The sequence below is a fragment of the Glycine max genome, chromosome 1 (genome assembly GCF_000004515.6).
Source record: "Glycine max cultivar Williams 82 chromosome 1, Glycine_max_v4.0, whole genome shotgun sequence".
NCBI lineage: Eukaryota > Viridiplantae > Streptophyta > Magnoliopsida > Fabales > Fabaceae > Glycine > Glycine max.
In genome coordinates, this window is record NC_016088.4 from 27,268,112 (window position 1) to 27,340,200 (window position 72,089).

The window sequence follows — 72,089 nt, forward strand, 5'->3', positions numbered from 1 at the left end:
ACTTCATCTTCACTTCCACTAGAGGAAAGGGAAGAAGTAGTCTCCTTTTGACTACTATAAATGTCTTGACCCTTCATAATCATGGTTTTCCTTGTGGGGCATTGAGAGGCAATGTGATCTCTCTCAATACATTTGAAGCATTTAATGTTGCTAGTCCTTGCTTGGGAACTAGTCTTAAGGGTGGATTTCTCTATGGTCATACCTTTATCTTTCTTGGGTTTTGAAGGTGCAGCCCCCAAAATTCCTTAGGCTTGGTCCTTCCTTGGATAAGAGTGAAAGCCATTAGATTTTGAAGAAGGATTTCTTTTAAGTTGTTGCTCCACTCTTATACAAAGTTGGATTAGCTCATCTAGGTCCCTATATGGAAGGAGTTCAACCTTGTCCCTCACTTCCATATTAAGCCCACTAAGGAACCTAGCTATGCTTGTTCTTTCCTCTTTCTTAAGTCCAACTCTTAAAAGGAGTAGTTCCATTTGTTGTCTATATTCTTCAACACTCATACTCCCTTGTCTAAGCCTTTGGAGCTTGTCCATAAGCCCATTTTCATAGTAGGATGGAATGCACCTCTTCCTAAGAGCATTCTTAAGATCATTCCAATACTCTACTGGAGGATCCCCATGAATCCTTCGTTCCCTAACAAGGGAAGTCCACCAATAAAGGGCATACCCTTGAAAGCTAAGGGTAGCCAATGGAACTTTTCTCTCTTCACTAATATGATGGCAAGCAAAGAGTTGTTCAACCTTCATTTCCCAATCTAGGTAGGCCTCAACATTATCTTTTCCATAGAAATATGGGAGGCTAATGTTAACCTCTTGAGGTCTTCTATCCTTTTCTCTTCTTTGGGAGTGATGTTTAGTATGTGAACTATGACACCCTCTATAATAGTCGCTAAGTTCTTTACTTAAACTCTTGCAAGAGTCATGACTACTATAGGAGGCATGTTTTTCTCTTTTTATTTCTTTCATTATTTTTCTTCTTTCTTCCTCTCTTATTTTCTCTCTTTCATCTTGACTTATTTCTTCCACACTTTTTTTCCTTTTTCTTTTATCTCTTTTTTTTATTTCCACAATTTAAGGGATCTCAACTCATCTAATATCTTATACAAGGGTTTCTTAGGAGTAGAACCCTCACCGTAAACACAAGATGAAGAATGAAGACTCATGTTGGTTCCTAAGTTATGGTTCTTTCTTGTTAGGGGTTTGAAAACAAAAGGTAAAAGAAACTATGGTTGAAACTAGCCAAAATAAACACTAAAAGAGGTGCGAAAGATAAGGTAAAAACTAATTGGTAAAAAGCAAGCTATCTATTGACAATAGAAGGTAAAGGAAATTTAAAGCAAGCTAGACGGTTTTCTATGTGAAGGCTTGGATGACCCTTTGGAGGTCCCAACTTGCTTTTCACTTAGTCTACATGGTTTACACTAAGCTATTACACACAAATAGATGTTTGGGTGGTCTATTGGAGACTCCCTATACACCCCTGAAGAATGTCCAAATACAAGGAATTGCAATAGAAAAAAAAACTTCAGCACTCAATTGTTCTATTACAACAAATTTAACAAAGCAATTAAGGTCTTCAAATTTGTCTTCAATGTTTGTTTGTTTTCTCAAGTGTTTCACTCAAAATTTGGTGAGGCTTTGGTTGCTTCAAATCCAATGGTGCTCCTAGGATGGTTAACCTCTAAGACTAAAAAATATTCCTCCAAGCAACGCACCAATTTCCTCTTCCAATCCTTATTGTAGGCAACACTTAAACACAAAAAAAAAAAAGACAAGCAAGAAACCAAAATATGAAATGAAAGTTAAACCAAAAGGAAATTTAACATGATCTTAATTCAATGAGATTCAAGAAAAAAATAAAGCAAAAGGACAGCACCACAAGCCAAGGTGGAACACAAAGGAAGTCCTAGAATAACACTAGATTAGATTGACAAATTAAAAATAAGACTTAAAGCAAAATTCTAGTTGTCAATTTAGCAACATATCTAAAAGATGAAAAACTCCAAGGAGTCAAATAGGCTTGTAATACAACTCAACATAATGAACAATTTTCAAGCAAATCAAGCATACACATTTTTTGTTGTTGTTCTGGATGTGTATTTTGATGTTAATTGTTATCACCTTTTCTTGCTCATTTCTTTTTCGTTTTTCTTCATTCTTTTTCCATTGTTTTCGTCCATATGTCTATTTTATCTAGTTAAAATTTCAGCTCAAAACTCAAAGTATTCAAGCCAAGGTGGAGTTAAGAACATAGTGTACCAAAACTAAAAACAACCAGAATTTCAGCCTAGAAATCAAGAGTAGTGTTTATATTGCTTAATGCTTGGATAGTTACAATTTGTGTTTGCTTATGATCAATTGTCTTGAATAACACAATTCAAGAGAGCTTAATACTTATTTTGATTCATAAATCCAGCCACAACTCAATTTCTTCATAGGCATCATATTGGAAACTTAGAAAAAAAAAGTTCAACATCAAGACTACTTTTAGGAATTGATTTAGAACATGTTATGAACTAAAAAACATGCATGAATTAGACTCAAAATTCAAATGATAGGCTAAGAATTAAAAGAATACATGAACAAATGTATCTAGAATTCAATCAACAAAATCAAAATTAAACACAAACTTAGAACATAATGTGACAATTATTATGACTAAACATGACTCTAAGACAACATGAATGAAGTGATTTACACTTATATTTTTTTGTGTTTTCTTTTCTACTCAATATTTTGCAAGAAAATTGATATTTAAAGGTTCAGCACAAGAAGATTATGACTCAAAAATGATAGAACCTAAAATCAACACAAAAACATGATTCAAGAGTATATTTATAAAATTTAAACCATAGAAATGAAAGAACAAGTGTAGATCTAAGATTTAATCGGTTAATTTTTTTGAATCTACTCTAAACAACACCAAACCACAAGACAATGGAAGATATACATGGAGAAGAAGATGAAGAACAAGGAATTAAAGTGAATTGACTGTACAAAAAGATAGAGGAAGCAAAAGAACATCACCTAGATGAAGATGTTCTTGATACCACATGATGTAGCTCCATGTGGAACTTGTAGGCCTTGGATCTTTTTCATCAATGGAGTCCTTTAATTCTTGAAGATCAATGGCAGAAAAATGGAGAAGGAAGAAAGATGATTGGAGACGCTACTTCAAGGAGAATATGAGTCAAGAACAAGCTCACCACCATGGGAAGCCATGAATAAGAGCTTGAAGGTAGAAAAAGATGAGTGGAGGGAGAAGGAAAGATGAGCATGAAATTTTATTCCTCAAATGAGGTCTAAACTTTGAAGTGTAATTCTCAAATGATCAAAGTTGAAAAAATGCACACACAAAGTCTCTAATTATTACCTAAGTGTCACACAAAATTGGAGGGAAATTTGAATTTTTATTTAAATTTTACTTGAATTTGTGGAGCCAAAATTTCACTAATTATGATTAGTGAATTTCAGCTATGGTTCAGCCCACTAATCCAAGATCAAGTCCAAAATTCTCTACTAAGTGTGCTTAGGTGTCATGAGACATGTAAAACATGAAGAACGTGCACAAAGTGTGATTATATGATGTGGCAACGGGGTGTAGCAAGCAAATGCTCACCTCCCCCTTAGGAAGGTCCAAAATTTAATTAGATTAGACTTCTCCCAATTCAATTAAATTTCTCTCCCAACACACACACATCAAATAGTGCCCTTAATGCATGTGAAATTATAAAACTACCCCTAATACAAAATCTAGTCTAGGTGCCCTAAAATACAAGGGCTGAAAAATCCTACATTACTAGGGTACTCCCCCTACACTATGGAGTCCTAAATACAAGACCCAAAAATAATGAAACCCTAATCTAATATATACAAAGATAAGTGGACTCATACTTAGCCCATAGGCCCAAAATCTACCCTAAGGCTCATGAGAACCCTAGGGCCTTCTCTTGTATCTCTAGCCCAATCTTCTTGGAGTCTCCTAGCCATGGCTCTAGTGATGGGTCCCCTCCTTGGAAGGATTGCATCATCCCCAAACCAAAGCGTGAATAGAATCACAACATAATATATCAGTATATCATCACAACTAATCAATATATAAACATAAATCGGGAGAGTAAATTCACATCCACTTCATGTTCGTAACATCACAACATTCTACATTCAAGTCACGATACCTAGAGTCACATGCCATCAAAGTTATCACTTATCTTAATGGATTATCATACCAAATTATTATCATAATTAAATTATTATTTAACATCATTATAAATCTAGTTCATGAAATGGTATACCAAAATCCAAGTAAAAATCCACACGATACATAATAATTCAAAAAGTAACACATACTTTGTTTTATCACAATACAGTACCACCATCTTATAAAATCAAAATCTTAATGGAATTTCATAAACTTTATCACCATAGAAAGCCTTATGTGTCCAATTTTGAAAATGATATTACTCATCATCAAAAGATCACTACACAAAAAAACTAATCACTTTACTAACACATGTTCAAATAGAACAACAATTAGAATCCCTTGCACATGTATCTCCCCATTTTAATTAACTTCTTAGTCAAAACAGTGAATTAAATTATGAGTGAAATTTTAAAGCTTATCATGGATAGTTTTCAGGGACTTTCATCAAAATTATTTATCATTTCTAGATCATTCTCAGTTCACAAAACAAACAATAAAGGTTAAAACAGAACATCCAACAAAAGGGTCATTTTGTAGGAATAATAACAAGTTCATTTCTCACTCAAATTGAACGTATTTTATATGGATTTATATACCCCAAAAGTCTATTTTCATAATATAATTTTAATTTTATCATCGATGCGGTAACCGTCGTCGCTGTCCCCAATTCTGATTCCATAAACTCGTCTAGATTCTCCACCAGGATTACCAACTTCGTCGTCGTTTCCATCAACAAAAACTTCAAATCCAAAGGGGAAGAAGAAGAAGGAGAAGTGGATGCCAAGGTTAGCATCGAGGGTAGGGTTAACGACACAGTCAATGATGATGGTGTTGGTTAGACAGCGGTGGTGGCGTGGGGTTGTTTTTTGTTGGAGAAGGGGAAGGGAAGATTGAATTTTTTAAATAATTTAAATAATAAAAAATGACATGGCACTGATATGTTAGTGATGAGGCTTGATGACGTGACACTCTGTCTGTCACATTATTACTTAACACAATGAGACTAACGACAAGTACTAAGTAGAAACATAAAATATTTTCAAGAACTTAATTGACCAAAAGTCAATTTGACATAGTAATTTGAAAAAAAACATATTTTCCAAGTATGAAAAACATATTTAAGCCTTTTTAAAAAATATTTTTGGCATATTTAATTATCCTATTTTATTGAATTTGACTCCAAATAAATAAATCGTATTATCATAAATAATTTTGAGTTCAAGGTCTTTGGAATCACTCAAATCCAGTTTAAAAAGAATTTTGTATGATTAAAACACTAATTTTGCTCAATAAATTAATTATTAATGAATAATAAAATATTTCCTTGACCTAAAACATGAAAATTCTTAATTATAATTAAAATAATTTAATCAATGTTAAAAATAATTTTTACCCTAAAAAATCGCATAATTACAAAAATATCATTATTGAGATATTCTCTTACTTTGCTTTTCTTTGACTAGTTGACTATGGTTGATTGGATGTTGACCAAGGCATCTCAATATTGAAGGTTATACAAATAAAAAAATAAAATGTTAATAAATATTAAAATATTAAATGATAAATATATGATAAAAATAATATGTAGCAACAATACCTGATTCAAGTTTTGAAGGACTTCTCTATAAGCAATATTTGAAGTGATATGTATTGAATTATTTCCATCATCAAAACATATAAGAATCTTCAATTTGTCACGTGTTATAACCCATAATATATAGTTGACCATGTGAAGAAACTAGTCTTGGTAGATAAATTCCAATATTTTTGAGAGATTGTCCTTCACTTTTGTTTATTGTCATTGTCAAGCTACTACTAAAGCTTGGAAGTGTAGGAAACTTGAAGAATATTTGAGGCTTAAGGTGAAGAAGATGGTGGTCCCTATGGCTATTAGGGAATTTCCTGCATTGGTAAAGAAGGCAAAAACTGTGGAACACCTAGAAGGTGGTAGCAAAGTGATCAGAACCCATGGTGGTGGATCCTCTAGCACTAAGAAGGGAAACTTTAGAAGAAGCCCTATTCTAGACCCCAACAACCTCAGGAAAGTTTAGTTGTGACCTTGCTAGGAACTCAATGACTTAGTGATGGTCCACACTTAATGACCTATTTCCCTCAAAAGAAGATGGTATGCTATAGATGTCAGAGGCCCGATCATCTTGCTAGAGATTGTCAAGCTTTTGTGAGAACTGCACCAGTAAGGAGTGTACCCAAGGCTAAGAAGCTTAAGGTGGCTGGAAGGATCTTCACTATGAGTGGAGTAGAAGCCTCCAAGTTTAGTGATCTTGTCCAAGGTGTGTGCGAAGTTGTTGGTAACTCTTTGTTCATTTTATTTGACTCAAGAGCTACACATTCTTTCATTTCCTATGATTGTGTGAAAAGATTAAAGTTGTCTGCATGTCCTTTATCGTTTAATTTGCTTGTTTCTACTCCTACAACCACTCCTATGAAAGCTTCCCTAGTGTGTGTTAGGTGTCTTATTGTGGTTAGTGGGCATAGTTACAAGGTCAATTTGATTAGTCTTCCTTTGGCCAATTTGGATATAATCTTAGGAATGGATTAGTTGTCCTCTAATCATATTCTTATAGATTGTGCTAAAAAGTCTATTGTTTTCCCGAATCATGTATGTGTTGACCTTATTTCTTCGAATTAAGCTCAAACTTCCTTGAAGGAAGGAGCCTCATGTTTTGTGGTCCTTTCTTTCTTAGAAGCTAAGGGTGATCATGACTTGAAGTTGATAGACGTTGCTAAGGGTTTCCTAGAGGTTTTCCCTGCAGAAGTACCTGGTTTGCCCCTAAAATAGAGATTAAGTTTGCCATTGACTTAGTCCAAGGTGCAAGACCAATGTCCATAACTCCCTATAGGATGGCACCAGCTAAACTAGCTAAGTTGAAGAGTGACAAATAGAAGATCTACTTGAGAAAGAGATTATTTGGGGCCTGTTTGGATGCAACCCAAAAGACCTTCTAGCATCTTATCTATTAGAAAAAGGTCTTTTATTTTTTAAGAGTGTTTGGTTATTAATTTTTTTTAGCTTTTATAAAAGTAAAAGCTCTCAACATATCTTCTCTTAAAGCTTAAATTTTTAGTTTATGAAATTATTACTTTTTGGGAATTTGTTCCCTAAATGATGCTTGCACAATTATGTCCTAAAAAAATTCAAAATGACAACATGTCCTCCACATTTTCTAAACCCTAAAGTCTTGGTTTCTCTCTCTTGTTCCTCAAAAGTTACATGCCTCCCTCCTTCGTTCCTCAATCTCTCTTCCATTTTTCAATTTCTCTTTAGATCATCATTCTTCATCTCTTCTTCTTCCTTTGTTAACATCACAGGTTAACCAATTCTTCATTAATTTCTTTTTTTTCTCATTAAATTTTGAATTGTTATGGATTAGGGTTATGCTTTTGTTTATTTCATTAATTATTATGAATTTTGACCCCTTGAACATATTCTTGTGGAGACTATGAGGTATAATTAAATATTCTTGAAAATTAATTGAAAGTTTATCATTGTTTCTATTTCTTAAGCTTATGGAATGTTTCTCAATCAAGTTCTTGTGAAAAGAAAGAAAGCATAATAGTGTGATAAAAATATTGAGATTTTGTTGAAAGTGTGCAAAGAAGAGGTGAATGTTGGAAATAAACCTGACAACCACTTCACTAAGCTTGGTTGGGCAAATATTGCAGAAAAGTTCAATAAGGCAACAAATTTGAGGTATGCATATAAGCAATTTAGAAATAGGTAGGATTATTTGAAAAAGGAATGGGAATTATGGGCTAAGCTTATTGGGAAGGACCATTGTTGCTAGTGATGAATGGCGGGAAGCCAAAATTCAGGTGTGTACTATTCAACTAAAATAAAGTTAGTTTTCTGAATTTAACTGCTTGTTGAAAATGTTATAGTTTTTTCCAATTTTGAGAACTCCAATCTATTGTGTTTTGGAGAGTGCTAAACTGTCTTATCCAAATAATATTATCCAAATCAAGGAGTTCTGTATTGTCATTGTCCATGGCAGGATTAAATTGATGGTGGATTTATTTCTTTGTTCTCGGTTGGTTGTGTTGTTGTAAGTTTGTCTAGTTATCCATTAGTAGCACTGCAAAATCTCGTGTCTTTGGTTCATAAATAGATGAGTATGCATGACATGTGGAGACAATTCTTCTATGTTTGCATCTTGAAAGGATTTCTCAATCTCCCCTCCCTCCCCAATAAAGTGTTAGTACTCAGTTAAGATAAGTTGATAAGTCACAACAACCATGATACTACCTACTATACACAAGTACCAAGAACTTATAATTTAAAGCATGTCAGAGTTTGTAAGAGAGTTCAACTTCACCCAAGTAAAAGATTGCAAATTTCTGAATTTGTAAACTTTGTCTTCCCACTCAATTTAAATTGATGGATCATTAAGTTGGGTGTTATGTGAAATTTGTATCCTCTAGAGCATGAAGGGGGGGGGGGGAGACGATGAGCCATCTCATTTAAGATAGAAGGGAAGTGACAAATAGTTATAGACAGTTTGTTAGAGGGGATCTATCAATTAAATAGTGGGAATGAGGGTGCTCATGAGTCAGAGTGTGAAAGTTTACAACTGTATCTGATTTTACTAATCACAAAATTATCAATATGCAAATTAAAACATGAAATTATTAAATTATTAGCATGCATGCACTTATGTCTTTCATATGCCATTATTATTTGTTATTGAGATGCTCCATTATCATATCCTCGGGATAGGAAAAGTTATCAAAGATAGTTGAGTAAAATGTCCCAATTATGTGTCTTTAGTATTTTGTTTTATCAACTTCCTGTGGTACTACTCTAACATGCAAGCTTGGTCTATGGTGGAAATAAATACATTCCTTGAATAAAGCTTAAGAAATACTTGAAAGGCAAAAGCATGGGTGGCATTTATGGTGTGGGTTATGTGGATATGGATGGTCAGTTGTTTAGTCTTGCTTTTGTTAAAAACAAGAAATTTGCAACATATATGTAGAGTAGAAATTCATCATTTCATGAAATGGAATTCCTTGTATGCAAGGGACCAGAGTTTGGCATTCACTTCAATTCTATAAAGGGAATCAAACAAACTAAGGATTTAAAGTTGTTTTAACATGGAATTAACCAAGTGTAAGGCCAAAATTCAGGTGTGTATAATTCAAATTGGAGCTATCAATATGCAATATATTAGAACGACAGGTTGTAGGGGTTTAGAACTGTAGGTTGCAATATATTAGAACTACAGGTTATAGGGGAATGAATGAATGAAGATAGATTAGTAAAATAACATTATAATATATAATGTAGTAACATTATAATATATTAGCAACACAGTTATTAGGTTCGTTGTTTAGAATGACAATGTATACCTTGAGCTAGGCAAGAAGTATATTGTATTTAATATATGCCCTTTAGGTTACTCGTGTATTTTATTTTTATCAGTTCTCAATGTCTAACCTCAACTGACTGAAGGAATCTAAACTCGAATTATTGATACTTTTGTACATTAAGATACACCAGCTACTATGAAATGCTCACCTTGTTTTACCAAATTTTGTGAAAATTCTAGCTTCTTTGAGCTTCAATGAGGTCCTTCAATGGTGATTTTCCACCATGGAGATGCAGCGGAAGACAAAGGAAAAGAGGTGAGAGGAGGTGCCATCCACTATGGAATAAGCCATGGAAGAAGGAGCTTCACCACCAAGATGAGCCTTGGATAAGAAGCTTGGAAGGATGCTTCAATGGAGGAAAAGAAAGAGGGAGAGAAAGAGAGAGGGGGGAGCACGAAATTGAAGGAAGAAAAAGGGAGAGAAGTTGAACTTTGAAGTATGTCTCACAAGACTCTCATTCATCAAAGTTACAACAAGTGTTACACATGCTTCTATTTATAGACTAGGTAGCTTCCTTGAGAAGCTTTCTTGAGAAGCTTCTTTGAGAAAAATTCTTTGAGAAGCTAGAGCTTAGCTACACACACCCCTCTAATAACTAAGCTCACCTCCTTGAGAAGATTCCTTGAGAAGATTCTTAAAGAAGCTAGAGCTTAGCAACACATACCCCCTATAATAGCTAAGCTCACCCCTATGCCAAAATACATGAAAATATAAAAAAAAAAAAAATTCATACTACAAAGACTACTCAAAATGCCCTGAAATACAAGTCTAAAACCCTATACTACTAGAATGGCCAAAATACAAGGCCCAAAAGAAGGAAAAACCTATTCTAATATTTACAAAGAAGAGAGGACCCAACCTTGGTCCATGGGCTCAGAAATCTACCCTAGGGTTCATGAGAACCCCAAGGCCTTCTTTAGCAGCTCTAGCCCAATCCTCTTGGAGTCTTCTATCCAATACCCTTGGGGGGTAGGATTGCATCATCCCCTCCACCTTGGAAAGGATTTGACCTCAAATCCCGAGGTTCTTCATATTCTGGGCTGCTTCCCTCGACACCTGTAAAAAGAATAAAAACATATGTATTAGTGGTGTTGGGTATGTTAGAGTATGGTAAGGTCTGAAAACCCCTTTCATGGACATCTTCCCATGAGGGAACATTGTTCCTCACCAACTCAATGAGTGGTGCTACAAGTATAAAAAAATATGGGACAAACCTTTTGTAAAATTTGTTAAGTCATGGCAGCCCCTGATTTCCCTTATACTTGGTGGAGTGGGCCAATCAGGAATGACCTTTATTCTCTTAGGGTCTGTGGGAACCTCTTGACCACTATTTAAAAAATTAAGAAAAGTAATGCAATAAAGCGTACCTTTTTCTGTATTTTAGTGTTGATTATTCCTACAAAAAAATACGACAAACCTAAGGTGTCCCATATGAGCACCTAAGTTTGTATTAAAACCAAAAATAAGAACAAACCTACCTAATGAGAACCTATGTACATGAATCATAAAGATGTTGGGTGCATGATTGATTTTACAAAAGAGGGTTGCAACACTCAAAACATTCATCATTCCACCTATTTTAGGGACTTGGTGCCTAATAATACCTATTTTGGGCACCAACAAAGCACAAGGATTTAAGCTCTTGTGAACCAAACCCTCATCCAACAACTTCTTTACTTGAAGAATAAACTCAAGCCCAAGAGGTGAGGCAATGCTAGCAAGTGCCTTTTTACGAAAGAGAAAATGTTGAAGTTGTCTAAGAGGGAAAGTTTCTTTAATGTTTTCCTTTATTGTAAAATGAGTTTCCTTCTTAGCTAACCTCTTGGAGGAAACACTTACCTCCTTACACTTCTCTTTAACCACTAATGGTTGTCCTTCTTCTTGGGGGTAGATTTCTTCACTAGATTCATCCCCTTTTGCTTCTTCACTTTCACTAGAGGAAGGTGAAGTAGTAGCCTTATCTTGGCTACTATAAATGTCTTGGCCCCTCATAATCATGGTTTTTGTGGTGTGGCATTGAGAAGTAATGTGTCATCTTCCAAGACATTTAAAGCACTTTATAGAGTTAATTTTCTCTTGCATACTAGCCTTAGGGGCTTGATTTTCTATTGTCTTCCCCTTATCATCTTTGGGCTTAGAAGGTGTCACCCCTAAGATGCCTTGACCTTGGTCTTTCTTTGGATAAGAGTGAGAGCCATAAGATTTTGACGTAGACTTTTTTTTAAGTTGTTGCTCTACCCTTATTTCCCAATCTAAGTTAGCCTCTACATTGTCTTTCCTATGGAAGTATGGGAGGTTAGCGTTAGCCTCTTGAGGCTTTCTTTCCTTTTCTCTCCTATGGGAGTGAGGTCTAAGATGTGACCTATGCCTTCCTTCGTAATAGTCACAAAGTTCTTCACTTAGGCTCTTGCAAGAGTTATGACTACTATAAGAGGCATATTTTTCTCTTTTCATTCTTTCATTATTTTTCTTCTTTCTTCCTCTCTTATTTTCTTTCTTTCATCTTGACTTATTTCTTCCACTCTTTTTTTTCCTTTTTCTTTCCATAACTTGAGGGAACTCAACTCATCTAAGATTCTAGATAAAGGATCTTTATGACTAGTACCCTCGCCATTAACACTAGATGAATGATGACTTATGTTGGCTCCTAAGTTGTGGTTCTTTCTTGTTGGAGGTTTGAAAACAAAAGGTAAAAGAAACTATGGTTGAAGCTAGCCAAAATAAACACTAAAAGAGGTGTGAAAGATAAGGTAAAAAAACTAATTGGTAAAAGGAAAGCTATCTAGGCGGTTTGAAAATGGAAGGTAAAGGAAATAAGCTATGAAAGTAAGCAAGAAATGTAAACTAGGTGAATCCTAAGAGTGTTTGGATGACCACATTCAAGGTTCCCAACAAAACACTCACTATCCTAAGGAAAAATTGCCTAAAATTATTACACACAAATGGAAGTTTGGTAACCTATTGGAGGCTCCCAACACACTTCCAATGAAAGACCTTTTTGTTACAAAACTTAAAAGCAATGAAGGTAAGTAAATTGCAAATTAAAAAATTACAAAACGGTCCTCAATTTTGGTGGTTGTTCTCTCTTTGGTGATTCACTCAATTTGGAATGCTTCTTAGTCCAATAGCTCTTAAGGTGGTTGGCCTCTTTCTTCTTGACTCAAATTCTTCAAGGGATGACACCAATCCTCCTTCCAATTCCCTATATGGCAACCCACAAACAAGGAAACAAAGAGACTACAATAACCAAAGACAAAAAAAATGAAATGAAAGCTAAACCAATGGATTTTTAACAAGACAATTTTTCAAGGATTATTCAACAATTAAAGCAATGAAAAGGACATAGAAGCAAGCTAGGACTCAGAGAAACTTAGAATGGCTCTAGAGTAGAGTAAACAAACTATAAAAAAATAGACTCAACAAAACTCTAGCTTTGGCACTTGTTTTCACAGTAATTTTCAATTGAAATTTAGGAACTAAGATTGGTATAAGATAGGAACCAATTATAGAATAAATTTTGAGCCAAAGCAACAAGCACACTTCCCTTTCACTTTTTTTTTTCTGGATATTGATTTTTCTGCCAACTTGTGTGATTTTTATTATTTTTCCTTTTATCCAAACCACCTGGTTATTTTTTTATAACTTTTTTTCAGATATCTAGAAAATTCAGTAAAAATTTCAGCTCAAAATTCGAAGTAACCAATTCTCAGTAATTTTTACAAGTTTGTATGTCCAAGCTGCCAGCACCAGCGATTTTTTTTTAAGCATGGTATATTGATTGCCTTGGGCTTACTTTCAACCTTCCTATGTATGTTGAACTCACTAGGATTGTTTACCACATTTTTAGGAGTTCAATATTCACTTAGGATCAACATTTCAGCCAGCAATTCAATCACCAAAACTCAAATTCACAATACACACAATCATAAGAAACCCTAAAAGTTCAAGAAAAGGTTCACAATCAAAGACTCTCTAAGAATTATGCATGAACATGTTAAGGACTAATTAACATGAAAGATTTGACTCAAATCAAATAATAGGCTAAAATAATTTCATACACTCATGAATAAATGAGTTAGACAAAGAAACAAGAAAATAAAATTCAGCACAACATAAAAAATCTTATGTGACAAGTTTCATGACTAGACATGACTTCTATGACAAAACTACAATAGGTGAACAAGTCACTCTCGATTTTTGAGGTTTTCTTCTACTTTAATATTTTTGTAAGAATTTTATGGTTTAGGTTTCAGCCACAAAAAATAACAAGACAAAACTCAAAGGAACCTAAACTCAACACAATTCATGGTTCAAGAACAAGAACAAGAAATTTGAACCATAGAAAATCAAATCTAGCTTCTATAGCAAGTTTAATCGGTGGAAACTCTAAAGAATCATGTTAACAACATTTAGCACAAGATATGTGAGGAGATACATGGTGAAAAATGAAGAAACAACAATGGAAGAGAAGGTAAAGCAAAAAAATTAATGGAGGTTTAAGGAGCACCTACTTGAAGCTCTTGTGCTCTGATTACCACTTGATGGAAGCTTGCTTGTGTGGCTTCTATGGAGGCTGGATCTTTGAGCTTCAATTAGGTCCTTTAATGGTGATTTTCCACCATGGAGATGCAGCGGAAGACAAATGAGAAGAGGTGAGAGGAGGTGCCATCCACTAGGGAATAAGCCATGGAAGAAGGAGCTTCACCACCAAGATGAGCCTTGGATAAGAAGCTTGGAAGGATGCTTCAATGGAGGAAAAGAAAGAGGGAGAGAAAGAGAGAGGGGGGAGCACGAAATTGAAGGAAGAAAAAAGGAGAGAAGTTGAACTTTGAAGTATGTCTCACAAGACTCTCATTCATCAAAGTTACAACAAGTGTTACACATGCTTCTATTTATAGACTAGGTCGCTTCCTTGAGAAGCTTTCTTGAGAAAACTTCCTTGAGAAGCTTCTTTGAGAAAACTTCCTTGAGAAGCTAGAGCTTAGCTACACACACCCCTCTAATAACTAAGTTCACCTCCTTGAGAAGCTTCCTTGAGAAGATTCCTAAAGAAGCTAGAGCTTAGCTACACACATCCCCTATAATAGCTATGCTCACCCCCATGCCAAAATACATGAAAATATAAAAAAAAGTCCACACTACAAAGACTACTCAAAATGCCCTGAAATACAAGGCTAAAACCCTATACTACTAGAATGGCCAAAATACAAGGCCCAAAAGAAGGAAAAACCTATTCTAATATTTACAAAGAAGAGAGGATCCAACCTTGGTCCATGGGCTCAGAAATCTACCCTGGGATTCATGAGAACCCCAAGGCCTTCTTTAGCAGCTTTAGCCCAATCCTCTTGGAGTCTTCTATCCAATACCCTTGGGGGGGTAGGATTGCATCACCTTCTAGTAGTCGATTGCCAGAGAGTAAAACTCTTTGGTAAAAGGTTTTGTGAAAACTTCATGTGCTACTCAATGTTTGAAAAACTTTTTTAGTACTTATCTTGATTGAGTCTTCTCTTGATTCTTGAATCTTGAGTCTTTAATCTTGATCTTGATTTTTCTTGAATCTTGAAACTTGATTCTTGAATCTTTGCTTGACTTTTGATTCTTTGGCATCATCAAAATAACCTTGGAAGACATTGCTTCCACAAGTAACATAGTATCTCGATTGGATGAATGATTAGAAAGAGTTTAACGACAGTATGACACAAGGCAAAATACACTCTTCAAGAACAAAAAGGTTTGATTATGAAAATGCACCACTTGTTGGAAGGAGAAAATCACTCTTGATTTTAAGGGTTCACAAGTGTATGTAGTATCAGCACTCACACACATTTTTTCACAATTTTGATTTTCTCATATCTCTTTTTCTTACTTTCCTTTTACAAACACGCCATTCTCTCTTTGTATTTCTTTTTTCCATTTCCATTACATTATCCATCCCAACTCTCATTTTCTCTATTCTTTTTTTCTTCCTTTTCTTTCTTTCCCACATGTATGATTTATCTCACAAGTCACCCCATAAAGGAACGTCATAGGATCATTGTTCTTCCTTTTAAGACTCTTTTTAGCACATTCTTTTATTTATCAAGTGCAACATTGCATGTAGTTCCACTAAATGGAGTAAGTAATGAAATTTAGGTGTAATTCACAAAATAACATAGAATTTAATAAAGTCTTAAAGAAGTATTCTTTTTTCTTTTGCTAAACTTGTTTGTGACTGATACAATTTAGAAGTGTGAATTTGTTCAATAGCTCAATTAAGATATGTATATATAGGATAGGTAACTCTTCTCAAGCTTTTGGAATAAAGCAAATGATTGATTTCTTCAATTATCAAGAGTACAACATAATGACATAAGAAAAGAACAAAACTTAAGACACTTGCTGATATCAGGTCACTGAACCATTCGTGCTTTATTTCTATCGCTCTAGTTTTGATGTCTACAAAATTCATATGTGCGTCATATTCTAATTTCTAATTACAAGTAACCATAGATAAAATGGAATCATTTAAAATATAAAATTATACTTTGTTAGTATGATATTGGCATCATACTCCAGCACGTAACAATAACCCACCCCGTCCCACACATAACTATAAATAGTTAGTATTCATTGCTGAAAGGAGTGGTTAATTTCCATCAAAGAGACCATGAATGCATACAAAAGTGGGTATTCCTTTTTCCCAGCATGGTTTATTTCATGTACAAAGGTTAGAATTCGAACTTTGGACAACTTGATTAAGGAACACAATTCGTTACCACTTGCGTCAACCAGTATTGATAGATCACTTTTATTTGTACTGTTATTTTAAGTTTTATTAACAACGATTTAGGTTATATCTTGATGACATTTTGCTTTCTTAGATAAAAAATTATTTGACTTGATAGGAGAGGGTTAGATGGGTATAAAAAATCCAAATATTTTTTAATTGCACCAAAAAATTTACTTGGACTCTTTTGTTTGAGAAATTATTAAGTGGTTTAGAGAACAATGTATTTAACTAATCTATCTATATATTATAATGAGATAGATTTTTATCTCTTAACTCCCTTGCCAAATATATATGATGTTCCTTAGTTTCTCCTCTATTTGATATCATTGACACTTTACTAGTTTTGCTTGGTAATGAACCTTGGTTGTGTTATGGATCTTAGTTTTTAATTTCAGTTATGTCATGGATCTTTATTTTTAATTTTTGTTATGCTATGGATCTTGGCTATGGTTTGGCTCTAGATTTTTATTTCCAGTTGTGTTATGACTTTTTTTCCTTCTACAAGATGTCTTCATCATTATTATCAAATGACTCACCATTATCATCAAATGACTCTTCATCTGATGATGGCGATCACATTACAAAGAACAAAGTGTTGATTTTTGTTGTAGCTAATGTTACCAATTACTTCATGAATTATGTTGTGAAAAATCCATGTAGAGATTCAAGCATGACAAGCCATCATTGGGTATCTGAGATTCTAAATGGTCATCCAATACATTGTTATCAGATGTTTTGAATGAAGAAACTTGTCTTTCTTGAATTATGTGATATCTTGGAAACCAAGTACAACTTAAAGAAAACTCAAAATGTCAACATTTATGAGCAAGTTGGCTTGTTTTTATACATCTTGAGTCAACCAGGTTTTGTTCGTAATTGTGAGGAAAGATTTTAGCATTCAGGTGAAATAATATCTAGACATTTCCATAGTGTCTTAGAAGTTGTGTGTATGTTTGCAAATGACATAATTAAGTTTGTTGATCCATCATTTAGAGATACTCTTGATGAGATTTTGAAAGATGCCAAATATCACTCTTATTTTAGGGATTGTATTGGTGCAATAGATGATACTCATATACAAGTATGGGTTCCCTATCATCTACAAAGAGTCTATATTGGTCGGAAAGGCTTCACTACCACTAATATCATGGTTGTTTGTGACTTTAGCATGTGTTTCACTTTTGTTTGGGCAGGTTGGGAAGATTCTACACATGATACTAAGATATTTATGGAGGCTTAATGTAAGCCTGCATTGCATTTTCCACATCCTCCTCAAGGTACTTAACATTTATATATTATAAATATATGTATCATTATAATTTTGTGTTCTAACATGCACTATTGTTTTATTCTTTAGGTAAATATTATTTTGTTGATTCTGGTTACCCTACTTTTATGGGTTTTCTAGGGTCGTAAGGGAAAACTAGGTATCATCTCCCACAATTTAGAATTGAGCCTAGAATCAAGGAGATAGTTGAAGTTTTTTAATTATTATCGTTCTAGTCTTTGAAGTGCAATTGAACATGCATTTGGTTTATGTAAAGCGAGATGGAAGATATTAGGTAATATGCCACTTTTTGCTTTGAAGACACAAAACCAAATCATTGTTCCTTGCATGACTATACATAACTTCATTCAAAAAATGACAAGAGTGATGGAGAATTTGATTCATTAGATGAAGATAAGAAACATATAGATAGTGATGAGAATGAAAGTGAAGGTGATCATAGTACTACAACATGGGAAGAACCGGATGCTCAAAGTACTTTACAAATGGAATGATTTGGAGAATCTCTAAAGAATATGTTTCCAACACGTATTTAATTTCTTTATTTTTTTAATAATACAAGGTTGCATGTTTATAGAATGAGTACATTTGAATAATTTTATATTGGAAGACATTATTGATCATATTATTACCAAGTTAATGACATTTTATATTTTATATGATATAAATTATAATTTCATAGATAATAATTAAATTATAAACTAGAATGTAAGTGATACCATTACTAAAATAATATTGTATTAATTACATTTTAAATATGAAAATTAATTATGTAGAAAGACATATAATTATATTTTTATGAGATACATTTATTTTATTTTTATAAAAATAATTATTTTTTAATCAAAATTTCTAGAAAATATATAACAATATTTTAAATAAAATGATAAAGTTAAAATAGTTTTATAAATGAAATAGAAAAAAATTAATTTTTATTATTTTAATAATATTTAATTATTTAAAGTATTTAATAATTATATAATAATGTTAAAGCATTTAATTATTTGTTTTAATAATGTCAAAGCATATAATACCCTTTTGGTAATTTTAATTATGTAAAAAACTTTTTACAATTTCATCCAAACATCACTTTATTTTAAATAAACACTTAAAAGTTTATCATTCAAAAATCACATTAACTTATGTAAAAATAACTTTTCAGATAAGAACTTCTTGAATAAGTTCTTTTCCTATAAGATCTTCTACAGTAGTGCATCCAAATAGGCCCTAGACCTAGTATTTCCTTGTGGGGAGCACCAAGGTTATTGGTTAAAAATAGAGATTGTGTTGATTACTGCCAGGTGAATAGGCTCACCATTAGGAACAAGTACTCATTGCCAAGGATAGATGATTTGATGGATCAATTGTGTGGAGCAAAGATTTTCTCCAAGATTGATTTGAAGTTAGGCTATCATTTAAATAAGGGTGAAAGAGGAAGATATGCCAAAAATGAGTTTTCAAACTCTGTATGGACACTACGAGTACATAGTTATGCCCTTTGGAGTGACGAATGCTCCTGCTATATTCATGGATTACATGAATTGGATCTTTCTTCCCTTTGTGGATAAGTTTGTTGTTGCATTTACCGATGGCATTTAGATATATTCTTGTACTCATGAAAAGCATGAAGAGCACTTAAGATTCTGAAGGAAAAGCAATTGTATGATAAGCTCTCTAAGTGTGAGTTTTGGTTAGAAGAAGTCAAGTTTTTGGGCCATGTGATCTCAGCTGAAGGGATTGCAGTGGACCCCTATAAAGTGAAAGTTAGGTTGCAATGGGAGCATCCTAAGATAACCACAGAGATTAGAAGATTTGTTGGGTTAGATAGATACTATCTGAGATTCATAGAAGGATTCTCTAAAATAGTAGAACCTTTGACTTAACTCACTCGTAAGGACCAACCTTTTGCATGGACTAAAGAGTGTGAGCAAAGTTTCCTAGAATCGAAGGATAGATCGACTACTTCATCTGTTCTAGTGCTTCCTAATTCAAGTGAACCTTTTAAGGTTTACTATGATGCCTCCCATCAAGGGTTGGGTTGTGTGTTGATGCAAGGAAGGAAAACGGCGTTTGCTTTGAAGATATGGAGGCATTATCTCTAAGGAGCCAAGTTTGATGTCTTTAGGGATCACAAAAGCCTGAAATATATGTTTAATCATAAGGAACGCAATATTAAACAAAGGTGATGGATGGAGTTTATGAAAGATTATAACTTCCAGTTGATGTACCATCTTGGTAAAGCCAATGTTGTAGTCGACGCCTTAGTAGGAAGACTTTTTAGATGTCTGCCTTAATAGTGAAGGAGTTAGAGTCCGGGGATATGTTTAGAGATTTGAACCTGTATGTCGATGTGGCTCATGATCGCATTAGTTGTGGCATGTTAACAGTGACTAATGATTTTCTTAGATTGATCAAGGAGAAATAATATGGATCCAAGTTTGCATAGGACATGGTAGTTATTGGGTTCACAAAAGATAGAATTTGTGTGCCACAAAAGGCTGAATTGAAAACACTTATTTTAGATGAAGGCCATAAATGTAAACTTAGTCTACATCCTGGTATGACTAAGATGTATCAAGATTTGAAGAAAATGTTTTGGTGGTTGGGCATGAAGAGGAACATGCACAATATGTGGCAACATGTTTGACTTGTTAGAAGGCTAAAGTTGAACATTGCAAATGATAGATATTCCTAGGTGGAATTGCAGTGGCATTACTATGAACTTTGTTACTCATTTGCTAATATCAACTAGAGGTTGTGATGCAATATGGGTGGTTGTTGTTAGGTTAACGAAGTGTGTTCACTTCTTCCTGGTTAACATGAAGTATTCCTTGGAAAAGTTGTCTCGGTTACACATTTCTGATAGAGATTGTACGAAATGTCTTCTAGTATCATTTATGATAGAAATCCTAGATTTGCTTCAAGGTTTTGGAAAAGTTTGCAAGGAATTTTAGGATCTAAGTTGAGACGATCCAATCATTAGAAGACTGTTGTGGGCATGTACTTTGGATCATCTAGGTATTTTGGATCCCTTTATTGGTACCAAGATGGGGTGAATGTGGTTGTGGGAAAAATTCTTACAACAAACTACAGAGAAGATTAAGTTGATTCAAGAGAGGATGAAAACCACACATGATAGACAAAAATCTTATACAAATAAGCATAGAAGATTGCTTAGGTTTGAGGATGGCAATCATGCTTTTTTTTCCTGAAGGTTACCCTGACTACCGGTGTAGGTTGAGCAATCAAGCCAAAAAAGCTCACTCCTAAGTTTATTGGACCTTTTCAGATTGTGATGTCATGATCTTATTACTTGTGCTTATAAGTGTCTTTTTTCATTGTAAGATGAAATTATATATGACTTTATGTTAATCGAGATGTTAATTCATTTAATTTTTTTAACTTTGGTGTATTATGAGTGTTAGTAGGGTATTTCAGGCTCAAATATATGGTCACAAAAACCTATAGAAGTGGGGTAAGAATATAAGAAAAAGGTAGCCGATTAGAAAATAGACAATGAAATCAACCACCCTTTCCCCTTAACCCCTTCAATATTAAAAATCTCCAAATCCTCTCCATCTCACTTTCTTTCTCTTTTTCCCTTTTCTGCTCAAAAATCTATTCTCCACTATAGCTTGCATGTTGAAACCCATTTAGTGGTAGCTTGATTTCTCAGGAGCGTTAAAGGTTCCTTGCTGAATTTCAGTAGGTGAGTGACAAATCCCTTCCTTTTTTTGATCCCTTGAGCTCATTTTCCCTTCTTGCATGACCTCTTTGATGGGTGGTGTTAGAATCTTGTAGTAAGACTGTTTTGATGTTGGCCTAGGATTTATTAGTTGGTCTTAGAACACAAACTGAGGAGGTCCGCTCAAAAATCACCAAGTGCATCATTGTTCCTATCTTTTACAAGGGCTTAAAACCCTAGGACATTGATTTGGGTAAAGGAAGTTTTTATTACGTAACTTATTATTTGCATTGAGTTTTGATGTTGTTTTTTGTGATGTTTGGTTGCTGAATATTAGGTGTTTAAGCTGTTTTGGTCATTTTAGGGTGTTGGTGTGGATTGGGGATTGGATTTCTCTGTTTTGAAGCCAATGCATGATCTACAAAATTTTGCAATCTCACTGAGTGAGACATTCTTGCTAAGCGAGCAAATCCCTCTGATTTGGAAAAGTTAGAAATTTCACAAGTCTCATTAAGTGAGCAAAATCCTTTGATTTGGAAAATTTAGAAATTTCATGAAACTTGCTAAGCAAGCAAACCTAGCTGATAAAAAAAGATTAGAACTCGCTAAGCAAGACAAATAATGGCTTAGCTAGAAAATGCTACTTGAGCAAAAATGTTAGTTGTCACTTCTTTTTGTTTTGGCTATAAAGTTCCAATAATTATAATTAATAGTCATTTTCTTTTCTCAATAACGAATATGATCAATTGTGGAATTAACGTAGAGATAGAATGTTAGAGTACTACAAAACTTAAAAAGGGTTGTGTGAATGTTGTGATTTGAAAACCTAAAACTACATTAGGAATATGCTTGGTCTAAAAAATGATGATGTGTGAGAGTGTAGAATGCCTAGTTGAACTTATGGAATTGCTAGATGGGCTCCTAAGTTTGTTGCTAAGAATGAAAATGGGCTTGTAGTACCATATTAGTCGATGAATAGTGCATAATGACATTGTATGTGGGCAAACACGTAAGTTGAGAGTGTTTGGTGAGCTCTCAACCTAATGTTAGGGGTTTTCGTGGTGGCTAATGGGAATTGGGCTATAGATTATATGAGTGGGTGAAATCCTATAAATGTAAAGTCATGCAAACCTTATAGAGGTAATTCATTACCCACACTTGTCTAATTTCGATAAAATCACACTACCTCCACAAGGTCAACTTAAGAGACTCCCTAAATGGTCAAAGAATAGGATCATGGTAGGGGATGGGGCCTATAGGGACCACCCAAAAGTTGTAGAAATGTCCATGGATTCATGTCCACTTAACATTACATGATGCATATGCATGAGATTAAAGTTTCAATTGAGATTATCGTATCATATGCTTGAAATGATTTGTGAATGAATGTTTGATTCAAACTTCTCTTTTAAGCTATCTCATTATGCCTTTACCTTTTTATTGTATGATTCTTTTATATAAGTTTATCCTTGCTTTTGTGTCTGTGTTATATCGTATGACTATGAGGGTCGTGTTTGACACGAGAGCAAATAGTACTGATGTTATAGGAGATTATACAACTTCTTGAATACGTAGATGTAGAAGATGGATTATGAGTCAAGATCTCTCTCTTTTTGCTAGTTACATATATAATGTTAGAGGAGACCAACTTAGGGCCTTGTGATAGTCTTTTAGGTTGTTGTATATATTTTTCCCTTAAAGGGAATTCTTTTGGAACTTGTAGTTTACTTTCATAGACAATATATTGTTAACACTTTTAAGACATGCTAATTACCTTGTGTTCTAATATCAAACAATACTTGAATAATATAGTTGTATGTTTTGTACACATGGTAAAATTTAAAAATTAAAGAGATCAAAATGAAATTACTGTGAAGTAAAATAGAAAAACACTTAGATAAATCAAATAACTAAAATCAATCATGAAAAATTTAATTTTAAGTCATAACAAGTATAATTTAAGTTTCTAAAAAAGTTTCAATTAAAAATAAATTCTTAGTAAGAGAACTAGAAGAAACACATATGAAATTTAACTTGTGTAAATCTCAAGTCTAACTATTTTTTCATGTCAGTTTTCTTTCCTCGTGCAGCTGATGCACACCCTCTAACATAGTGCCTCTCTCATTGAGTGTCAATTTTGAAATTTGCCAAAAAGAGTAAGGTTAAAAGTGTAAAATGAAAGTTTAAACTTTTCCTATATATAGACCTACCTCTCAAGAATTTTCCTTCACTCCAAACCCAATACTCCCACTGAGACACACTCTCTTTCAACTCTTCCTGTAACGACCCGCCTACGATATTACTCTAAAATACTATAACATACTATAACATACATAATTCTATTATAGTTCAAACTAGAAATATCTAGAATATGTTTTTTTTTTCTTTTCTATTTTTATATGTGACTTGAGAATGAACTGACTTTATCAGTTTCATCAAGTTTTGATATTAATCCCATACTCACTAATTATTTTTGTAGACAATATAGTGTGTTTTACATAATTTTCTCATAGAGCTCTAATTTTTATGAGAAAATTAACCTACCCTTATTTGACTTGTAAAACATGATTTTAAGTTCAAATAATTATATTATGATTATTTGAGACTGTTTGCCACAAATATTTAACCAAGATTAGGGTATGGACTTGTCCATGTTTGTGTGGTGTGTTCTTACAACCGCTTTTATAGACAAGAGTGTAAGAACATATGTGTGTGTGAGTTACTTGAGAATTCAAGTGAGGACTTGTTTGTAATTATTGATGCTTGTATAAGGGCATATCTAGACTAGCGTTAGTAGTAGTTATATGTATACGATGATTCTTGAAACAACTAATAAAGATGTTTGAGGGAATCATGGCCGAGAGATCTAACGTTGCGACCCAACAAATCTTGGATAGTATGACTGTTCTACTAGAGACCCTAGTCAAAGTTAGACTCAATATCTCGTGTAATGATTGTTGATTCCATTTATGAATTTTTTTTGTTCTTTATTTTTTTCTTATTTGCTCTTTTTGATTGATGTTTTTGTAAGTCGCTAAATTTATTGCCATTTCATCCTTTCTTTTCCTTTTTAAGCGTATCCTTTTTTAATTATGATAATTTTTTAACGTAACGATTAATTAATTTTCATGTAATTTTTTAAGCATATCATTATAGACAAAATCTCTAATTAATGATGATTTCATAACTCTTACAAATGATCTTGTAGCTTGTTTCTTACATTCGTGATTTATAGGGTCTCATTTTCTAGCAAATTTTGGGTTATCTTTGATACTAATCTCAAAGTGTAGGTACATGATAAGCCATAACGATCACAGGTAGTGCAAATGATATGCAAACCTTTATACTTCACCATGTACTAATGATCATTCCCTCGAATAGTACCTACCACTAATTGATTTAAATCTACTTCAGCACAAATTCTTACGAATCTTCTTCTCCACTTTCAAAATGTTATTTACTTCGATTACCCTTCCTATAATTGAGGTCATAGCAAAACTTTCATCATAATATACAATATTTAAATTAGGGAACCTAATCCACACTAACATGAATATAAATCATTGTTTTAAGGAAATTAAATTTTAGAAGCCAATTGTTAACTGTTAATTAGTGGTCAAAGATCATTCAAAGGTCATCATTTAAAAGTCTCTCTACCATGCACATATCAAACTTGACTATATACAACTTACAACTTGTTACTCACATCAATATTATCAATCCCTCCATACTATTACATTCATTTGAACATTTATTTCATGATGTTGTAATTGATGGTTTTACCTCTGTCTCAGTAGCAAGCACATCCTTCCAAGGGTTGCACAACTCTTAGAAAATCTAATAATCAAATAACACATTTTGTAGCATCCTATTATTATCCTCAGGCTCAATACAAACAAATATTTTTGTTATTAGATCAATTTACTACGTTACTAAAAGTCCCTTGTTAGTGTTATTGTGTCTCGAAAAGAAATCTTATTTTCAAGTTAAGTGTGACCTTCTTTATAATATAATTCAGTGGTTTTTTAAATGGAAATCATAATTTATTCTTTTGCACAATAGTTCATTTTAATTGATTGATGCTACTATTTTAGGTTAGTGGTTTGGTAAATATTTTTCCTCTTCCAATCTCTTAAATATGCTTTAATAAAAACAAAATCATTGGTTAAATTTTATGTTTGACAACACAATTTTTTTTTATATCATGTGTTGTGTTTTGATTAATTAAGTGTGCCAATGTCAAGAGTTTTTTTAAAATAATGAGTTAATACATAATTTAATCGTTACAAGAGACAATTTTTATTATTTTAATTACTAGAAGTTTGCATTTGCATAAATTATCTTTAAGAGACAAAAAACTATACTTTATAGTATTAACATTTTTAAAGTCTTGCAAGGATTAATTTAAAATTGTTTACATATATACATGGAAACTCTATCCAAATGTTAAATTAAATTTTATAATATTGAATGAATTTATAATTTTTTAAACAAATGATTTTGTGTTATGCAAAATGGCTTGATTACACAACCTAAAAAAGGGATGAATATATGATTAAAAGTTCACTCTTTAATGTTAATATATTAATATGATAAAAAAGAGTTATTGATTTTAGTTTTAGGTTGTCTAACATATTTTTAACATAAAAGCCATTACATAAGGTATGATGCAAATATCGTATTCACCTTTGGTCCTTATAAACATAAATAATATAATAGAAAACAAAAAGAATAAATATATTCTAAAATCCCTCAAAAAAATTCTAAAAAAAACGCATAGTAAACAAATAAATTGTAAAAGAACATTCAATAATTTTTAAAGAAAAATATAAATGCATGAAATGAAGTCGACAACATTATACTGAAGAAAGCATGCAGACTATAGTAAATTATATTATATCAATATTAATAAACATAAAGTACAAAATATATTACTTTTAAGGTTTTTTTTCTTCTTTTTAAAAACAGAAATAAAGATGATGAGTATAAGAGATATGTAAAAATTGTTAATTTATATTGAACATGAAACTTAAGAATGAAAAACACAATTAATTAAACACACTATAAAACAAAAAAATGAAACATAAATAAGTTTAGAAATATTACATTACTACATATTTAAAACAAAATGTGTAAATATTTTTATCAGTTCAATACAATAAAGTATTTCAAATTAAAGTTTAAATATATTTATTAGTATTATAATATTTAAATATTACATATATAAAATGTTTTAAATATGACAACTCTCAAGTTGAATATTTTCTGTGTGAAATATTAAGTACATATTTCAGAAGATGTTTTTGACCAAAGTTTGGAAGATTTTTAATTAATTGAAATTCATTAACATAAATCAACTTATTAAAAAATACATTATAATGAAGACTTTTCAATCACTCATTAAACAATAAATTGTAAATTTTTTTTGGTACATACTAAATATTAGATAATGAAAAAGCATCTAATTTGAAAAAAAAAAGTATTAAATAATTATTGAGAATGAAATGCATTAATTATAAAAATAAAGGTTTTTCAATGACCTATTAAACGATAACATTTAGATTAGAAAAATGTCTTCAAACAACATTTTATTTCAAATAATAAAAATATTAAATTTATTTTATTTATTTTCTATATATGATGTTAATACTAAAAAAATTTCTAAATAAAATAAATGACTGCACATGGTTAAATATTTTTAATTGTAAGACTGTTAATTTATTTTGACTTCAATATTTCCAAAATTAAAAAAATATAAAACAAATATTTATTTATTTTATTTGTTAAATGACATTAAAATTAAATATATAAATATAATAAATAAATACATAATAGCCAGTAAATTAATGCATGAATTTAAGTAAATAACTATTAATGTCATTATCATTCCCATAATATTAATGAACAAAAAACAATCTAAAGTGCCCTTATTTGAGTGAGAAAAAATACATCAAAACTTCTTTTCTTTGTTATATAAAAATAGTAAAATATAATAATAAAAAGATAAAACAGAAACTTTACCAAATAAATTTATTTTATTCTGTCATATTTTTCTATTATTTTTTGAAATGATATTTTTCTAATTTATTCCCCCAACAATCATTATCCAGAAATGGAGCGTTTAATTTCCCCCAATTAAGTTCCCTCATTTGTCGAATCACAAATTATTGCAATCCAAATTGTTGTAGTAGTACAAAACACACTCTGTTAAACGGTCCATTTTCTATTACCCTTTTCAAAATTTTCACACTTCACCAAAACACAAATCAATCCCTCCCTTTTTCTTTTCCGGCGAAACCCTCACCGTCGTTTCGTTTTCTATCACTTTTCCGGCGATTTTTTTTCGTTGCATCGACAGTGCAATGTTCACGCCGCAGAGAAAGGCGTGGCCGGCCGCGGTGGCGTTCACGCCGCATCGGGGCGGTTCCGCCTCCGCGAAGGGAAAGGCCGTCGCGGAGGGTCCGCCGCCGCCGCCTTTGGGATCTCTGACGGAAACCACGGTCGCGGTGGGGCTCGACCCCGCGGGGAACGTCGAGGACCTGGAAGCGGTTCACCGAGTTGGGGTTGCTGGACGAGGCTGTGATGCAGCGGAAGGACCACGAGGCGCTCGTGGAGAAGGTTTCTAGGCTCGAAAGAGAGGTTAGTTTCGATGTTTTTTTCAAATTTTCGTCATTATTTGTTTGAAGCACTTTTCTGGGGTTTGATTCGTTTAATTTGATGCGTTTTTGCTAAGTTTGTCTTTTTTTATGATTTTTGTATTGCTTATAAATATACATTTTGTTGTTTGAATTAATGATTGATTGGCACTTGGCATTTGGTATTTATGATTGATCAATTTGAATCTATAGTTGCAGTTGGTCACTAATGTTTTGAATATTGTTATTGATGTCGCTATCGATGCTGATATGGTTTAAAGAAAGGAACTATTTTGATTGATTCTACTATCAACTTAATAGCAAGTACATGAGTTTGGATCCTCCCATTCCCCCAAAAATGAAGCCCTTGATGTGTTGCTGAAATTACTGGCAAATGTGGCTGTGAAAGAAGCGTTATAGTTGATAGAGTAATGAAGACAATGCATTTTATGCTATTGCATCTAAATGTGGCTGTGACTATTATAATATATAGGATATGCTATGGGGGAATATACGTATATAGATATGTGAATAATATACATTAATAAAACATAATAAATATGTAATTGTAATTCTTCAAATTCAAACTAAGTGCACACTTTGTTAACATAATTGCCCACTGCCAGCAAAACACTGAGAAAATAAAATAATTTGACCCACTTTAAAATTAAGATTCAACGTAGTTAGTGGTTTCTAACACATGATACTTTATGGATATGTATTGGTGAAGTATCCAATTCATGAACATGTCTATCTGTGTAACCAAGCAAATTCCTTTTTGGCCTTTCCATTACTATTTATGAAATATTTTATGGTTGTGAAATTTCCCAATAAATATTGTGTTCATTGAATTTTATTGCAGAAGCATCTTCTTGTGGAAATCATTTATCTCTATGATGATTGATCATTGATGAACTATTTGGTTCCTTTCATTTTTTATAGCTTTTTGACTACCAATACAACATGGACCTCCTATTGATTGAGAAGAAAGAATGGAGTTCAATGTTTGATCAGCTGTGATGATTGATCATTGATGAACTATTTGGTTCCTTTCATTTGTTATAGCTTTTTGACTACCAATACAACATGGACCTCCTATTGATTGAGAAGAAAGAATGGAGTTCGATGTTTGATCAGCTGGGGCAAGAACTAGCTGAAACTCAGGAGATTCTCAAACGAGAACAGTCAGCACATTTAATTGCATTATTTGAAGTTGAGAAGCGAGAGGAAAATTTGAAGAAAGCATTAAGCACGGAGAGGCAGTGTGGGGCTGATGTATGTTTTTGTTTTTATCTTCAATTATATTATATGATTGTGTTAGATTTGTCTACTTGCATACATTGCCTCTTTTTTCTGTTGATCTTGTCTTCATTTTTACTTTGGTCAGTGTTGGAAGAGCTGATTATAGGATGTTGGGCTTTAACTTTTTCCTCTCTTCCTCATTTTTCCCCTTACCTTGAGCTTCATTATGCAGTATTTAAGCATTACCCTTCCATAAAAACCACAATTGATATTAGATAAAAATTATGGTGTGCTCAAAACCATAATTTTATCTGTTTTTGTTTCCTGGCTCCTGCCTATACTAATTATCAGAAAAATGTCACCTTATTTTCTTAAACCAAGTAGGCCTTAAATTTTTTACCTTGATACATGTTCTCTTATGGATTTTCATGTTGTTCAATACCTTATCAATTTATTTCTATTTCAATTTTATGACAAGATTTGTACGGCATTTTTGGATTTGTTAAGGTTGTCGCTTGAGACGTCTGTTTAGATGTTCCTTGATTTGATGTTGATGTTTTGGAAATCAATCAATTGCAGCTTGAGAGAGCTCTGCGTGCAATACAAGAAGAGCATGCCCAAGTCCAGTCTTTCTCTCATACAAAGCTAGCTGAAGCTAATGCATTGGTTGATGGAATTGAAGAGAAGTCTTTGGCGGTTGATAAGAAACTGCTTGATGCAGAAGCTAAGCTTGCTGAGATAAACAGAAAAAATGCAGAGCTGGATATGAAATTGCGACAGGTGGATGTTCAGGAAAGTTTGCTTCAAAAGGAGCGTTTGTCTTTAGCTACTGAGTATGCTCTATGCACTACATTTTATGGATGTTTCTATGCGTCATGTTATTTTGGCTCTTTTGCATTGCGACTTAATTCATTAAGTTGGTATTGTACGTTGCAGTCGAGAATCATTTGAGGCAACATTCTACAAACAAAGGGAAGATTTGAAGGACTGGGAAAGGAAGCTAAAGCAAAGAGAAGACATGCTATGTGATGGTAGGCAAAATCTTGGTGAGAAAGAAGAAAAGATAGTTGAAACTGAGAAGAACCTTAGGCAGAAAGAAAGAGACCTAGAAGTGTTGGAGAAGAAAATTGATTCATCTAATTCTTTATTGAAAGGAAAGGAAGCTGAGATAATTAAAAGAGTAGCAGATTTAGATGTGGAAGAGAAGGTGTGTTTTGTTCTTTTTCATTGTGAATTGATGACTTTTGTGTTCTGTTTTTTATGCAAACATCTATTTGCTGATCCTTTCCATTAATTGTGTGTTGTGATTCTGGTTGCAGAAAGCGGATTCTTTAAAGAGCATGCTGGAGATGAAAGAGAAAGAATTGCTTGCACTGGAACTGAAGCTTAGTGCTAGAGAAAGAGTGAGTCTGGGAACCTGGTGATTTTTCAATAGAATAAAATGTCATGCAAAGTTGTATGAATGGAAAAATTGCATGATACATCAATTTATAATCGCTTAGTACATGTTGCCTAGAAATGAAATCCAAAAGATATATTGTTAGAGATACACTTGTATTTTTCTGAAATATGTAGATTTCAATGATGCTTACATGATGCATCTGCTTTTGGCCTTGCTGAGATGCAAGAGGTATTGTGATGTAAAGTGAGATGACTTGATCTTTAATCATTTCTAAGAGCTCAGTAAACTCCATTGTGAATGAATGAATGGTTCTAGGGCTAAGGCGTTTTTTAGTTTCTGCATCATAGTGTCCTAGGCAATCATTTGTCCACAATCCACAATTAAAAACTCTGTCTGTAATATTAGTAATGCTTTGCTTTTATCATCTTGAAATCTGCCTTTCAAGTATGTATTTCATAGGAAAATCGAAGAATTTTAATATTTTGAATAACATCTATTTACATGTTGTTAGTTCATTTATTACTTTTAATTTTTTTTACAGGAAAAGGGAATATTAGAATAACTCTGCACTAATTTGAACTTTCTACTTTGTTAAGGATAAAATTTGCATCATAGGGAGATCAAATACTGAAGCCAGTTTTTCCCATTATACATTAATGATAGTTTGAAGAATCATTTACCTAACTGAATGCCTATATTGCAAATTCATGGTAATTTACTTTTTTGAAACTTTGGGAATGACAACTTTACACAACTTTTACCAAGTGAAAGTAGGGAAATTAATTGAAAATGGGAATTCACTATATAAACCCATAGTCTTGTGACATATAAATATAATGTTTTTTGTGAGCATAACATGTATGTCTTGAGTAACTTGCATGATTTTATTGCATTCTGACTGTTGAACCTGTGGTTCCTACAGGAGGGGATCGAGAATCTCCTTGGTGAACAAAAGGCTACTCTGGATTTAAAGTTGCAGCAGGTTGAACTTGAAATGGAACAAAAGCAGAAATCCCTCGTTGAGGAGTTTAGCAGCAAGGAGGAAGTCTTTGAGCAGAGGGAAGTCGAAGTCAACCGTAGGGAAAAAAAGGTTGGAAAAGAAGAGCAGGCATTGAATAAGAAGACTGAGAGAATAAAAGAGCAAAATAAGGAGATTGAAGCAAAGTTGAAATCCTTAAAGGAGAAGGAAAAGACTATGATAATCAAAGAGAAAGAGTTGGAGAAGGAAAAACAAAAACTGCTTGCTGACCGGGAGAGCCTGGAGAATTTAAATGCTGAACTTGGGAAGATGAAAGCTGAGATTTCTCAGAAGGAGCTGCAAATATGCCAAGAGACCGAGAATTTGAAGCTTACTGAAGATGATAGGGCAGAGCATTCTCATTTGCAATTGGAACTAAAACAGGAGATAGAGCATACCAGATTGCAGAAGGACTTTATTATGAAGGAAGCTGAAAACTTAAGGGAGGAGAGACAGAGGTTTGAGAAAGAGTGGGAAGTGCTGGATGAAAAAAGAGCAGAAATTACTAGAAAGCAGCGTGATATTGATGTGGAGAAATTTTTTTAAAGAAAACTTCAGAACAGCGAAGAAAGGTTGAAAAGTGAGAAACAACATATGCAAGATCATATAAAGAAAGAGCTGGAGAAGCTTGTATTGGAGAAGGAATCATTCAGAGATTCAATGAAGCAAGAGAAACATCTTTTGTCTGAAAAGGTGAAAAATGAAAAGGCACAAATGCTTCAAGATTTTGAATCGAAGACGAGGAATCTTGAGAATGAAATCCAGAAAAGACAGGAGGAAATGGAGAAAGACTTGCAGGAAAGGGAGAGAAATTTTCAGGAGGAGATGCTAAGAGAGCTTGACAACATTAATAACTTGAAGGATGTTATTGAGAAGGAATGGGAAGAAGTGAAGGCTGAGGGGATTAGGTTGGAAAATGAGAGGAAGGAACTTGAGTCGAACAAGCAGCAACTGAAGTCTGGCCAACATGAGATGCATGAAGACTCTGAAATGCTTATGAGTCTCAGCCGGAAGGTTAAGAAGGAACGGGAATGCCTTGTTGCTGAAAGAAAACATTTTCTTGAACTTGTTGAGAAGCTAAGGAGTTGCAAGGGCTGTGGTGAAGTTGTTAGGGACTTTGTTGTATCTGATATTCAGTTACCTGACTTTACGGAAAGAGTGGCCATTCCCTCACCTATCTCCCCTGTTCTGAATGACAAGCCTCCTAAGAACTCCCAGGACAATGTAGCTTCTTCTGAGTTTAACATCTCTGGATCTGTAAGGCCTGTGTCTTGGCTCCGTAAATGCACAACCAAGATTTTCAATTTGTCCCCAAGTAAAATAGCTGATGCTGTTGGTGCTTCAGACATGGCTGGGACATCACCACTTTCAGATGTCAATTTTAGTGTAGAGAACATAGATGCGCTGCCTGCATCTCTTCCTAATATAGGAGCTAGAGTTATTTTTGATGAACGTCAACCAGCAGGTGGGATGGCACATCACTCTTCAGATACACCACACCTCCAATCTGATAACATTGATAAAGAGGTTGGTGATGAATACTCTCTATCCATAGGTGATCACAGCCATGTGGATAGTTTCATAGATGGAGATCCAGGTGATTCCCAGCAGTCTGTTCCAAAGCTTGGTCGGTGCAAACCTGGGAGGAAAAGCAAATCTGGAATTGCTAGAACATGCTCAGTGAAGGCTGTTGTTGAAGAGGCCAAGGAGTTTCTAGGAAAAGACCCAAAGAAAATAGAAAATGCAAGCTTGCAGTCTCTCAATACTGATCATATCAGAGAAGATAGTCGAGAAGACTCCAGTTTCACCGAGAAAGCCATTGGTAACACTAGAAGGAAGCGGCAATGGGCACAAACTTCCAGGATTACAGAAACTGAGCTGAATGCTGGTGATAGTGAAGGACATTCAGATAGTATTACAGCTGGTGGGTGCAGGAAGAAGAGGCAAACAGTTGCTCCACTGACACAAGTTACTGGGGAGAAGCGATACAATCTCAGGCGGCATAAGACATAAGTTTAGTCTCAGGCCTCATCTGGGATCAATAACAGTTTACATTATATGTTATGCTAATTGTGTTTATTTTTGGTGATAATTCTCTAGGATGAGGTATGAACTGAATATATATGGGTATTGATGTTTGGATTAATGATATGTTTGAAATAAATTCATGGTTGATTTCCACACTGAAGGACTAATCTGTCATTTTTTCTCCTCCTCTTGTCCCCTGCCCAAAAAGGAATAAAGAAAAAATGTGGGGTTCCAATCTGTTGCACTGATTGGCTTGATTTTGTTATTGTGATTTCCAAGGTTGCTTCATTTTGTAATAATAGATCATAATGTCAATTGATCTTTCTAACTGTTTATTGCTTAGTCAATGTGATCTTTAGATTTCTGCAATAGCAAGAAAGAATGGTACTTATTACATTGTGGTTGGGAAATGAACTATTTCAGCGTAAATCACTCAAGCGGCTAGATTATTTAATTTATGGACAGAAACACTATTTTTCAGATACTAAAAAAAATATTAAGATTGAAGTTTCTGTTCTGTAGTATGTTTATTAAAATAAATTCTCTTTAAGTAATGATAAAAGGTTAGACTTCTTGGGTTAGTGTTTCCTGCTTTTTTTAAGAAGCAAATTCTAGATGCTTCTTATAAAAGCGCTTATATAAAAAGTGTTTTTTTTTAAATTGATTTTTTTTTAAGTTTAAACAAACTGATCCCTTTATTTGTTGATATGACCTCAAGGTGAATAATATCTTTTAAGAATTTGGTTTTTAATCAAGTCTAAGGTGTAATATGATCCATGTAGCGGACCTTACATAATGGTGTAAGGCGATTCTGATTGAAGCCACACAATCTTGGTTTGCTCATTTGCTTAGCAATTTTCTGTTTTAGACAGCACAAGCTTTACTTGGCTGTCCAGCTGTCGTGTGGTGGATACTTTCCCAATAGTAAATGGTATTTTACGTGTGTATAAATAGTAGGAAATTGAATTGCTGGATTGAGCTACTGTTTAATGCTATTTGAATTTATGTGAGAGAATGTTAAGGGTGTTATTGCAAGTGTGTCTTGCATGTGGCTGGCAAGTATGTTTAGCAGCAAAACCATCAGGCATCATGTCTGTTAATGTTTGTTGCAGTGGTCATAATTTTCTTGATTGTTTCTGACATCACCCCTTTTCTTTAGCAGTGCTGGCAAAGATTCATCAACACAGAACATATCAAATGCAACAAAGAGTGTGGAGAAAGAAGCTGCTGCTGGTAAATTGGAGGGTGATAAAAACAATCCTGAAGTTTTTGAAACTTCATTAGCAGTAGATGATGACAATGTACAAGACACAAACCTGGTGCAGGTCTCGACAGTAAAGACTGTGGAGTTCTCAGACGATAGAGCTGTTAGGGTAACACAGCCTTGTTTTGATGATTGATTTCTTTGAAATTTTTATATATATGTTTTATTTTATTTTTACACATTTTTTCTTCTACAGTTTGAACTACCAAAAGATGATGTTGATGAAGATGGAAGATGGAAGCACTATTCATGAAGTTGAAAATGATGATGATGATGAGGAGGAGGAGGAGGAGGAAGAGGAACATCTGGGTGAGGTGTCCATTGGAAAGAAAATCTTCAGATTTTTTACAACGTGATGGAAGTAGTTATATCACAATAGATATACATATGTCATCATTCCATATTTCGGAGATTATGCATGTAATATTACTTTGGTGTAGCTTCCATTTTTGCTTTGGCATTTATTAACTGGCAGATGAGAAGCATTGTTCTGCTGCCTGTGTTCTCAATAATTGTTCTCTTGCAAAATAGATTTGCTGCTTAAGAAAGGTTGATGCTTCCTAAAATTGAACTAAAGGGGTGAATCAACTTCAGTATTAATGTTTGCATTAATTGATAAAATTAAGCAATTACGTCGATGCTTCAGAACATTATTTGGAGCATGTGCAGTGAGCGAGTGACTCAATGGAAGTTCATATCTAAATAAAAAGGCTTCCTATTAATACGATATAAATTGAATAAATATATATTTCTCTTTTACCTTTCCTGTTTACACATTTGAAAACAGAATAACACCCTGGGGCCTTTTGACCCTACCCTACATAAAATCGCATGCTTCTTGGAAATAAAATAAAATAATACATTGCATCCCAATAAGCACTTATTATTGACTTTTTCTACATGGTGCTATCCTAAATTACTTGCTAGCTAGAGGGTAGCCAGAGGAAACATAGGGGAGAAAAAGACTTGCCAACCTACGTTAGGCTAGGATTCTTTAGCCTTTTGTGATTTTATTGTCCTTTCCATTCTTCTTACAATTGGAGAACTTATTATTACAATGCTATATAATGAGAACTTACTCAAAAAATTATTACCTATATTATATATTTAATCTTTGTTTTCATTCTCTTTGGTCTTTCCTCCCTTTTTCCTTCATTGTTTATTAGTTGTATTTATGTATAGACCACTTAGTTCGTCTATCCTCTCATTATCTCATCTCATTCCATTTGCAAGTTGGAAGTATCTTTATTGATGGTGAAGCTCTATTAATGAGATTAGTCAAGCATTATAAGTTTAATATTAAGAGCGTGTTGGAATTAGTTTATTTTAAAATAACCTTTTTCTTAATAACAACAAGAGCAAAAATCTTATCCCACCATGGAAGGTTAGGTACATGCATCACACACATTATTGAACTCAGTTATCGGAAACAATTTTTTAATAGTTTCTTAAATAGTTACAAAAAACTTTTATTAGGAAAAAGGGTTATTGCTTAGTACCAAGCATGCAACCTATGGTTTCTTAAAAAATAAAAAAATGCAATCTATGGTATAATGCAGGATTGCTAATTTGTACGAAAGGTATGCACATGAATTTAAAATGAGTCAATTAAGTTATTGCATATCCATTCAGTTAGCACAGAAAAAAATATTTTTTTCAATATTTTTACTTGGTAAAATTACTGAGGGGTAAAACTTTTTTTTCCGACTATTTAATTCAATTCAATTGCATACATATTCAAATCCAGTATATGAAGGGGAATTTGAGGAAATAATTCTGCACCAGTTAATTCATGTATTTGATGGTAAAATTCATGTTGAATATATTTGCAACTCTTAAGATTTGTGTGAATTAGAACATATGTTTTTCGTACTCATTATCATTTTCCAATATAAATGTTATATAATAAATATACTATATTCCATACAAATTGTGCACAAACTACTCGGAATGTTTGTTTTAGAACTTAAAGAGGCTTCATAGGACGTTGAATAAAAGCAAGAAAATTTTCTTTTTACATGAAAGTCTAATAATGTGCCAAAGCAAAAATTCTTCCGTTCACATAAACACATAAAAAAGAAACAAACATGCACTTAATGATTATTTTAAATTTTTTTAATCATACGCTGCAGAAAAAGCATGGGAAGCAATGAATTCACTATTCTATTATTGCCATTTTTCTTCTCCTTTTGCTGAGACACGAATTCAATTCATATCCCAGGCTACAAATTTTGAGGATCAGCAAAGACTCTGAGGTTGTTTTTTCGTCTTGTTTTTTGGTACAAAGTGTGGTCCTCCTCATGACCCAACTGCAATCAAGCAATATGGTTAACTTCTATTTTCAAAGCCACTGTTGAATGTTGTCCTTTTTTCCTCTGCAGTTTCAGAAGGCTGTTAAAACCCCCTCAGGTCACCACCACTAAACAAGACAACAAGACAATAACAGATAAAAGCCTAGTTTGTCTTGCATGCACTTACATGCACCTTTCATTTTTTTTTCTTGCATGCATCATGGTCCCCTACTAATACCATTTATCTTCAACTATTCCCCCCTCTCCCAAAATCATTCCTTGCCCTTCAACTTTTCATAATTGTCTTAATTAAATGTTTGGATTAAAGTCTATAAAAGTATCACAAGGCTTACTTTTTCAAAACTGATATCTAGGTAAAATTTTACTCTCAAACATAGTTTTGGGAGTAACCAAACATTACCCTAAACTGATTTTAATTTCAAACATATACTTTTAAACCCTCCCACTGGAAATCCGAACACATCCTAAGATGACTTATTATATTTGCATCTATCTAATAATAATAATAAAAGTAAATGATTTTTATATTGTTACTTAATTATGAGTTGTTTTATGATATGTTTATTGACTTTTATAGTGTTTAGTATCTACTTTAAAAATCATATCTATTTTGGACTAGCTGAGAGTGTTTATATTGACAATACATAGAAATTAAATTTTAAGAATAGGAAAATGATAATCAATATTTAGGGATATTGGTTAAAGAATCAAAGTAAAAAGTTTTTATCGAAAAATATAACAGTGCACTCTTCTGTGATTTTTAATACAACCCCAACATATGCTTTTAATAAAAGCTTTTTATTTATTATGTTCTTAACCAGTGTCTTAGGCACAGGTTAGCATTACCCTTAATAATAATGATAATAATACTAACAATGAGAATACAATAATAGAATCAGAATGAGTGTGCAATTTGCAGACCAGATTGCGCTTTCATCTTATATATAGGCCTTCAGTCACTTGCTACAGCTCTGGCCAAATTAGACTCATTTATGACTTTAAGCTTCGAGAACTGTGCTAGCATAATAACATCTCGTGTTAATCTCTTATATCTGCCATATACTACTTCCTTAGCTTTTCCATAAACACAAGGAAGAAAAGAGGTCAGGTTTCTTGTTATGCTTTTGTTTTTCCTCTAGCATTACTCTCCTTTTTCCGGTTAACTTTGAACACAATTTCAGGATCCTGTTATTCCTTTCTTGATGCTAGAATCTGCTCCATTTTGTTGCATCAAAGTATCACCAGTTAAAAATATCACTAGTTTTTCTGTAGGGACCCCCCCCCCCCCCCCCCCATGGTATTTGTTTTGTCTTGGTATGCCCTTTACTGTTGAGGGAGTAAATCACCTGTTCTTCCTCCTCCTTTGTCTGTCCTTTTTCTTGTAATTTAGCTGGATTTTGTTTCTGTGTGAAAAAAAAAAAAGTGAATTGCGTATGAAAACCATAATGCAAATTGTGCACTAGAGTTCAAGCCAAGTTACCTCCTTCTGTTGTTGTGTTTGTTTCATCAGTTTTGCTCCATCCATCTTGAGCTTATCCTGTGCCTGACAGTGCTGCTTTGACTCAATAACCTCATGAGGAACTTCAAGGCTGTTGGTCAAGCCATCACTGCTCTCTTCATCATCTCTCTGAGTGCATGGTGTTATGGACAAGTAGAACTTGACATGGCTCCAATGGAGAAGGCAGAGCGGGATGCTCTATACTCCACCATTCAAGGCTTTGTTGGTGATTGGTGGAATGGCTCAGATCTCTATCCAGATCCTTGTGGCTGGACTCCTATTCAGGTACTTTTTAATCCTTCCGAATGACTAGACAGTAGACATCACAGTGCAAAATTTCCAAGCAACTACCTTTTTACTGTGCTATGGATAATGGTTGGACATTTTAAATTATTTCTGGTTAAAGTTATGAAACCATCCTTGCATGAGAACATTTCAAATTATTATTATTTTTTGCCTTAAAGATTTCAGGATAATCAATTAATCATTATTATGGAAGTAAATGAGGCCTTGAAAATTTAATAAATGAATAGTGTGATGAAATTCAGCTTTTGTGCATTCAGCAGCAGCATGCCAAAAGAAAAGAAAATCACTTGGCTTAATTTTTCCAGTTCAAAATTCTTCTTTAAAGCTTCTTTTACACAATGATGAAACTTTCCAAAGTATGAATATCAATTATTTGTCTTTTTTCCCCCATAAGTTAAGCAGGTCCTAGTAAAATGTTGCATGCATTAAGTAGCCATTATATTTGTTGCCTATTAAGCCATCTAATCAAAATCAAAATTCTTTACAATTCAACCAAGAAGTTATAAATTTTCCAAAACAGTATGGTCTTAAAATGTTGTTTAATACTTATTATTGTTTTCTGCTGCAGGGGGTCTCTTGTGATCTGTTTAATGGATTTTGGTATGTTACTGTCTTGAACATTGGACCAATCCACGATAATTCTCTAAGTTGTGCCAAAATTTTGGAATTCAGACCACAGTTGTTTGAGCTGAAGCACCTTAAAGCTCTATCCCTATTCAAATGCTTTGAATCACAACACAGGCATCAAGTTACCATCCCCAATGCAAACTGGGAAAAGCTTGCTGGCAGCTTAGAATCACTTGAGTTTAGATCAAACAGAGGTCTCATTGGAAAAATTCCTTCAAGTTTTGGTGCCCTCAAGAACCTTCAGTCACTAGTACTATTAGAAAATGGTTTAACAGGTAAAATTCCACCAGATATTGGTAAACTGAACAAGTTGAAGAGGCTTGTTCTTGCTGGAAACCATTTTAGTGGACACATTCCAGATATTTTTAGTGCATTAGGCGAGTTATTAATTCTTGATTTAAGTAGAAATTCACTATCTGGGACTTTACCTTTGACACTTGGAAGCTTAACTTCCCTTTTGAAGCTTGATGTGAGCCATAACCATTTGGAGGGGAATCTGCTGAAAGAATTTGCTTATCTTAAGAATTTGACCCTTATGGACCTTAGGAATAACAGATTCTCTGGAGGGTTGACATTGAGTATTCAAGAGATGTATTCTTTAGAGGAAATGGTTCTGTCCAACAATGCAATAGGTGGGGATATCAGGACCCTTAAGTGGGAAAACCTTCACAACTTGATCATTTTGGATCTCTCTAACATGGGGTTGAAAGGGGAAATTCCTGAGTCTATATCGGAATTAAAGAGGTTGAGGTTTTTAGGCCTTAGTGACAACAACCTCACAGGCAACCTTTCACCAAATCTATCTACTCTTCCTTGTCTCAATGCACTATATGTTAGTGGCAACAATTTGACAGGAGAGCTTAAATTCTCTGTGGAGTTTTATGGAAAAATGAGAACACGTTTTGGGGCCTGGAACAACCCTAGCCTTTGCTACCCTCTTGGAGTAATATCAACAAGTCATGTTCCATATGGGGTAAAACCATGCCAGCAAGAGATCAAATTGCTAAAATCTAATACAACTGATGGGGATGTGAAGAGGACTTTCCATTCCATAGCCTCTTTGAGCCATACTCCTAATTCCTTCTGGTGGATTTTTCTATTTTTTTTAATATCTTATTTAGGTCTTTAATCAAGAGTAGTTCAACTTTGGCTTTTACTTTTTTATTAGGGTTATTAATTACAACAACCTTTATTGTACTTTGTTATGACATAAGTTAACCGTTTTTTTTCAACTTGCTAGCTGGCATGATCTTACCATCGGCTAGTTTAATTTGTCTATTTAATGTTTGTACACATTTTCTTAACAAAAGTTCAGATAAATTGAATCTTGATAGCTCATTAGAATTATGATAAGTTTTAAGATTTAAACAACACTTATAAATATGATATTATCTGTCATCAAGTTCTTCACATCTGTAGTAAAATTCAAATTTATGCCCTTGTTCCGAGTAACCGTTATTCATTTACAATTTCATTAAGGGTGCCTCAAATCTTTTATTCTCAATTTGTCACCACTAGTAGTAGTACCTGAATACGTGCATACCCAATGTTCAAACAATAAACCTTGGGGGGGTCGCTCTACAAATGGAATACAAAACAGTAATGCCAAAGTCTCGAAGTCATAACACTTTACAGTTGTACAGGTGATTGTTAAGGGCCGAGAACTTACCAGTGTATGTTGGTACACACTTATTTTATCGTACAAATAATTGAACCTATCATTGGATTTCACTATTTGTATTTGTGCGCTAACAATAGTCACATTTTAAGAGTTAGTAGTAACTAACCATGCGGACTTGGTTAATCCAATTGGTTATAAATTTTGCACGAGCAAGCTTTAGATGGTCCAAAAATTTCAGCATAAATTTTAATTATTATGGGCATATAAATATTGCGATCATGTAAGAATTGTTTAATTTTGTATCCCTTTTGATTTAATTTGTGCTCCGGGTACAATATTTTTTGTTAATAGTAAAAATGTGTGTTGGAATTGGCTTCACACATTTTTGAAAGCAACCAGTTGAATTTTGAAAGGAACCTAGTCAAGAAGTAGGCTATTCACTACCGGCCATGGTGTTCTTCATACCCTGTCCTACTAACTTTACTCAAGTTAATTTTGAATTTTGATAAATTTAAGTTTCAGAAATTATATCTAGTATACTTGTAGATGAATTTATATTATATTTTGGGATGTTGCAATTTGCGTGAAATTCTTTATTCATTAAGAAAATATTTTGGTCCACTAATTATGTCTGAATAATAAGTATTCTTGATTTAATGGATAATATTTTGTATTTTGTATGTCACAATATTACATTTATATTAACTAGCGGAAAGACAAGGACAAATATGTACTTTCGGTCTTAACCCGCATGTTTTATTTTTCTGAAATTGAATTTGTTGTATATATAATTAATCCTTTTCTTTTTTTTACCAATAAACTATTGTGTGAGTCGAGAATTGAAATAGTTGAAATAAAATAGAGGTTATATGCAAAAGCAGTTTCCTATATAAAAATAAAAATTGCAATAGGAGTTACAATTTTTTTTGTTCTTAAAGTGGAGATATTAGAGAACGGATGTCAAGAGTCGTGTGGGTTACATCTTGCAAATGTGGTTGCTCAACGGCAAAATTGGAAACAAAACATATAAACTAAAAGAGGCATACTGCTTTTATTGTTGTTAGCATTGTAAAATACGCCTTAATTTTAGTTTTATACTTTTTATTTCTCCAATTTAGTTATACATAATAAATCATTTTATTTAATATATTATTGGATTTTAATTAGATTGCGTTCAAATAATTGATCCTTCTAGATTGAGTTGAGATAAAAATAGTGTCTAGTTAACACCCCTAAAAACTAACAAGAGGAATCAACTACAAATGTTACAATTTTTCTTCTTTTTTCTTGTGTTTTTTTTTTTATAAATATTCATTTTACTGTGTGCTATTGATAAATTAATTATTAAAAGATATAAAATTTAAATTTAGTAATTAAATGTGAAAAAAATATGATAAATTGATTTTATTATTAAATTTATGAGCCATTTTATCATCATCTCATATATCTAAAGATAAATTTTTTTTTTTATCTTTTAGATAAATTAGATACCAATTTATCGTCTCATACGTGAGAGACTAATTTATCCTTTTCTTTTTTCTGTCCCGTTGCTGGCTTCGTGTCTGTTGTGTCTCATGGACACTAGTACGTTATACACATTATTTAGTGAACATTTGCAATTGGCAAGTTTGGAGGAATTAGGAGACAAAATCCGGAATGAGGCTTTGGCATTTCTACCTTTTGATTTCCGAGGCAAAGACATATTTATTTATGACTTTAATTGGGTGAAAGTGAAATGTGAAGGTAGCCTATGAAGCCTATGTAGGTGTGGTAGGGATTCATGTGTTCTTGATGATGAAATGGGTAGGCTGGTAGCAATGGTACAGTGCTTTTATTAATGAACCTTTGTGGTGTTTAAAGCGGACAATGATGGGGTTGGGTGACTATTGGGTCCATCTCTAAGGCTCTGCCACATTATCTGGATTCTGGGCTCTCTTTGTTCAAGATTGGTTTATTCATTTGTTCACAGGGCATTAAACAACGTACAACTGCTCCACTAGCGGTGGAAAATTTAATGCTTCTCATCTCCTTTGTTGGACTCCCCTACCACAATCTGAATTCTCATGATCTTCTAAGAGGATAAATTCCCTTCAATCTGGTGTCACCATATTTTCTGGTTACAGTTTTTGTATTTTTTCTCTCTCTTAATGTTTAGCAGAGATTCCCACACATGATTGAATAGTTAGTCGTTGGGTGAGACTATTCTTGGGCCACCAGCAATGGTTAAGTAAGAGCAGTTGAGAACTTATTTATGGGTTTTTAATTTGTTTTAAGATAAAATATATTTTTAGGTTCTGTATTATCTGTTAAATTTGATTTTAGTTTTTGAACTTTAATTTTGATCAATTTCGTTATTAAATTTTATAAAAAGCAGTGTCTCTCCTCGTGCTAAAAATCATCTATGATGAAAGATGGAAACTTCTGTTTTTTCTAAAGTTCATACATTGATTAAAGTTAAAGTAGGAGAAATAATACCAATTTTTATTTCAATATAGAGACCTTTTATTTTAAGTTACATTTTCGTATAAGGTTTAAGAATTCTAACAAACTTTTATTCTAATAGTAGAATTTTCAAAAATTTAAAAGGAATCTTATGGTTAATTTTGATATTCTTTTTAAAGTTAAGAACTTAATTCTTAACTAGTTCTACACTTGAGAGGCAGTATGCTAACTTTAATCATGAAAACCGAACAAGTTCTTATTTGTAAAAACTTCTAACAAAATCACCATTGGAGACGGTTTAAAGTAATTTTAGAGTGGCACTTTACAGATTTGAATTTCTAATATTATAAAGTTTCCCCGAGACAATATTAACTGTGAAGATTGTAGAATATTAGATTTTAACATGCTTTCTATTTTTTTCCTTTAAAGATATGAAATAATTTGTTTGAATAAAAATTGAGTGTTAACATGCTAATAGTACTATTTTGGATATTCTCTAAAAGATAACTTACACTTACCATCCGAAGTAGACATGCAAACAATGATGAATGATTATTCTCACCGAAATCCATGCAAAAGAAAAAGGATATTGAAGTCAAAATTATACTCCACTACAATCTACAGTAAAGAGGAATTAGAAAAAAGAACATAACAAATTTTTTTATCGTTCTTTACTGGCTTTCAAAACTGTTTTGAATGAGGAAAATGGCATTCAAAACGTCGTCCCTACGTACTTAGAGCATTTTTAATGGTGTAATTTACCTAATCCATTTTAAGTTTTTTTTTCTCTTATATTAATTAATTCTTACAGTGTTACATCATAGTTAAACAACTCATATATTTTGTTTCAATGATAAAAAAATATTTTTTACTCATAAGCAATCAAAACTTAATTTTAAACAACAATATGACACATAGATTACTTCTATTGGTAAGAAAAATTTAAGAAGGATGTTTAAATATAAACAACTCGTTAAGTAACGAGCACTGAAAATATTCTTAGGAGACTAAGAATTGACTTGGCAATAGATCTCTATAGCCATCCAACAAACACTGGTCTCATTAGATCAAAAACATAGATCTCTTTGGACAAAAATCCTGCATGCTTTGGTGCCCTTAAGTATTTTCAGTCACATGTTTTTTTGAAAAAGAGGACTTTGGTTATTAAACCAACTAGAAGATTTTCATTACTTGGCCAAGTTACAGGGCACATTATAGGTTTTTTTTTTTTTAATCAAAGTGTGCATTCTCTCTCATAAAAATTCTAAAACTACACCTATTTGATTTGTTTTACCCAAAGTACACTACTTTTATGTGTCCTTTAGGAAGTTGGGTTTAGTCACCTCGACTACCATGCTTAACCTTTTTAAAAAAAAAAAAATTAAAATATTATGAAATATAAATATTATATTATATAAAATTATTTTTAATTAATTTTAAAATTATTTATTTATTAAATTAATTTTTTAAGGGTTGATTAAATTATTTTTTTTATTATGAAAATAATATTATTAAATATAATTATTTTTGTTATATTATTTAATTTACTTAAGATATTTTTTGGGTGAATATTTTTTTTAAAATCTAAATTTTGTATAATAATATATTTATTTTAGTAATTTTTTTAATATAATTAGTTTATTTATGTCATAAGATTTAATTAAAAATGATAATATTTTTTTGTTTAACAATTTATTTATAGAAGAACATTATACCGCATTATTAATAAAATACTTAAACAATCACATTTGACTAAGGAAAAAACTTAAGATGAAGATATGTTAAGACAATTGTTTCTGTTATGACCAAGTTGTCGGTAAATTCCACATTTTTTTCTACTTTTCCGTTCATTTTCGTCTTCGTCCATCTCAGTAGGAATGCGAGTTGAAACGGGACGACCCTTTGCAGTCCTCTTTCTCCTTGGATCAAAACCCCACTGATCTCCTTCATATTCTTGTCACATTGATTCGTGTGGCAGTAAACCAAAGGAGTTATCGTAGACGTGCAAAATGTGTTGCAAAGTGAATAATGTCAACACATAGTTCATGAAATCAACATTGACAGATTTACAAACAACCATGACGTGAGAACACAACAAGTGTTTAACCTGATATTCACCACAATCACACTTTTGGGATTGTAACATTACTCTAAACCTTCCAGGTGGCCTGGGTGTTTGAAGTGGGGATTAAGTCTCTGTTATAATAAAAGTGTTTCTTTAAATGTTTGCAGTTTGAGTTACCGCGAAGAAAGTTTTGTGCAATGTGTCGCAGACAAAAGAAATGGGATGTGTCCTGAACCCATAAGTTACTTGGGTTGTTGTAGGCACTTATAATTGAGGGGTGTCTGTCTGAAACGAAAGAAATGTTAATTTGCGGAGTAACATGTCTTCTTAAATTCTTTAGAAAAAAAACCCCAAGCTGAAGTTGTCTCCCCTTCTACAATGGCGTAGGCAATCAGGAAGATATGGTCAGTTTCATCTTGTGTGGTAGCTATCAATAGTGTGCTAGTATACTTTCCGTAAAGTCATGTACCATCTACCTATACTATGGGTTTGCAATATGCAAAGCCATTAATGCATGGACCAAATGATCAAAAGATACGTTTAAACATTCTTTTGCCCGATACGATTTCTCCTCCCTCATACACGGATTCTGTTTGAGCAACGACCATAGTCCCGGGAACACAAGATTGCAAAGCTCCCAAAAGTTTTGGCAGGTTGACATATGATTTTTTCTAGTTTCCATGAATCATTTTCAATGCTCTTTGCTTTGCTAACTATGTCTTCTTGTAGGATGGGATATAATTCATGAACGTTTTGATCTCTGCAATCAACGTCTTGATGGAGACGGTTGGGTTTGTTTTGACAATTGGTTGGATGATCTGTGCTATGACATGTTTGTCGAGTTGCGGATGATCTTGTCTGAGCATTGGCACGAGACAAGTGTGATGACCTCTAATACTCTTGATAATCCATTTGTTATGTCTATTTGAATTGCATGCGCCTAAGCTCCATGTACAACCATTTTCATGTAATTTACACACGAAGTTTAGCCTTCTCTGGTTAGAGTAAATTGTTCTACAATCAAAATAATGTTTGATGTTATACTTTTTGACTGCTCGAATACATTGTGTTTTTTCATTGAAGGTCATGCCAACCTCAAGTGCACCCGTTGGTGGTTGTACATTATGTTGTTGCTGAACAAAATGGTGTCGATCAATGTAGTGTGGTAGGTGGTCAAAGTTCAAGTCTAATATAAGTGGAAATCCTATGAGAGTTACAAATCGAGTTTTGTTTTATGAGAAAGTTATTGTGTGTGATATGTTGTCAAATGGTGATATAATATATGGGTAGGATATTCAGTGCATGTGAGTGAATACTGTGCAACTGCGGAACAGTGTACACATGTGAGTGAATAGTCTGCAACCCCACACATTGATGTACATGACAGACTGTCCATTGAATCATGAGTGTTGACCGCAGTGTTCAACATCGCATGTTTAGGTCACGCTGATTGTTCAGAACCATGTTAATGAGGTAAACGTACACATGTGAGTGAACAGTGTGCAACACCACACATTAATGGGGTTGTCGATGCATATGAGGGTTAGGTTCGACATTGCTCCGCATCTTTGAAATTATGCATGTGTAGACTATTATTACTGAAGTAAATTGAAAATAACAACTTCAAATCATGCAACAACTATACGAGAAACAAATAATTGTAGTACATGCAGACCAAATTGACATCTCTGAATCTTGATCGACTTCACCAAATTGACATGGGATCTACAGGGATATCTTGTTGTAGTCCAAACTGTAGCTTGACCCGGTTTGTTTGATGTCATTTGACAAGCACCACCATGGCTCCACCTAAAAAATTTACGACCATCATTTACCACAATGGTCACATTGCAAACGACCCAATTCATGGATCGGTTTACACATGTGCGAACCCAATATTTATTTACGTCAGTCGTTCTATTACGTTTACACAATTCATTCAAAAAATTAACAACTGTCTCCTTACTCGAGCAACTGAAAAATTTGCTCAATTGTTATTTCGTATCCCTATTTCATTTCATCAGGGTCAAACACGTTATATTTCAACACAACTACTCGACAATGACGATCTCAAAGGCGCGATGGAAACAATTCTCCTCAATTCACAATTGAATTCTGCCAAATTCTATGCTATTACTGACCTTATTCCTCAACAACAACCATCGTCTTCACAACTCTCATGTCCACAACTACAACTACTGTCTCCACAACAATTATCATACAACAACATAAACCTCAAAAATCCAGTATCTTCATACAACAACCTTGAAACACAAGACCCCTTTGACATTTATATTTCATATACACAACTATTATCTGAAAATGATTCTTTTTTTGATTTCCAATAAACCTCCTTTGACTAACAAAATCATCATTCATCCCCCTTTACGCCACCTTCACACCAACCACAAACACAAACATCAAACCGAAATAAACATCCCATCACTAATGAAGATCCCATTATACGATTTCATGACGAAAACATGGATGATTTTAGTGAGGATGAGAATCAACAGACCTTTGATCACATCAATCACCAAAGCGATGACCAAAGCGATGATGAGGGTCTTGGCAGACCAACAACACCTCTGTCACATCCGTTGCAATATCACCAACCTAGGTGTCCAATAGACTTAAACTTTTACCACCTACCACACTACATTGATCGACACCATTTTGTTTAGCAACAACATAATGTACAACCACCAACCGGTGCACTTGAGGTTGACATGACCTTCGATGAAAAAGCACAATATTTTCGAGCAGTCAAAGAATACAACATCAAAAATCATTTTGATTGCAGAATAATTTACTCTAACTAGAGAAGGCTAAACTTTGTGTGTAAATTATATGAAAATGGTTGTACATGGAGCTTAGGCGCATGCAATTCAAAGAGGCATAACAAATTAATTATCAATAGTATCAGAGATCATCACACTTGTCTCGCGCCAATGCTCATACAAGATCATCGGCAACTCGACAAACATGTCATAGCACAGATCATCCAATCAATTGTCAAAACAAACTCCACCCTCTCCATCAAGACGTTGATTGCAGAGATCAAAACGTTCATGAATTATACCCCATCCTACAAGAAGACAGGTTAGCAAAGCAAAGAACATTGGAGATGATTCATGAAAACTAGAAAGAATCATATGCCAACCTGCCAAAACTTTTGGGAGCTTTCCAATCTTGTGTTCCCGGGACTGCTAAAACAAAATCAGTGTATGAGAAAGGAGAAATCGTACTGGGCAAAAAAATGTTTAAACGTGTCTTTTGGTCATTTGGTCCATGCATTAATGACTTTGTATATTGCAAACTCATAGTACAAGTAGATGATACATGACTTTAGAGAAAGTATACTAGCACACTGCTGATAGCTACCACACAAGATGAAGCTAACTATATCTTCCTGATTGCTTACGCCATTGTAGAAGGGGAGACAACTTCAGCTTGAGGTTTTTTTCTAAAGAATTTAAGAAGACATGTTACTTCGCAAATTAACATTTTTTTTCATTTCAGACAGACACCCCTCAATTATAAGTGCCTACAACAACCCAAGTAACTTATGGGTTCAAGACACATCCCATTTTTTTGCCTGCACCAGATTGCACAAAATTTTCTTTGCGGTAACTCAAATTGCAAACATTTAAAGAAACCACTCATGCTGACTGGTGAGAATCTATTTTATTTATTCGTTAAACTTTACTTTCAATCAAATTTTATAACGTAATAGATTGATTTAATATTTACAGGTTATGCATACACGGAAAAAATGCACTGGCGACGTCTTGGAGATATCCGTGTGAATAAGCCAACAGCTGAATGATTAGATCAATTACCCAAACAAAATTGGGTACAATGTTTCGATGAAGGGAAACGTTGGGGACATATGACTACCAATTTGTCTAAGTCTGTTAATTCCATGTTCAAAAACACAACATTTGTCGGTGTCATCGTTGGTTGAGGAGACATATTTCAAGACCACGCAACTTTTTGCTATTAGAGGTCGACAAACTCAGACAATGATCAACTCTGGCTCATAGTATTCTGAAGTCGTCTCTGATGCAATGAATAACGGTCAACAAGAATCTAATACACACATTGTAAATGAATTCGACAGATACAATCACACTTTTATTATAACAGATACCCAATCCCCACTTCAAACACCCAGACCACCTGGAAGGTTTAGAGTAATGTTACAATCTCAAAAGTGTGATTGTGGTGAATATGAGGTTAAACATTTGTTGTGTTCTCACGGTTTACTGCCACACAAATCAATGTGACAAGAATATAAAGGAGATCAATGGGATCTTGATCCAAGGAGAAAGAGGACTACAAAGGGTCGTCCCCTTTCAACTCGTAATTTCTACTGAGATAGACAAAGACGAAAATGAACGGAAAAGTAAAAAAAAAATATGAAATTTGCAGACAACTTAGTCATAACAGAAATAATTGTCCTAACATATTTTCATTTTAAGTTTTTTCTTAATCAAATATGATTGTTTAAGTATTTTATTGATAATACAGTATAATGTTCTTTTATAAATAAATTGTTAAACAAAAAATATTATTATTTTTAATTAAATCTTATGACATAAACAAACTAATTATATTAAAAAATTTAAATTTTTTAATAAAATAAATATATTATTACACAAAATTCAGATTTAAAAAAAAATATTCACCAAAACGTATCTTAAGTAAATAATATAACAAAAATAATTATATTTAATAATATCATTTTCTTAATAAAAAATTAATTTAATCAACCCTTAAAAAATTAATTTAATAAATAAATAATTTTAAAACCAATTAAAAATAATTATATAATATAATATTTTAATTTTTTTTAAAGTTCAAGCACGAAAGTCGGGGTCACTAAATCCGTCTTCCCACTAGGCATTAGGCATGTAAAAGTAGTGTACTTTGAGAAAAACAAATTAGATAGGTGTAGTTTGAGAATTTTTAGGAGAGACAATATGCACTTTGTTAAAAAAAAAAAAAAAAAGAAACCTCAGTTGGAGTTATGAAATGAGGAGGACGGCACAATCTTAGTGAAAACATCAGGAACTTTCTTATTGGTGTTGGAGCCGGTTTGCAATTTTGCTTTCTGCAGAATGTCATTGTTTTGTAATATATTCGGTTTGTGATAACATCCATATCCATATTTTTTAGAAAAACCGTTTGGATTTTTTTAAAAACCATATCCACATTTTTCAGAAAAATAGTTTTAATTTTCTTCAGCTTTTACCATGGAACACAAAGGTAGGAATTTCAACAAATAGAGCAGCCACATAAACTCCTAATGTGGTTCATCATCAATAATAATCGTGTGTAAACAAAATATAAGATGTATGAAATATAAGAAAAAACAATATTCAAACGGAATTTTGCAGTGGCATTCAATTAGCACTTAGCACATCAGGTTAAGAAAAAGACTTCATTACTTATTTGGGTACTTAAATTAAACCAATGTGTAGTACCTGCACAGAATTGGCCAGTTCTCCAGCAGGTACTATGGCTGTGGCTTCAATTACAGTTCCTTCCAATCCTGAATTTGAGCTTGGCTGAGGGTGGACACTGCTACAGGGAGGGCCTTCAATAGCCAATGGACCCAAGATATCACCAAAGAGATCTGCAAAGGGAGGTTGAGAATCTACTTTACTCAAAGTCCCATTTTCCTGGGATAATCTTTGATCTGCTGAGCTATCATCCTGTTTAGAAAAGTAGGTGTCAAACTAAGAAGCAATAGGATGAACCATTTTATGGTTAAAGATGCTATAATGTTGACCAAAATGATGTAGTAAAAAAGATACACAAATAGTAAGTTTTATTAGCATCAAACTTGACAGAATCAAACTTTAAAGCATTTCCATGTATGTTTTCAGAAATTCTTATCTGCTTTCGAAAATAAAATATATCTCTTATTTTGTGCCGATTGATACACATTTTGTAGGTCATTGCTGTGTGCTTAATAAAACAGCAGGAGCCACTAAAGAAACAGGACACAATGCTATTCAGTGACGCTGCAGAGACACTCATCTGAGAGTAATATCAAATTGCATAAGAGTTCAAAGGGTTATTGAAAAAGAGAAATTCCAGTGAAATTGCAGCTAGTTAACATTTGGGTTTCACCTCAGTTTCAGTGAAAGGGCTTCGAGGTTCTTGATTTTTGAGACTTGAGAGCTAGAAGCTTGAAATGCCATGACGCCAAATTTTGATCGAGCCACGAGCACCTCTGATTAGTGATTACCATCGATTGTGATTTTAGCGTTGTGAAATGGGGTGAAGCGATTTCAGCATTGTGTGAGGTGTGGTTTTCTCTGTGATGTCGCGGACTCGCGGTACATGATGGTGAAGTTGGACTGGCTCGTACCTGATCCCGACCTTGTTGGGGTTGGTGGCAGTGAAGAGGTAAGTGGCGTCGCCGGACGAAGAAGAGAAAGGGAGGAAGGAATCTAAAAAGTGGTGTTAGGGATGTGGGGCATTTTTATCCAAATCGAATGTTTCAACTTTCCTAAGGGGGTGAGAAATGGGCGTTGGAACCGTCAAAAAGGGACAAAGCGGGTAAGACATTTGTTTCCTACATTATCCATATTGTGATCTGCACCTCCCAAAAATTTTGAAAAGAGCAAAGTACCCTTAATGAGTTATGTGAGTGAGCACCTCCCTTCCCCAACCCTAGCACCTCCTTCAATCTCATTTGTGTGCATCCCATTCTAACACCTCCTTCACCCTAGAAGCACAACGACAACCACCTCCTAAATGACCTCCTTCTCCACCTTCATGCCACCTTTTTCCCCCTCTTCCTTTGCACGACACCACTGAATGTAAGTTTTCTCCTTTCATTTCGTTTTTCTGGTTTGTGGTGTGGTGATGGGTTTCTAGTGTGGCAAAGCTATCCATAACATCTATTTTGGAACAAGTATTTTGGAATACCTGTTCTAAAATAGTGGTTCCAAAAATGTGAATTGATTCACAAATCTATTCCATAATAGGCTTTCCTGAACATCAATATTATTATTTTTTTCCCTTTGCTCTTAGTAGATTAGTTAAGTTTTTTTCGTAATTTGATTTTGTGTGGTTAGTTATGTTGTTAAGCTTTTTTCCTATGATGACTATAATTTTTTTTTTGTTCATAATTAGGAGAAAGCTACACCATAACAACATAACACAGAAATGTCTAATCAAAGGTGACATGTAGAAGCTCAAGTGATAGAGCCTTTGGATCCTGTTGCGCAAGTGGAGCCTGTAGAGAATGTTGGTCATGCGTAGCATGCGGAGCACCAGGAGCCACAACCACCCGTTCTGTTTCCTGGTGCCCCTGAGGACACATTACTATTGACCTCATATGTCGATCATGTGGCTTGTGAAGTATGGAATGACATGGTAAACTACTAAGTTTGTTTCAATATTTAAAATTTCTTCGACTATTGAATGATTTATTTTTATATTGGAACTTATTTAGTAATTATTTATGTACTTGTACGAACATGGTGACCTAAAGTTAGTATCACATGCGAGAAAGATATTATGAAGTTAAAAATTGCCCTACATGACCAGCAACAAGATATGGTCAAGGGATCTGGGTTATTTTTGTTGACTACATGTAGTTATCTAACAATAGACAAGGGACTCATGCATGCTTTTGTAGAGAGATTGCACAGAGATGAACACCTTTCATTTGCCCATCGGAGAGCTAACAATAACACTAGATGATGTGGCATCGTTATTTCATATTCCCATTATTGGAGCTTTTTACAATTTTAATAAATAACATGAAATATTGTAACACCTCAAATTCTAGTCCAAAGGTATTTCTTGAAAAACCCTTTTTATTTTATTTATTTTCAAAATATGTGTCACTAATTTTAATTTCTACTTTCAGCTTGGTAAAATATTTTTTTTTTTATAAATGTGTCATTGGAAAAGCTATAAATCTTTACATCAAATTAAATAAGTGCGGATGTAAAATAACTTAGTCCCCATACATAAACAAAGTAACATAAGTAGTGTCGTAGGAGAATAAATACAAATACATCCTATAAGTGTATGAAAGTAAGCGAAATAAATTACACATGATTGCTACAACCAAATATATACGCTCAAAGAAACCATCCCTCAAAATACATCAAAATCAGTAAAAGAAACCTAAGACCAGAGCAGACCACTACCATACTAGAAGTACTGAACTATCTAAGAGATGTCCTAGGAGGATCGTCACACTGCTCCTCAGACAAAGGCTCTAGTTGCCGCAAAAGTTCTTTGTTCTCCTTAATCTCCTCGAACGTCTTATCCGAATGGTCTCCTCTATCCTCGGTTACTTCAATTATGCTCACTGGCTCCACATGGTAGCTGAAAGCGTTGCCTTGTCTATCATACCCCACCGAAGTCAACTTGAACTCCAAGTCATGACGAGGTTCCTCCAGTCCAAGTACAGGCAAACATCTTCATAATAGTGGAACTTTGAACGAGATGTGAATCCCCACAGAATATAGCAAGATAAAGTGTAGTCTATAGTAGTGGGCGTCACATCCAAATACTCTATTGGCACAAAATGTACTAGGGTATGACATGTATAACATGTAGTACGTGTTACATCACATGGCCATACCCACTCCTACTATGAACTACACTAAGCTCGTAAGGGCATCGACATCCTCAACATCATCAATACCTGAAAGTTGTTGGTTGTAGGGATGAGTCCTCTGCTCCTTAAAACACTACAAACAAACAATCAAACAAACCTACTTAAACACTGTGTGTGGTATTTCTAAGAAAACAACAATTTTGACATCCTAAGTGCATAACTAGTACACTTGTCACATAGTAGGGCCCTACCTTTGCCGCAAAGCCTCCTAGGTCTTGATGATCTTTTACATTTATGTTTATGTGGATGACAATCGGGAGTGATCGCCACATATGGATACAACGTACACCAATCCCCAAGCTCCCAACTTAAAAAGCATAGTCTTAGAGCTTGTCAGGAGTAGTAAAGTGAAGCCTTTGATTTTCTCGTGCCAAATGAGTGTACAAAATGTCGGGTAGTCATCACTTGTTAATTCCCCTAGGTTCTTCGAACCTCTCTTCCCACTATATCCTAGTGTATCTCTTTCCATCATCCACTTTCTCAACATAATCTCACCTTCTTGTAGATGGAATAGAACCATTGGTTCCTTACTCTCTATTCAATCCTCTTGACTTTTGCCATTGCATCGCGTGTCTAGCCCTCATGCCACGTACATCAACAATCTCATACATCTAAACAAACAAGAGAGAGAGAGAGAGAGACAAGATTCAAGCCTACGTGCTACTCTTAGGGAACCAATTGTGGCCTTTTAAGCGGTAGAAACCACTTGTCACACAAAATATCCGGCAGCATAATGGTTGTAATTACAACCATCTAACGATCATAACGAACAATTTGTCAAGGGTCGGATACCCCCGGACCCAAACCCCTGTGCGTATAGATAGAATAACAATATTCATATATATAACAGAATGTAAATTCACATACCACAAATATAATTTGCAGGAGTTCACACTCTATCAGTTTCGTCATTCAACAATAACAATTATATACATATATATATATATATATATATATATATATATATATATATATATATATATATATATATATATATATATATTATACCACATTTTAAAACATACAAAAATCATTAGGTTTTGCAATCTATCTCAACAATAATATATCAAATTAATCAATAGTTTTAGAATAAATAATCCTAAGATAACCATATACAGAGGCAAAAATTCCTATGATAAGTCATCTTGTCTAAAATTACACTACTATCCAATTTTACAAATTTCTGCTTCTAAACTTATTTTCAATTTTCTAGGTGTTCTGGGAATCGGTTTTTCATGAATCTTATATGTTATCCTATATTACAATGCTTTTCTACCAAAACTAAATCTATCATTGCACATTGATTGTGGAAGTACTAACACCACCACAAACGAGTTTGATACCACCTAGCTCTTTGACCGCTACTTCAGCGTTGGCAGCACCATGAATGTGTCAGAATCGTTGCATTTTCATTGTGCATATGAGAATACTCCTCAATCTCCTCGGGGAAGAAGAATTTCCACACCATCCCCTCTTTCCCCTCTCCCGCTACCTCGTCCTCACCTTCATCGTTTATTATAACTATGACGGCAAGTTCTGCCCCCTTCTTTCAAAGTCTTCGTTGCAACCACAATTGTCTTCTCCTAGCGCAATTTGTGGCCCGTGCTGGCATCTATAACAATCTCTTTGCTATGTTTAATTTTGATATCCTAATGATGTTGGTGTAGCAATAGGTGGTAGAGAGGTTTGTTATAGAATGTGTACTTACCAATCAGAAGTTGACACACGTTAGGGTGGACATGACTTAGATGGGCTCCTGGACTTCGCACAATGAACTGAGAGTGACCTTTGTTAGGAGGACAAAAAGAGGGACTTGCAAAACAAATGACTCAGACGCTCATGTAAGTACGTGAGTTAGGAGAGTATGAATGAGTGAGTATGTATGCATATATGAGCAGGTGTGTATGTGTTTATGGAGAGAATACGAGGGAACCTGATACTTATAGTAAGGACAAAGAGCTATAGGTCCTTGTTGATAGGGGCTGTTATGGTGATGTAACAACCCTTGTAGATAATTACTAGTTTGTAGATAATAGTCAATAAATAAATGTGACTTATAGATAATGTTACAGATAACATGTAGCTTAGAGATAATTGCTAGTAGATAATTGTACCTTACAGATAATGTGTAGCTTGTAGATAATTGACAATATATTCAAATAATCAAGAGGTTAGAGATAAACTGTTAGTTGAGAGCCCGACTACTGAGGGTTGAATGTCTGTGCTCCTATGCCAGGGCTGACATGGAGGGTTGACGTGTATCTTGAATAGCCATGTAGGATGCCACATGCATTTTGAGTACCCTGGACAGTACATAATCCCCTCAAGCTCTGAGCCAGCTTGTGGGCAAAAGAGGTTGTCCAGTGTCAAAGGAAATTGTCTGATGTCCGGGGTAGTAGCCTTAACATTAACAAGTAGAAGGGTGACGAATTTGTCGAGCCCCTAAGCATGGACAAATGTTGTCTAGTGTCGAGAGTGGTATCCTCGACAGTTGTGAAAATTGCAGGTCTATCATGCTTGTCAAGCCCTAGGCCTGGACAAGTGTTGTTTGGGCTGCTTCTGTCAAGTTGTCCGAGGTGGACATGCTTTTGGTTTTGCAGGCGAGGTCTGACGTGTCAGGTGAGGGAAGTCTGTGTATTTGGCAACTCTACCCTTTTTGACTTTTGGAGAGTACATTGAAGAAAAACATTATGTTTTGTCTTTTGCTGCAAACGTGTGCAGTGCACGTGCAATACTCTTGCATACATGTCACTCATGGAGTCGACATATACTAGAGACGTGGTGCATGGGTGAGTGGGGTTGCGTCATTATTGACGAGTCCACCTCCTCTTTAAATGGAATAGACGTTTGATTCATGACCACTGTCACTTTGAATTTTTGCCTTTCCCTTCTAAATCTTCTTTGTTCTTGTACTCGCGATTTTGTGATTTCCTGTTCGTTCATCCTCTTCAATCTTCAAGGCATTCTTTTTCTGACAATGTATTCATTTCTTTTTGAATCCACCATTGGCATGGGTGGAAGTGACTCTAGGGGTTCGATTCAGCAACCCTTGGTGGATTGGGAGGTGATATCCATCGGCGGTTCCTCCTAGGAGGACACTCACCACGGTGCTTCTGACAGTGAATCCTCTTCCTCAGAGAGGTTGAGGGTTTCGTGTCGTGTTGGTGGAGGAGCTTCTTGCCTCTATGGGAGGGTGCAACCTTCTGTTGCTTCCCCGACCGGGGAGTCTGTTCCGATTACTATGATTCTCCCCCTTCTACTTCAAGGGGACCAAGGAACAATGGTGGCGGGGATGTTAGGATGTCCCCCCGTGTGTGGCATAGCCATAGTGCTTGGTCGACATCGTTTGAGACACCCTTTACCCCATACATATATGTACTAATAATAAAAGGAAAAGAAATTATAATTAATTAAAATTTCTTAAACCACATTTAAATAAAATCCTTTCAAAAGGGTAAAAGGCTCACATTCATTTTTTTCTCATCATAATAAAACTTGTCCAAATAAATAATAAAATCATCTAAGCTCAAACAAGGTCGTCTAAGACTTTATGCAATTAATATAGAAACTTATATCCCAATGTCATATCCTATCAAAGCATTGTGTTCCCGTGTCCTCTAGCATGAGGTTCTTCATAGCCATTCACCTAACCATCTGCTCCCATGAACACAAAGTTCGAGATCATCATAAGATTTGTTAGTTGGTCAATACGACTAACTTTTGTGTAAGAAATTGTTGTAAATTGTATATGACTCCTCCCATTTATAGTTGTTTTTGGTAGTATTGTAATTACTTTTTATTAATTTAAGTAATAGGTACTCAATATCCCAATTTTGTGTATTTAATGATCATTCCTTTTCAATTTTAGGCAAAATGGGCAAGATTGGTGAAGTGAAGAATTTATGAACTCGTTGAGCCACGCCACGCGTTGGGCGAGCCATTCGCTAAGCGCACTATCCTCCGGCTAAGCGCACAGAAGAATCTGGAAGAAGGATAAGCTGTACAGAGGCGCTGAGCGAGTGTGAACTCGCTAAGCGCACCGCCTTTAACCCTTAGGCTAAGCAAGAAGACTGGTGCTAAGCCAAAAGTCACTTACGCGCGCTAAGCGAGCTCATCTTCCGCCAAGCGCGCACCCACCAACAGGATTGCCTATTTAAAGTTGAAATCTCGATTTTGGAAGGGTTGTTGAGTTTTTTGAGAGTTTTTGGCTGTGGAGAGACTGAGAGAGAGCTGAGCTTGACGAGAAAGCCATTTTACAAAGCTTTGGATGAGATTTTGAAACATTGTGAGGTTTCTAGAGGTGGAGGAGACATCCCTACTACTTGTATTTCTTCTATCTTTCATCTTCTTTTCTCATTGTTGTAATGGAAGCTTCCCTGCTATGGAGAGCTAAATCCTCAGTTGGTTCTTCCTATGGGATACTTGATGTAAATACTTTCTTATCTATCTAATGATGTTTTATGTGTTCACTGTGCTATCAGTACTTAATTCTAGTGTGTCTTTGCCTTGATCATGCAACTGCATGCTTAGTTAGGGTCACTCAACATTGGGAAATGGTTTGATCCTTAGAACCTGATAGGACAAGGCTAGCTTATTGTATTTTCACGAGACATCGGGGTACGGTAACCTAGTTTTTGTTATGTTATGTCTTAATGCGGTTCTAGTTAAGTTTAGTCCAACAAGAGACATCTGAGGACAAAGCTTGATTAGGATTAGACTAAACATGCATGAGACATCGGGGTTTAGTAGTCCAGGAGACAACATAGAACACATGAACATTGTTAGGTAGAGAACATCCTTAATAACATCAGACACCCAGTAGGAAGACCAACACGTTGTCTATCTGTCTTCACACACCACGACTCACGTGATTTGCTTTTGAATAATTTAGTTTACATATGTGTCCATACCACACACCAAACTTTCATCCCAAGACACTTATTTATTGAACCACAGCTTTACCAAGTAAAACAAGTTCCTCGAGAGTTCGATACTCGGTATTCACTTACCGTTTTATACTACTTGCGCGATCCGATGCACTTGCCGGCCGTCGAACAAGATCCAAACACAAATAGCACATGGGGAGTGAGTTATCACATTCCTAACTAATAGAGAGAAACGAGACAACTAGATATACATATCATGTAAATGAGATACAACTTACTTAAACATTGCTCACTTAATTCCACCACTTTGTCACGTAACATCACATCACATCACAACACAACACGTCTCATTCATTTTCACATCATTCACGTAATCAAAGATCAAAACACAATATCACTAAATCAATCAATATCAATAAATACACAAGCGTTATGCAGCAGATACACTAAGACTCAAGCCTATATGCAATGTGATACCATGTCAGTGAAAAACCACCCCGGGGCACTTAGGAGTACATAACAAGTCACACCACACAATGGGTATGTCAGGTCACTCTCACTAAGTAAAATCATAAGATGACCAGTCAGGTTAACTCCATTTTGCGAGAATGCTCCAACCATATGGGATCAACATAGGCTTAAAGGAGCACTCAAACCGAGTGTCTTTACCCCAAGGCCTAAACTCCGAAGAATCCATTAGGGTCTCACCTTCCTGATTCAGGTCCAACCCCTAAAATAATTTTTGCACGCAGACACTGCTCATGAATTATATAATACTCATGACCTAACACTCGTGTTTCAAAAGTGTTTATCACATTGTGTTACAATTTAACACTGGTTCCTAACTAGGAAACCTACACTTTCCCTTTAACACTGCACATAAACATTTTTTTCAAGGTAAACACTGGTCGGGTTATTATATAATTCATAGATCACAACACAAGTACTATTACATCAAGTGTTAAACACACACTTATTCACAACCAAATCTAATGACCACAATTTAACATCTCATAATATCACAATCCATCATCACATGTTCATGTGTATTTCACAAATTAACACATGTCTAACTTTACACTTATACTTGATCTCAACAACAATATTATAATCTCATTATAATAATTTATCACGTCTCATAACTCATATACACATCACATAGTAATAATAATTGCATGACACAAAACATATATATATATATATATATATAGTAAATCAAACTACATTATTTTCAATCAAAAAGAGTTTCTACAACAATAAATTTAAGATTACATCAAAAGAAATTACTACTAGACATTAACCTTACAACTTTCTTTAATTTATTATTTTAGTATTACAACACACACACACACACACACACACAACATGTTGATCATCATCGTTGGAAAATACAGAACAAGAAAATAATTTGTATAAAATAAGTCATTAAAAAGAATAATATTTAGAGTATAATTCATGTTAATAAAAAGAACTCAATTTTTAAGGTTTACACTCAACACAAGAACACATCAATTTCATAACAATTTCTCATTGGAACATCAATTGGTTCATCAAACATATATAATTATATAATTCACATTTATAATTGTAAAGATAGAATCAAAATTTACAGAAACAACCCAAAAACTCATTCCAATTGATACTCTAAGGATCCATACACATGTTTTTACTACTCCCCAATTGTGAATAACTCATCCCTTACCTCTAAGTGGGCTCACGTGTGTATTCTGACAGTGATAGCGACATCTCTAACAGTTTTCTGAGATTCCTTAAGCTTTTTCTCTGGTTGCTCTGATAAGGTTTCCAAAAGTTAGAGAGAAGGAGAAGAGATTGAAGCCTTCATTCCATGTCTACATGCAATGAGTTTTTGTCCCTTCCTAGACATCATTTTGAAAATCCCAACGGTGAAGATATGCGGAAATGAATTTTGAACCTGGTATCGAAATTTAACAATGATCCAACGGTTAACAAGTCCAAAATCGTGTTTTTACAGGAACATGTTTTGGATCTCTGCGGGAAAAGAGAAAGCTACAACACAAAGGGATTTTATCTCAGATCCGACATTTTTTCGTATATTCCAACGGTCTGAATATTCGTAACTGAGTTGTGAACTTGGTGATCAAATTTCACAATAATCGAACGGTTAATGATTCTGAGATCTTCATTTTACTGAGATAGGTTTGAGTGTCTGCGGGAAAAAGAGAGGGTTTTGGGAGGACGAGAAGGGAAAACGAAACTGAGAGGAAGAGAAACTGCAAAGACTACTGTCAGTCTGAAAAATGACCTAGCATGTCTCTATTTATAGCTAGGTACTCTTAGTCTATTATTTACTCTATTTTTTTTATTATTTTATAAACAAATACTTTATTTTATTTCCCATCAAATAAATAAATCAAATATCATTTTTATTTTCCTTCAAATCATTATTTTAATAAAGTTATTTCTCCTTATTTATTTAGTTACAAAAGCCTCATCATTTTTTTTCTAAAACTCTATTTATATTAAATGAAAAATCTTTTTAATTTAATTCACGAAAAATGGGATGTCACATCGTCTCCCTTGCCATTGTTGGCTTTGAATGGGTGAAGGAAAATGTTTTGAAGAACAAGTCGTTCATCACCTCTGAAGCGAGTGTTGCTACACTACAACGTCAAGTAAAATTGGCAAGCCCTAGGGCTTATGCAAGATAGTCGTTTGAGCTTGTGGGAGTGATGACTTCCTTTTCTTGAGGGCAGGGTCGGGTAGTCCGCCCTTCTTTTTCATGTATAGGTGTCTGTTTGGGGTCTTGGGTCTAGTTCTCCCCTTGACCACATTCTAGTATGCTCTGCTTGAGCACTTGAACATGGCCCATTCTCAACTTCACCCCAATAGTTGTTGGGCCATGGTGAGGGCCTTTGAGGTCTTATGTCCTTTCTTTAACATTAGGCTTAGTGTGTCGGTGTTCTTGTGTTTCTTCCAGATGAAGCTAACGGGAAAGATTGGTTAGGTCTCCTTGAATAACGTGTCCAAGAAGCTATTCGAGTTTGACTTGAACATCTTTTTTCGTTTCAAGGACCATTTCTCCAGGGTTCTGGCTACTGATGTCGTGGCTGATTGTTTGCCACTGATGTTCAATAGGGATGGGGAGCCTCGCTTCCTGTTCTACTGGCAGTATGACCCCACCAGGTTCAAGTCTTTCGACGAGGATCTGTTAACCTTTGTGGAGAGGGTCAACAAGGCTATCTTGGAGCAACTGCCAGACTCGCTGGGCACGCGGGCCATTCTGTCTCTTCCCTCAGCAAGCGATCCCCTCATTGCCTTGGACGCTAAAGTGTCTTACCTTGTCCTTTTTTGTATCTAAGGTAGGTGTTAGTCTGAACTAACACTTGCTAGTGTTGTTGTTACTTGTCTTGCAAGTATTATGGGCGACTTCCCTTGGAGGCCACTTGTGAAGAAGGTCAAACCTGCTGGTGGGATTGTGCCATCATTTGTTGTTGCTTTTGTTGCTGGAGAAGGGGGTCAACTTGCTGTTGAGGTTAGCCTTGCTCTAGTGTTGCTGATGTCGCCCTGGGGCTCCTTCCTCTATTTTAGCTAAGGGGAAGCAAGGTGACGTTGCTGGGGCGTCGGGCCGCAAAAATTCAAAGGCTCTTTTTAGACTGTGAGCCCTGAGGTAGGCTACATGGTTTATGCCTGATTTGGGTCATCCTTCGAGTTTGTAAGGTTTGCCTACCTTCGGTGTCATTGGCCGTCAAGGATCTTGCTCCTGCTGCTATTACTGGTACTCATACTCATTCTGCTATGCCTGTTCAGGAGGTCACTCCTGCTACTGAAGTTAATGCACCAGCTGCTTTGGCCGATTCTGTTGTGGCTCCTTAGTACACTGTCGATGTACCCTTATTGAGTGCTGGTGTGGAGACCACGAGCGCTTAGACTATATCTACACCTCCAACGATGTTGATTCCCTGTGGGGCATGGGGTACAAGCCTGAACAGAAGACCCAAGTTGGCTTTGTGTCGGCCTTTGACAAAAATTTCATCCGATCAGTTGGGTTCCATAATGCTATGGATTCAACCAAGGTCTTTCTTCAATGGAGTTTGGAAATCCTTGAAGAAAATGGGCTAAGGCACAAAGAGGCACTAAGCAAAATGGCCTCCTTGGAGGTGGAGGTCGTCAAATGAAGGGCTACTACTCACATGGCCTGGAGAGTGGACTGCCCTAAGGTAGCCAATGCCACTGTCGTCTTTGCTGAAGCTGTGAAGTCAAACCACCAATTGTCTTCCAAGGTTGGCAGAGTTTTGGCCAAGTGTTTGCTCACTAGGTTGAACAGTGATGAGTTGTTTAAGCCTTACAAGGACTTGCAGAAAGAGAAAGATGACTTGGCTAGCAAGGTGGAAAGCATTACGGCGAAGAAGGACGAGCTTGCCAAGGTGGTCGTAGACCTCGAGGTCTGACTCAAGGAGTCAGAGTCCAAGCTGTGGGCGGCTAGGGAGATGGAGGCCAACAAGGAACTTGAAGAGAAGCTGCTAATGTACAAGAAGGAGGTTGTGGAGCAACATGAAAAGGGCTTTAACAAGGCCGTCAGACGGGCCGAGTTCTTTGCCAAGAACCTTGACTTGGGTTTCTTTGACCCTTTCAAGGACGTGATAGACGATGTTCTGCTTGACGAGGAAGATGTGGCTGCTGAGGAGGAGGCTGATGAGGAGCAGGATGCTGAGGAGCAAGGCGATGATGCCAATGTTTAGGCAACCTTTTCTTTGTTTTTCTTCTGTATTTGGATTTTGGCCGCAAAGGCTTTGTAATTATGAAAATTCTTATTTTTCCTTGATAATGCCTATCCTTTCCTTTGTTGACGAATTTTGCACTGTGTGTATGTTATGTATGTTGCCTTTGTCTATGCAATGCTCTGTTACTTATAGTAGTATGAGTAAGTCGTCATGGTGAGAGTGAAATCTTTGATAGCATAGGAAGTAAGACCTTGGTGATGTAAGAAATGAAGTAGAGAAGTAGATGACATGAAATCATCTTAGGTTTGATTTCAATTTAATTGAAGGTCTTATCACTCATCTAGTGGTGTTTCCTTGTCCTTTGCGGAGCTTTTCCCCTGATGGTTGTAAGGAGTTAGTATGACTTCCACCTGGTTGAAGGACTTGCCGACTAGTCTAATGGTAGTTTTCCTTGTGGAACCTAGACCTTTGACTGTGGTCGTCGTGGTCCTTAAGGAGTGAGCTGACCAAAGGGGTGCCTTGTGTTTTGTAAGAGTGTGTACCAATGGTGAACCTTGGGTTTTTGTACCAAGGGCGGACCTTGGGATTTTGATGTTCCTACAGACTTGTATTCTTACATAGATAAAAGTTAGGAATAGAAAAGATTGCCAAGGGTAGTCCTTGCATACCTTCAGTTCATGTGGAGACGAAACTTAGCAAAAGAGAGGCTCACCAAGGGTGGACCTTGGGTTTGACAAGCCTTTAGAGAAAAGAGATTCACCAAGGGCAGACCTTGAGTTTGATGAGCCTTTAGAGAAACGATCAGCGATGCGTTCGTCCTGGATTTTGGCAAGACTAACCAAAGGCAAGCCTTGGGTTTTGCGAGCCTTTGGAGAATAGAGACTCACCAAGGGTAGACCTTGGGTTTGACGAGCCTTTGGAGAAGCAAGACTCACAAAGGGCGCACCTTGGGTTTTACGAGCCTTTGGAGAAGCGAGACTCATGAAGGGTGGACCTTAGGTTTTGGGAGCCTTTGGACAACCAACCAGGGAATTGTCCATCTTAGGTTTTGGAGAGACTCACCAAGGGTGGACCTTGGGTTTTGCGAGCCTTTGGAGAATTGAGACTCACCAAGGACTGACCTTGGGCTTGACAAGCCTTTGGAGAAGCGAGACTCACCAAGGGCGGATCTTGGGTTTGATGAGCCTTTGGAGAAACGAGACTCACCAAGGGCGGACCTTGGGTTTTGTGAGCCTTTGGAGAACCAACCAAGGAATTGTTCGTCCTGGGTTTTAGAGAAACTCACCAAGGGCAGATCTTAGGTTTTGTGAGCCTTTGGAGAACCAACCAGGGAATTATCCATCCTGGGTTTTGGAGAGACTCACTAAGGGCGGACCTTGGGTTTTGCGAGCCTTTGGACTGATCAATGACGCGTCCGTCCTGGGTTTTGGAGAGACTCTCCAAGGGTGTACCTTGGGTTTTACGACCCTTTGGAGAAGCGAGAATCACCAAGGGCGGACCTTAGGTTTGCTGAGCCTGTGGAGGTGCGACTAGGCACGTGTCCGTCCTGGATTTTTGCTTGCGAAGGGTGGACCTTGGGCCTTTGTGTTCCAGTAAACTTGTATTCTTACAAAGATAAAGTTTAGGAATGGAAGAGCTTGTCAAGGGTAGACCTTGTGTACCTTAGATTTTTGCAAAAGCGAAACTTGGTGATGGAAAGGCTCACCAACGGTAAACCTTAGGTTTGTTGAGCTTTGGACCAGTGATGTGTTCATCCCAGGTTTTGTCCAGGCTCACCAAGGGCGGACCTTGGTTTGACAAGCCTTTGGTTCCCTTTTTTCTTCATTCTGTTGTTCTTGGAAAAACAACCTCTTTATCAACGGTTCCCTAACTTCAACGAGGATCATGGCGTCTATGCCATATGTGAGTCGATAAAGAGTTTCATTAGTGGTTCCCTAACTTCAACGAGGATCATGGCGTCTATGCCATATGTGAGTCGATAAAGAGTTTAATTAGTGGTTGTCTAGGGTGAACAATGGTAGGCCTAGAGTATACTGGGGAGTTCCTCTTTCCATAGACCCTTAGACTTGTTGAGTCTAGTACGCAGGGCCTTGAGGATAACTCTGTTGGCTGCCTCTGCCTATCTATTGGTCTGGCAATGCTTGATAGAGGTGACGAGGTGCTTGATGCCTAGCCTCGTCAGGAAGTCTTAATAAGTCTGAGCTTTGAATTAGGTGTCATTGTCAGTGACAATGACGTAAAGGAGGCCATACCTGCATATGAGGTGTTTCCAGGTGAACTTCTCTACCTCGTTGGCTGTGATTTCTTGTAGTGGTCTTTCCTTGATCCACTTGGTGAAGTAGTCGATAGCGACTAGTAAGTATTTGACTGCTTCTAGAGCTTTTGAGAGTGGTCCCAGTATGTCCATTCCCCAGATGGAGAAGGGCCAAAGGGAGCTCAGGCTGTGCAGATTGTTAGGAGAGGTACGTGGCACGTTTGCAAACTTTTGGCGTCGGTTTCATCTCTTGGTGAAGTCGAGGGTGTCAACCCTGAGTGTCGGCCAATAGTAACTGATGCGCACCACTTTGGTGTCAAGGGAGTGTCCCCTGGTGTAAAGGTCGCAGATGCCTTCATGAAGTTCTCTCATGACATAGTCTGCTTGTTGGCTGTTCAGGCACTTTAACAAGGGTGATGTCAACCTTCTTCTGAATAACTCACCATCAAGGATGACGTAGAAGTTGGCCTTCCGTTTAATGTGTCGGGCTTCATTCTCGTCTCGTGGCAACACCCCCCAAATTAAAAAATTCTTGTAGGGAGTCATCCAGTATGGTTCCTCCTCTTCTCCGACCATAACTTCTTCAATGTCTATGGTAGGAGTTTGGAGTTTCTCCTGGATGATAGTCTTGAGGTGTCCGATCTTTTTGGTGCTAGCCAACTTGGAGAGCAGGTCTGCTTTAGTGTTGCTCTCCCTGGGTATGTAGTACATCTCGAAGCATTTGAAATTGTCAATGAGATTCTTGGCAATATGGTAGTACTTAAGTAGCTCTATTTCTTTGGTCTGGTATCTATTGGCAATAAGTCCTTGGACAAGCTATGAGCTTGTGTAGCATCGTAGCTTCTTAAACCAAATTTATTTTACTAGTTTTAGACCCACAATAAGTGCCTCGTACTCAACCTAATTGTATGAGGCCTTGAAATTGAGCTTGAGGGCTTGCTCTAGAGTGACATTGTGAGGGCCTTCGAGGATGATTCCCGCCCCACTCCCCTTCACGTTGGACACACCATCAATGTAAAGGCTCCACTAGTCTGGGGTGGTTTGGTCGTTCCCAATGAATTCTGCCAAGAGGTCTGCCACGAACTGTGTCTTGATGGGGCCACAGTGTTTGTACTGGAGATCAAACTCTGAAAGTTCTACAGACCATGTCACCTCTTCTTTGCCAGTTTAGGCTTTCGCAATACTTGTTTGGTGGGGTAGTTCGTCTTGACTGCCACCTGGTGACACTGAAAGTATGGCTTGCGATGTTGGGCCGAGGTGATGAGTACTAGCACCACCTTCTTCATCATTTGGTAGCGCTTCTTAGCGTCATGGAGTATGCAGCTGGTGAAGTAAATGGGAAGTTGGTGTTTCTCTTCCTCTTATGCGATGGCAAAGCTAACAGCTTCGTCAGCTATTGAGAGATATAGGAGTAAGGGTACTCCTAGACTGGGTCGACTCAGGACTGGTTTGTGGCAATGGTCTTCTTGAAATTCAGGAAGGCTTGTTCGCAGGTCTCGTCCCATATGAATGCCTAAGTTTTCTTGAGCAGTTTGTAGAATGGCTTCGCCTTCTCGGCAAGCTTTGGGAGAAACTTGGACAGGGATGCTAGTCTACTGTTCAACTTTTGGACTTCTTGGACGTTGGTAGGGTTGTGCATCTCCAATATGGTTGTGCATTTGTCAGGGTTGGTTTCTATTCCCCGATGCATGATCATGAATCCCAGGAACTTACCTCCGTCGACCCTGAAAGTGCATTTTTTTGGGTTGAGGTGCATGTCGTATTTGTGGAGTTCTCTGAAGACTTCTTTAGGTCTGCAATGTGTTAGGCTATGCTTTGAGACTTGACAACCATGTTTGGTATGTTTTGTCCGATGTGCAATTTTAAAATCTGATCCATCAATCTCTGGTATGTAGCGTCTGCATTTTTTAGGCCAAAGGGCATGACCTTGTAGCAAAAGTTGGCATATTTAGTGATGAATGCCATTTTCTCCTCATCTGGAGCGTGCATCTGAATCTGGTTGTATCTAGAGTAGGCATCCAGGAAGCTTAGTACTTGGAACTCAAACGCTCCATTGACTAGCTTGCCAATGTTGGGCAAAGGGTATGCATTCTTGGGGCATGCCCTATTCAGATCGGTGTAGTCGGTGCATATTTTCCATTTGCCATTAGCCTTTTCGACCATGACGATGTTGGTGAGCTAGGTAGAGTACCTGACTTCTCTGATGAAGTTGGCTTTGAGGAGCTTGTCCACTTCTTCTTTGATCGCTTTGCGTCATTCTTCTCCCATCTTCTTTTTCTTTTGTGATACTGGTTTCGCCTAGGGACAAATGGCAAGCTTGTGGCAGATAATGCTAGGGTGGATTCCCGGCATGTTAGATGGTTGTCAAGCAAATAGGTCTGTGTTCCTATGTAAGACATCAACTATGCGTCTGTGCTCATGGCTGGTGAGGTCCCTGTTGAGCTACATGCACTACCCGAGTTTGGGTCCGAGTTGTAGCTTGACGAGTTCTTCAGTAGGCTTTGGGCCTCTATCAGAAGTGTCGTTGCACGAATCTACATTGAATATGTTGTCTAGGCTTTCTTGGTAGACTGTCAGGGCTCAGACTGGAGACCCTTCGTCCACACTCATGATTTGAGTGGTACCATCTGCTGTGGGGTAAAGCTTGGCAGGCTCCCTGGTGGGAGGATAGAGTGCCACTTTCAAGCTTTCCGCGTAGCACTGTTGTGCGTGCTTTTGATCTGCCTTGACAGTCATGATCTCTCCCATCAAGGTGGAGAACTTCATCTTTAGATGTTCTATGGAGACGATGGCTCCAAGCTCGTTGAGTGTTTTCCTGTCAATCAAAGCAAAATAAAAAGTATTTGCATTGAGTATCGACGGTTGTCGCAACGTGCCCTTCGCGGGCGAGCGAGGGCGAGGCTCACGGGTGCGCTTCCCAAAGGAGGAAAGATGCGCGGAGTCGCCACCAACGTTTATTTGTGGAAAATGTCGGAAAAACCGAAGGAAACCGGTCAAAATAAAAATTCTAAGTTCGGGAGTTGTATTTACGCTTGAGGAAGGTATTAGCACCTCTCACGTTTGTCTCAAAGGACAACAACCTATTTTTTAGAATTGTGGAAATTGTGTTACCTTAACTTTTATTTCTTTTTATTTTTTGAGGTCGACAATAGCGGGGCTTTTGCTCCTACGTACCCTCCATCGAAGAGGAAATCAGACCTACGTAGTTCTTTCTTATACGTGAATCAAGTGATTCTTTTTACTTGAAGGGTGATCATTTTAAGGCGTTGGACCTTAAAAATGATCCTTTTTACTTGGTAAGAAACTGAAATGATAAACTTTCAAAAACCTATTTTTGTAGACGAGCTTGACTAGGCGAGTTTGATTTTAGCCTTAGTTTCACTTTAGTTATTAGTCAATTCAATTAAGAATGAGAAATCCCAAAGAGAAAACGTCCGATTGATTTTACGCTTTACTTTACTAAAAGGTATTTTTTTTATTATTATATTATTATTTTACCCCTTTTTTGATTTCCAACGTGGTTACGGCACGACCGAACGGTCGGAATTCATTTTAATCGAAATTAACGGATGATACAATTCAAACGATCGGTGGAAATTTATTTTATTTTTAGATTGAGCGAGAAATGACTTAAATAAATGGCTTAAGCACGTCAAAAGGGGGTATAAAAAGCAAATGAAAATGAGAATAAAAATACATGAAACAAAATGTGGACCACCACGGGTACATAGAATGAATTGAAAAGCTCGGTTTGAGTTACTTACCCGTTGAAGACTGAAGAAAACGAAGAACGAACGATGAATGTTGAAGAACGATCGAGAATCTTCGCGTAATTGCTCACGGAAACGTTACGGAAGCGCTTCGGCTTGGATTTTCTTCACGGAAATAATTTTCCTCAGTAATTTCGAGCAAGGGAGAAATGCCAAGAAGGCTGAACCCTTTTCTTCTTCACTTCTCCCCCTATTTATAGCAAAATAGGGGAGAAGCTTGTCACCCAGCTCGCCCAGGCGAGCTCAGCTCGCCCAGGTGAGCAATGTTGCTTCCTCCAGAAGCAACAGCCTTCTGGAGGAAGGATTTGGAAGGCCCAAGTGGGCCAGATTGCTATTTGTACCCCCCTTTTTACTAAATGCACCCCCTTCTATTTTTTTGTAATTCTTTTTTCCGTAACGTTACGAAACTTTACGAATTTCATAACGATACTTATTTTCCTTCCGCAAGGTTACGAGTCCTTACAGATTATGTATTTACTCTTTTTTTGCTTTCGAAGAAGTTACGAAAACTCACGGATTGCGAAAAATACCTCCTTTCGATTTCCGTCACATCACGGAATTTTCACGGATTGCGTAAGCCTGCTACCTTTTGATTTTCGGCATGTCTCGGGACTTCATTTATTGTGCAACAAAGGACGCCAAGTATCTCAAAGCGGCTAACCAAAGGTTGCATGTCATCAAGTAATAATCCCCGGACAAAATTAGGGTATGACAATTGCCCCTCTTTACTTACCTCTTATCGGAGATAAGAGGAAAGCAAAGATAGGACATAGATTTCGTCCGTCCTGCCCTTTCTGTGATGACGACTCTCATCTCTACTGCTTCTTTTTTCTTTTGCACAAAACAAAATACAAACAACAACAAGAACGACGAATATAATATACATATACACATATACACATATTTGGCGAAGGAACCGATCCGGAAAACAACAGAATAACGTGTTTCCCAGTCACCAGAGACTCCGCGCTTGATAATGGAGGGCACATGAACAGCGCTAGGCAATGACATTCATGGGGCTCCGAAAAAGATGGAGAATGGAGGATTGCCTTGAGGGTCCGCACTTAGGCAATCATGAAACACAACTCCAAACTCGAAAGTGGAGGACACATGAACGAAAACGCAATAACATTCATGGGGCTCCGAAAAAGGGTGAGAATGGAGGATTGCCTTGAGGGTCCTCACTTAGGCAATCATGAAACACAACTCCAAACTCGAAAATGGACGACACATGAACAGCGCTAGGCAATAACATTCATGGGGCTCCGAAAAAGGGTGAGAATGGAGGATTGCCTTGAGGGTCCTCACTTAGGCAATCATGAAACACAGCTCCAAACTCGAAAATGGAGGACACATGAACAGCCCTAGGCAATAACATTCATGGGGCTCCGAAAAAGGGTGAGAATGGAGGATTGCCTTGAGGGTCCTCACTTAGGCAATCATGAAACACAGCTCCAAACTCGAAAATGGACGACACATGAACAGCGCTAGGCAATAACATTCGTGGGGCTCCGAAAAAGGGTGAGAATGGAGGATTGCCTTGAGGGTCCTCACTTAGGCAATCATGAAACACAGCTCCAAACTTGAAAGTGGAGGACACATGAACAGCGCTAGGCAATAACATTCATGGGGCTCCGAAAAAGGGTGGTTGGCGGGACCGAACGGTCCACCGGGTTTTTCCACCTGAAAGGCAAACATGCTTTTTGTAAAGAAAAATAAATCATTCGCGAGAGCACCATATCTTAGAGAAACAATATACTTGTGCCACGGGTAATTTTCCTTGTAACCGAGAATGAAGGGCAGGACGTCAACTTTTAGCTTTCAAATGAACATGCAGGGGAAACATCGGGCTAAGCTGAAAATAAATCACTCATAGTGTATAAAACTCAGAAGGCAAGTGTTTTATCCTATTCCCAAACCATAACTGCACCATGACATTATTTTGCACACGACTTCCTATCGAATCAAAGATCAAACGTACGATCACGGACCAATAGGATTTTCTCGAGGGTGGCTTTTTTGGAGAG

General features: G+C 35.6%; 4 protein-coding genes and 1 long non-coding RNA gene across 7 annotated transcripts; 3 read left to right on the forward strand and 2 right to left on the reverse strand.

Moving 5' to 3' along the window:
* Positions 1-27,511: 27,511 nt before the first annotated feature.
* On the forward strand, positions 27,512-33,811 carry LOC100805888 (protein CROWDED NUCLEI 2). Its single transcript, XM_026128075.2, has 6 exons — positions 27,512-27,972; positions 29,034-29,243; positions 29,790-30,043; positions 30,147-30,417; positions 30,530-30,613; positions 31,535-33,811. Exons 1-6 carry the CDS (start codon positions 27,916-27,918, stop codon positions 32,174-32,176), a joined length of 1,518 nt encoding a protein of 505 aa, XP_025983860.1. The 5' UTR covers positions 27,512-27,915; the 3' UTR covers positions 32,177-33,811.
* On the forward strand, positions 32,225-35,488 carry LOC113001403 (protein CROWDED NUCLEI 1). The gene is made up of 3 exons (XM_026128078.2): positions 32,225-33,643; positions 34,821-35,031; positions 35,119-35,488. The coding sequence occupies exon 1, from the start codon at positions 32,225-32,227 to the stop codon at positions 33,641-33,643; it is 1,419 nt and encodes a 472-aa protein (XP_025983863.1). The 3' UTR covers positions 34,821-35,031; positions 35,119-35,488.
* A 2,689-nt stretch (positions 35,489-38,177) lies between these two features.
* Positions 38,178-41,009, forward strand: LOC100783426 (piriformospora indica-insensitive protein 2). Of its 3 annotated transcripts, none has more exons than XM_006573217.4 (3): positions 38,178-38,337; positions 38,785-39,017; positions 39,607-41,009. In XM_006573217.4, exons 2-3 carry the CDS (start codon positions 38,808-38,810, stop codon positions 40,792-40,794), a joined length of 1,398 nt encoding a protein of 465 aa, XP_006573280.1. In that variant the 5' UTR covers positions 38,178-38,337; positions 38,785-38,807; the 3' UTR covers positions 40,795-41,009. The 3 variants fall into 3 exon arrangements, with proteins under 3 accessions (XP_006573280.1, XP_006573279.1, XP_040871243.1); XM_006573216.4 differs by having other exon boundaries at positions 38,180-38,337; positions 38,745-39,017; XM_041015309.1 differs by having other exon boundaries at positions 38,181-38,337; positions 38,823-39,017.
* Positions 41,010-48,616: 7,607 nt separating this feature from the next.
* On the reverse strand, positions 48,617-52,678 carry LOC102663569 (uncharacterized). Its single transcript, XR_001387646.3, has 4 exons — positions 51,935-52,678; positions 51,283-51,513; positions 48,957-48,999; positions 48,617-48,881 (listed from the first exon to the last, which is right to left on the reverse strand). It is a non-coding gene; the product is annotated as an uncharacterized lncRNA (long non-coding RNA).
* Positions 52,679-66,535: 13,857 nt separating this feature from the next.
* On the reverse strand, positions 66,536-67,003 carry LOC113002343 (uncharacterized). The gene has a single exon (XM_026129452.1). It carries the CDS (start codon positions 67,001-67,003, stop codon positions 66,536-66,538), a length of 468 nt encoding a protein of 155 aa, XP_025985237.1.
* Between the last annotated feature and the right edge of the window lie 5,086 nt (positions 67,004-72,089).

Excerpts from the sequence above, each read along its gene's own strand:
- LOC100783426 (XM_006573217.4), top strand. The coding sequence starts at position 38,808 with ATGAGGAACTTCAAGGCTGTTGGTCAAGCCATCACTGCTCTCTTCATC. Across the intron at positions 39,018-39,606 it reads GTGGCTGGACTCCTATTCAG|GGGGTCTCTTGTGATCTGTT; the intron begins GTACTTTTTAAT and ends TTTCTGCTGCAG.
- LOC113001403 (XM_026128078.2), top strand. The coding sequence starts at position 32,225 with ATGCAAGATCATATAAAGAAAGAGCTGGAGAAGCTTGTATTGGAGAAG.
- LOC113002343 (XM_026129452.1), bottom strand. The coding sequence starts at position 67,003 with ATGTACTACATACCCAGGGAGAGCAACACTAAAGCAGACCTGCTCTCC.
- LOC100805888 (XM_026128075.2), top strand. The coding sequence starts at position 27,916 with ATGCAGCGGAAGGACCACGAGGCGCTCGTGGAGAAGGTTTCTAGGCTC. Across the intron at positions 27,973-29,033 it reads TTTCTAGGCTCGAAAGAGAG|CTTTTTGACTACCAATACAA; the intron begins GTTAGTTTCGAT and ends CATTTGTTATAG. Across the intron at positions 30,044-30,146 it reads CGTTTGTCTTTAGCTACTGA|TCGAGAATCATTTGAGGCAA; the intron begins GTATGCTCTATG and ends TGTACGTTGCAG.